The sequence below is a fragment of the Alligator sinensis genome, unplaced genomic scaffold (genome assembly GCF_000455745.1).
Source record: "Alligator sinensis unplaced genomic scaffold, ASM45574v1 scaffold1584_2, whole genome shotgun sequence".
NCBI classification, from domain to species: domain Eukaryota; kingdom Metazoa; phylum Chordata; order Crocodylia; family Alligatoridae; genus Alligator; species Alligator sinensis.
The window spans coordinates 402977-475065 of record NW_005842864.1 but is presented as its reverse complement, the minus strand read 5'-3'; the positions used below and the strand labels follow the sequence as shown (position 1 = coordinate 475065).

The 72089-nt window shown below is 44.2% G+C and overlaps 1 protein-coding gene across 1 annotated transcript; it reads left to right on the top strand.

Moving 5' to 3' along the window:
• The first annotated feature begins 22949 nt into the window (after window positions 1-22949).
• ADGRG4 (adhesion G protein-coupled receptor G4) lies at window positions 22950-70789 on the top strand. Its single transcript, XM_025191852.1, has 24 exons — window positions 22950-23040; window positions 26297-26917; window positions 37963-38049; window positions 39252-39665; window positions 41727-41821; window positions 42216-42280; window positions 43409-43445; window positions 45061-45086; window positions 45781-45929; window positions 48771-48903; window positions 49380-49498; window positions 52920-53133; window positions 55254-55419; window positions 55551-55700; window positions 56503-56625; window positions 59843-59888; window positions 61512-61615; window positions 63965-64086; window positions 64780-65048; window positions 66264-66360; window positions 67115-67404; window positions 68549-68650; window positions 70058-70222; window positions 70662-70789. Exons 1-24 carry the CDS (start codon window positions 22950-22952, stop codon window positions 70787-70789), a joined length of 3813 nt encoding a protein of 1270 aa, XP_025047637.1.
• Window positions 70790-72089: the final 1300 nt, after the last annotated feature.

Here is a 72089-nt window from a genome sequence, read left to right as displayed (position 1 = left end):
CTGGCCTCTAATCATTGTTGTCTCTCTTCACTGGACTATCTCCCATCTGCCCTCTTCATTTTTGAAGTTTGGGGCCCGAAACTGGACACAGTACTCCAGGTGAGGCCTCGCCAGGGCTGGCGTAGAATCACTTCCCTTGATTTCCAAGTGACACTTCTGATGATACTGTTCATCTTATTTATTTTTTCTGGTGAATTTAGGTCCTATTTGAACCTACATCCCATTGAAATAAAGGGTACATAAGCTTCTATTACAGTTAAGATCCAGTATTGGTGGACTGGGCCTTTGATTACCAGCTCTTTACTGCTGAGATTTCCCTGTTCCTGTCCCGCACAACAGACTGTTTCTGATGAGGCATCTGTTCCTCACAGCATTTTCCTTTAGACACATCCAGCAAAGTGATACCTCCGTCCCGGTGTCCAGTGCACATCTACACATTTGCTCATTTGCTACTGGGTGGAAGCTTTCAGTGCTACTGCCGCTGGAACGGGGCTGAGCTAGGGCTGCTCATCACGACCAGGAACGGAGAACAGGTTCTCTCCTTTAGTTCATTTCCCAGCACTTCTGATTGCAGCTACAGGGGTCCCTGCTTCCAGTCTCGGCAGCGGTGAGCCATCAGTGGCTTGAGACACACTTGTGGTCAGTAGTAGGCTACAATTTACTGTAAATACACGGCTGCAATGCCTCCACGATGAAAACTGCTGAAGCCCTCTTGAGATGTGTGCATCTGAAACAGTGATTTGCCAAATAAAGCCAGGAAATGGGGAAGCCACAATGGTCTGGCCTTGTCATGAGGAAGCCTGAGAGTCTCCTTTATCTCGAGAGACGCAGTCTTTGGGTCCCTTTAGTACTGGATCAAAGCAGCCAGCTCATGTAGAGCCCTTTGAAGCCCGCTCTTCTGCAGAGAAAGAGAAAGAAAAGAGAATTAGCTGGTGCATAGATAGACTTGAATGTGCACTCCTTTCATTCCCTGCAGCCCCCCTTATTATGTTATTATGCCTGTTCTTCATTACAGAGTGACAACGGCATACTCAGCCCCTTGGCTTTCATGATGTTGCCTCATCTTGGTAAAATAAACACTCCTTGGAGACTCTTGGGACATGGCTCTCAGAGAGCTGAGCCCTGGACATCCCAGCGGGAGCTGGGGAGGGCTCCACGTTTCTGAAAACCAGGCTGCCAGTAGTCTGCAGCTGGGCCAACTTTGCCTGGGAAGTGGATGGAGCCCTGTACAGAAGCATGAACATGCATATTTCTCTACTTAAAATATTTTTTTTTTTTGCAAAAACCTTGTTGGTCTAATAAAAGATATCATCTCTATTATGAGTCCTAATTGCCTTTTCCTTTAGACCAATATGGCTACAACCTGGATACCTTTCTCTACTTAAAGCACTCACCACTTAAATGACAACATTTGTCAACTGTTATTGCATGGCGGTATTGAGCTGCCATGCCTCTTATACAGGGCATAAGGAAATAGCTGCAATAGTTCTGGCACCACTATAGTTACCATTAGCAAATAGTGGGTTATTAATGGTAACCACTCTAAAAGAGGTGTAGTGACTCTTAAATAGTTACTGGCTGTACAGTACTTAGGATTGATAAGCCATGTATAAATCGTATTATTAGGTGCTATAATATTATTATAATGTCAATTATTGTAGCACATGGGTGCTCCAATATACCACATCATACTCAGATTCCAGCCCAGAAGTGCTGCCTTGATGAAATAACCCAGAACTTTTTGTTCCAACCACAGAGGCTGAAGGAGAGTCTTCATTAGCTCTTCCTTCCTTGCAGGATTCCTGAACCACCAAAAAACTAAAGCATGTGCTCAACTTAAAGCACTCGCGCAGTTCTTTTGAAGGTATTTGCAGGCATCAAATTTAGACATGATTAGCTTAAGTTAATGAGCATTAAGGACATACACATGTAGACACATGCCTGTAATGTGCATTAACATAGGCTAATGTGCATTAACACGTCTCTTGTAGACGCACCCTTTGTTGATGTCAGTGCAAGACTTGGATCCTCTTCACTTTGTACAGCACAGCCATTCTAAGGCAGCCTTTACAAGACTCTTTTCCAGATGTTGGCTGCAGCATCCAGGCTGGGCTGAGGCCAGAAACTGCACTCCATCATCATGAGGAGTGGTTCTTGATGTCAGACCTCATGACAGGCACGGAGGAGTGGCCCAGCTGCAGGCAAGAGCCAGGGCCTTCAAATGGAAAGAGTTTGGTGTTTTTAAGCAGAGTGAGTGTGAAGCAGGAACTGCCTGTTCAACGTGAGTGTGGAAACCTCTCTCTAGAAGAGTGGGAAGGAGCTAGGGGAGGGCCCGATCCTGCTCCCAGCAGCTTCAGTTATCCAGGACTGGGGCTCTGAAGAGTCAGAAGGGAAGAAAACACAGTGTTGAACACAGCCTAGGAGGTCCTTGGCAGCCCAGGGAAGACAATTCCAGTGCACACAGAAACTGGAGGGTGTAACATTTCTGCTGTGACTAGGAGAGAGAGTGAGATTTGGGGCCATTCTCTTCCTTTATTAAGAACAGTTTAAATCAACATTTTTAAATATGAAAGACGTATTCAGATTTGCTTGGGAGCCTTTTCCTAGCAAACTGTAACTAGCATTGAAAACCAAAGTTAATTTTCCAGCATGCCTTTATGTGATCTGTGGTGCAAAACAGCGCATTTCAGCTTTGTGCTCTTCAGGGCACTGGAGTTGCAGGAGAGTCAAGGCTGGAAACTGTGAGGGAGGAGGCTGCTGCCTGCCTCTTCTCTTTGCCGCAGTCAGGAAAACACGCCTGCAGGCACATGTTTTGCTGATAAGCAGGCGTGCACTGAAGAGTCTACCTGGCACTTTCTCCTAATTAAAATAACCCTGCAAGGCTCCAATTATGGGCTAACAGCTCAAATTAAAAGGCAATAATATATACACTTGTGAGTCAAGGATAATCACCCCCAAAGAAATGACATACATGAGGTAGGGATATGGGGTGGTCCTAGAATTAGAAATGGGCTCAACATGCTGCATTTGGATCTGGACGCAGCTTCTGAACTTCTACACACTGCAGATGTGAGGATCTGGGGCTTTGGACTGGCACATTATAAAGACAAAGCCTATTTTGCAAAAGGTACTTCTGGATTTGGGTGTCAAACCAGTGGCGGGGCAGCAGCTGGGAACTCCTAAACAGTCCCCAGCGGAGCTGTGGGCTCTGCCTGCCCCAGCTGTTGTTCTTAAGCAGCAGCTGGACAGTTTTGGAGTTGCTGGCATGTAAATACTGCCAGGCCATGGACTCATGGGGGTGGGGCAATGATTCGGGGGCCCTTCCTAACTTGGCACCCCAGGCAGGTGCCCCTCTTGCCAGCCCCCAGTTACACTACTGTGTCAAGCAGGCCCCAAATCTAGGAGTTGCAGGATAGAGTATTGGCTTTGGGTCATTTCTTCCTAGACTAGTAGGAACAGGAGGGCACGCTGCTTGGTGCGTCCCTGGAAAAGTAATTTCCGGGACATATGTACAGTGGGGTCTCAGAATAGAGCAATGAAGTCAAGGGCATAGCAGTGCTGGGCTTTGGCATGCATGAAAGGCCAGCTTGCAATGCCAGTAGCTCTAAGTCATGGCATATTTCCTGAGGACAGGCACTTTCCCTAGGTTTGCAGGGAAGTCTCAGCTTTGAGCTGTGCTGTCCATGGGAGTGGGTCCTAGGAGTGGATCCACCACAGCAGAGAGGTGCACTGCAAGGATTCCTGTTGTAGGGCACAGACCATGCATTATGGGCTTGCAAAGCCCCCAGCACAGCGGGCACTGATGAAGACTGAGGATCTTTGGCTGAAGAGGACAATAGGTATGATGATAACCTGGTGGTCTCAATATGCCTTTCCTCAAGCAGCCATCTACTAACACACTAAGCTAATTCTTCACATAACTGCATTTAAATAGTAAGTCATTCAAAATCTAAGCCAATGCACATAAAAAGAATGCATCGACAAACCAACATATCTTCCAGGGGCTGATACAAATATAAATATTTCACTCCACCAGCCACCCCTCAACACTCTGCTTATGGCACCAGGGCGTTTGTTAGTGTTGAAATGATTTCAGAAATAGTTTTAAATGTCTTGTCAGCTCCAGGACATTAAAGGAGTTTTCAAGCTATTCAAAACTCCAGGCTGGTTTATCAGATAGCAGTTAACGTGCACCTACTTTTGTTTTCTTTTTGGCCCAAGATTAAACGATAATTATACAACAGAAAGTTGATCGACTCTTAGACACAAGGCCTGAGGGGAGACCACAGCGTGGTGGCATTGGTTTATGGACCCACACTAAGATCCAAATGCTATTTTTAACTGCTTCCCTAGTTTAAAAAAGAAAAAAAATCTGAAGATGTAGAAAATGAGAAGCAGAAGTCATGTAGCACAGGCCTAGCGGACAGTTAAGAAAGGAAATGAGTCAGTCCGTTCTTCTGTGAAGGAAGTTGCCTATTTACGGAGGAGAGAAAAGAGTTAAAGAGCCCCTTTATGAAACGTCCAAGCAGATTTTCAGACCTAAGTGTGGAGGGTGCTAGGAAGCACTTGGAGTAAATGTATCCAGATAAAAACACTCAGCCTCATAAGCAGGGATCCTGGTTTTATCTGATAAAAAAAAAATCCCCAATTTTTGGATTAAAAAAGTAACCTAAAATCCACCTTTTCCTGTGATTGAAATGAAACACAATATTTCTCTCTCCATATTAGTGGTGTTTAATTTTAATCATGGAAGAATGTGGCGTTGGGGTTCCTTTTTTTAATCTGAAAATTGGGGATTTTTTTTAATCAGAGAAAACCAGGATCCCTGCTCATAAGGTCTGTAGCACAGACAAAATACAGAGTCAACCACAGACATGGGCAAAAGTCATAAGCCACGAGGCAAATTCCTCTCTTAACAAAAAAAGACGTTATTGCAATATTGGACATGGTGATGGTATTATTGTAGGATGGTTCTGGAGTTGGTGCCAGCCCTGGAGAAGCAGCCTTTTCTCCATCCACCGTGCAAGCACCCACCAGTTTGATCTGCTAACATGTCCCCACCACCCCTACAATGAACACAGTAATTTGCCTCATGCCCTTTTTGCTACTCTACAACGTATGGAGATGGACTGACTGATAGGTTTTGCTGCTCTATGATGTATGGAGAAGGACTGGCAGCACCCCCTGGACTTCTTCATCTACCCTTAAGAAAGGAAATAAGGCATAAGACCAATCTTCCTCTATTGCAGATCACTTTTAGCTCTGCTCTGGAGGTACCGCTTGTGGGAGTGTGTGAATGAGTAACTATACACCCGTGGCTCAGTCATCAGGCCTTTTGCTGAAACAACCAAGAAGGAGAAACCAGACAGATCAACTGGGATGGATGTTATTAGTGTGTGCATGTGCACACATGGCCATGCATGTGTGGGTCTATGTGTGTAAGAGGAACATGTGTGCATAGCTACTGGATTGAGACCTCCAAATCAATCACCACGAAATCCTGCTGATAACAAGAAGCTTTTGTCATTTCACATTCTGGTCTGGATTTCCAGAATATTTTATTTCTTTAATAGTTTTTCTGTTCCTTCTCTTGTCACCAGGCCCCAGCAGCCAGCTTGGTGAAACAGAGAAATCTCATCCTCCCCTTCACATCTAAATCCCACAATTAACTGGTAATACAAATATATTTCTTTATGAAACAACAGCATGGAACCACAGATACACAGAAAAGTAGGGCTAGAAGAAAACTTGGGAGGTCATCTAGTCTAGCCCACGGCTAAAAGCAGGTTCACCCCTGACTAAAACCACCCCAGTCAAGTATGCATCTAACACCTTTGAAGACTAACATCTTTAAGGCTTTCTGAATTCTTATTTCCATCCATACTCAGGGACATGGTTTTACTAGAGAAAAGGTAAGTTGTTCCTGCTCATGCTTAGATGCAGTAATAAAATGGAGAAAGAAAAAAAAAAAGCAGACCCTGGGCCTAGATCTTCAGATGTAGATAGATAAACTGATGGTCACCGCACTTTATTCCTGCCTGAGACGGTTTATGTGCATTTAGCAAATAAACACCCTCCCTCCCATGCCTCTCTGTCTGTGCATGCACATACAGGGCTCAATTCTGGTGTAAACAGATACGGAGATATTGCATCCACTTACCCCAGGTCTAAATTGGGCCCTGTTGCTGCACTTGCTTAACTGGTTTGGTCCATCTTTGGTTAAAGTGTTGTTACGGCTTCAAGGAATTCCTGCTATTCTTCAGTCTTAAGAATGCAAAACCAGCTCCGCTTTTCCTGGAGATGAGTTTGAATGCAGGCATGGGAAAAAAATCTTGGCTACGTCACTTGTCTGCTTGCGATCCAGTCATCTGGACGTTCGCAGCAGAATAGTTCACATAGCTCAGCCAGCTCTAGCTTCCCAACTGGAAACATCTGCCTTTCCTTGCATTCGGAGAGGGTTACTGCAGTAACCGTGCACCGCTGGCTGCTTCAGAGGCAGTCAGATGTCTGCTGGAATAACCCAGAGCTAGATCTGAACGTGGCCTTGTCCTAACAGCTGCTTTAGTCTGTCCTTTAGCTGGCTCTGTGCATCAGTGTCCCTTGAAACGTTTAGGACAGCAGGAGGCCTTATGACTAGTGTCAGATTTAGCTTGCTCCCTGGATGTGCAGAACCTTCGTTTCTTTTGACCGGGACACCCTACCCGCAGCAGAAATCCCGCTGTTTGTACAATGTAGTTTGCTATATGCCTGGAAGTGTTGAAATCAATGTATCCCCAGGCTAACCTTTCTGTGTGTGTGCACAAAATCAAGACTCTGGCGCTTGTACACGTGATGGGGGATTTAATCCTTAGGGTTGCAGTCTATATGTCCCTGAAATTGTAATAGTGGGTTTTTAAATGAAACCCACCATTTCAATTTAGGGGCTTTCTTTTTCCATCACTGTTACAGCGTGGGGTCTGATCCTTTTTTTTTAAGGAAGCACTTGCTGAAGGCAGAAGTGGCGAGGGGTCTGATCCTTTTTTTCTGCAGAGCCTGCCATCATTATCTTGGGCTTATATGTTAAGCAGTCACAGCTCGTGGACAGACCTGCACTGCCTGTCTGCGTGCAGCGCACATCCACGTGACACATTTTGTTTCCCAGGGGGTGGGAGACTGACACAGCTCTATTTTTATCTCATGCCAGAGGAACGGCACTAAAGCCACCCTGCATTTGCACTGTGAGCAGGATTCATCCTTTGGTCCTGATGGGACTCTCTTTTTTGGATTCAATTCTTTTTCTAATCGGTTCCTTCCTTCCTTCCTTCCATTTCAGCACTTCCTTGGCAGAAGTTGCCTGCAGCACACTCAATGAAAGTTTTGGCAGCTACAGTTGTGTAGGGCAACAGTGACACCCAGCGGGTGCTAGTGTCAGTGTGTACTTTATGCGCCTAGTGCCAGTCTTGTCATTGTGCGGTGCTGTGTGTTTGCACAGAGTAACTGCTTATCTTTTACATGTTTTATAGGCTTTTAGTGGGTAGCTTCAGCCCTAACAACGGGAGGCCTAAAACCTAAATAAACTATAAATGTAATTCCACTGGTGTTGTGTTTCTTGACAAGTGCAAATACATTGCAAGGAAAAAAAAAAAAGCTTGGCTAACATTTGACAGAGTCGTATCGAAAAGAGCAAACAAATCCCTGTTTGGGCAGCTTACCTGTGCGGTTTCATTTCAACGACTTGTTCCAGTATATGATCTCTTACCGCATTGCACAAACAGACTGCAATCACCCAGTAAGGAAATCTGTTTAAGCTGGAAACCCTTGTGATGTGTACCCCAGTCGGAAGGGCAACTGTTATGCTCTGAAGTGCTGGACGTGAAGTCTGCCTTGTGACACACTTGAATCAGTCACTTGTGTAGACTTGCCACTTTTGCTTAAGAGCCCAAACTGGACTGAGGCCAAGTATCAAGGCCCCAGCAGGGGGGAAAATACAAAGCCAGATCAAGTAAGAAAACACCCACTTTATCTCTTTTCTTCTTGATCACCTTACTCCAGAAAGGGAAAAAAAAAGTTTAAAAAGTAAGAGAAAGTGAAGTTTCCCATCAAATTCTTGTGGAAAACCCATAAAGTTTAACCATAACAGAATTTTTCTTCTGGGATTTCCAATGTACTGATGCTCCAAAGGCAACGGTCTCAAATGCCGTTTGTACATCACTTGACAGACTCTTATGCATGTGTGAGTGACCAAGCCATCCTATTAGCTTCCCCAGTGTAATAAGATGGATGGGACATGTTCCCCCACTTTCTGACCCCCCCTACACTGCCAGTGTAGAGAGGCCACAGTATAAAGGAGAACCAGGATCAAGCGTGTTCAATCAAATTTGCAAGTGCTTTGGGGCAGGGACTGTCCCTGGCAGTGGGTCTATACAGGGCTGAGCACAATTAAACTTTTATCCTGTTTAGGTCTGGGCCCTTGATACAGATTTTCTTATGTCTCAACCTGTAGCAGTGGACTTCAGTCTCCCTTCTCTTGTAGCTTCCTATATGCTCCCCCCTTTGAACTTTTTGCATATGCGACATCTAAGCCTGCAATCCAAATGTTGGCTTTGGCAGGTGGAAAGCTGCAGTACTGTCTATGCTGAGTGGGAAAGAGGAAACTACAGGTGCTGCTAATGCAGACAACAAGTGTTAGTTAAATCTGCTTTAGTCAAATGTGTTTACCTATAACCGCCTTACAGAGCGTGCCTCCAGGGAAAGGAATCCCATAACTTTCATGCCCAAGCATGATTTCTGTCTGGCTTGATGGCGTATACTTGCACAGTGTTGTACCTACAACAAAGGTAGCTTGGGGAAACTGTCCACTTCACAATACCTATGGATTACATGACAGAGGTATTGCTAATCCAAGTGGAGAAAGGGAGGCCCCATTGTGGATTCACTTGGGAGGGACTCAGTCTTTGGAGATGCTAGAAACAGGGTACCAGTACCAGGAAAAGGTGATGTCCTGTCTCATAGACGGGCTTGTGGTTTCCATGCAAGACCTGCCGGCTGCCTATATTGCTTCTTGCATGTAGCACCTGCCAGAATGAAGTCTGTGGTCATGTATTTGCGGAAGCAGAGTTCAAGAGGGATCAGTGAGGGAGGCAGCAGCATGGGGGATCTGCAGAGCCTGGAGGTAAGACCATATAGTTTTTACTCAGAAACCTTGAAGAAAGGGAGACAAAGCTTGTATCCCTTGCAGCTAGGTCTTGGCAGACTCCCAGCGACACACCACAAAATGGAAGGAGCCAGCTGGCATATTCTGCGGGCCAGATCCTCAGCTAGCCTAAACCATACTATTTCAATGCAGCTCTGCTAGTTAACACCAGCCCCAGACCAGGCTCCTTGCAGCCCTGCTTTGTCATATCCCCTCCATTGCAATGGAGCCTGTAGTCAATGCCCTCCGGTCCCACGCCCCACACAAATCTCTACCAAACACACTTGCAGACACCTGATGGTCTCTGCTCCGCTGTTAGCATGATGCTCTTGAAGGCATGGAGGAATCCCTCTAGGTTGGAGCTTGTGCACCAAAGGACAACTGCAACTACGCAGGCAACAGAGCTGTGGATATGTCTAGGCGCTCACGCCAAGGGCTGAACATCCTGACTCCAAGGGCTAAACATCCTAGAGCCTTTTGTGTGACTGGTCTGCTGAGGAGCTCCACAACCATGGCCTCAGTGGGCCTCGTGGCTGTGCTGAATGTCCTTTTTGGACAACTCATTTGACTCTTTGGCACAGATATGTGATATGATTCACATTCACTCATGCAATTTGCATGTCGCTTTGCCAACATCCCCTCTTTCTCATCAAGAAGCAGCACGTCTTAGGCTTGCAATGATTACAATCATTCTGATTATGGGCGTCTTGTCTGCATTTTTGTCTTCTCCCCGCTTCGCCTACGGTGAGGAAAAACGAGCAGAAAAACAAGTCACGTGATGAGATCAATTGTAATTTGCTTGAATTGGATGGATGTTCTGCCTTGAGCTTCAATCAATACGTAATTCATATCAAGTAAGGAGCATTTAATTTAATGGCTTCTAAAATAGCTATTAGTATTTGTTTTTAAAGACACTTCTTTTTGATGTTCTGCCTTGAGCTTCAATCAATACGTAATTCATATCAAGTAAGGAGCATTTAATTTAATGGCTTCCAAGTAACAAATAGCTATTAGTATTTGTTTTTAAAGACGCTTCTTTTTCCTTTCTTTCTCAGAGCCATTCGGAAACCAGCCCTGCAAAAGCATCTCAAAATACGATGCCAGCTTGCTTTCAGAGAACTGTGTGTTATAGCAAGGGAACGAGGCTCGTTTTCACGCGTTCTAATGCTAACATGGATGTGGTGCTAATATGGAAAAATGAAAGGAAATCCTGAGAAAAGCAGGGCTGGTAATAGGACATGGTGCTGGGAGCTGGTGGAATCCCTACTCATTGCCAAATTCAGCGCCAAATTGCCAAAAAGTCACCTGCCCTCAGGGTTTGCAGGGGGAAGAATGGTAGTTCCTGCCCACAGCCTTCTGTCCTGACTTGGCTACTTCCTGGGTTTCTTCTCTGTCCCTGACCTAAGTTCCCTGCAGAAGGGGAAGAAGCTGGCAGCCCTATTACTGGCACTAAGGGCAGTGGCTTGTCTCTAACCCAGACCAGCTGGGACTGGCAGAGTTTACAAGAAATGAACTGGTCAGTCTCAGCGTGCTCCTTTTGGGAGAATTCATCACGGACCACCATCAGAGTCAGCTCTAGTTGGCAAGTTGATGGCAATCTCAGAGGGCAAGGAATGCACGGGGCCTGGGCAGCGATCTGCTCTTTCATGCCCAGAGATGGCTCCCCGCAAGCGGAGCTGTGGATTGATGCAGGGGCTGTTTGCAGGGTTCCTGTTACCCACCTGGTATCTGCTTTCAAGGAACTTGATGAGAGTGAGAATGAGAGGTGGTGAGGAATAGTTAACACAGGGGCTTAAAGGTATTACTTTTAGCAATAAAACTATTTGTTCGCTCAAACCTCAGTAAGAACCACCACAGGCCTACGGCATGTCTACTTGGAGCAACGCAGAGGGATAGAGGGATACCTCTGTGGGGCCGAGCTGCACTGCTACCCAGCGCATCCATAGGTGGAGGATATTGGGATGACCTTCAGGGAAGCTTAGCTATGAAATAAGCAGGGGTAACATTGAGAAATAAGCAGTCACGGACCAAGCACCAGGATGTGGTGAGCACAGCAAATGGCAATGGTTTCCTTCCTGAAAAGCTACGTATATCCTTTGATAGTGCTTTGGTGAGTACAGGTCGCCACTATAATAAGCCTGCCCAGCCATGGGTCTACAAGTTCTCAAAGGCGGAGCAGGCGGAAGAAGACTCTCAACGGCTGTGAAGGCAGATGAAGGCTGCAGCAGAATGAGATCCCCGGTTGTCTTGGTGCCCTTGCCATTGGATCTGTCAAGAGCTGTGTGGAAGCTGATATGCAGCAGCTTCTCCACTATAAATGAAGTCATGCACAGGTGTCTTCCATGAAAACAGTTGGAAGACAATCATCCTTGACTGCGAGGGAGTGCTGAAGAAGGGAGAGGGATACTTAGGTTTCAGCGAGCTGGCTGGGGCACTGGAAGCAATAGGGATGCAAGAGCTCTCAGTCCAGGACTTAGCCTCCATGCTAACTGAGCTAGCCTGCTTCCATTACACACGATAACTGATTTAAAGCACCTCAGGTATCTCTATGTGGGTCTTCTGTGCCGTGTATGCACCCCCGTGGCATTCACTTGGGTTTTGGGCAGATCAGCTGGTGTTACGCGTTGGCATTTCATGTCAAACTCATTATAGACATGAAGCCCCTTCCCTCCATCTCACCCCATTGCCCCCCACCTCTAGGTTCATTCTCGCTCTGTGTTTGTGTCATCACTATTGTGAATAAATCTTACCCAAGGACAGTTCAATCCAACTTTCTCTACTAGAGCAATAAATGTCCCATTCCAAGGTCTCAAACACCAGTTTCTTCCCGCAATCCATAATTCCACAGGCCATAAATGGGCTCTCTCAGTAAAATCAGTTGTGACGTCGATGTCACAATTCATGTTGGCCTCAGTGTGCCAGTCACTATCATCCCTGCCAGGGCCATAACTCCAAAGGGTGGCATTCAGGCCAGTTACATGGAGACAACAGCTCCCTGCATAGAGGCAAGAGCAGTGTCCCCCCAAGGGGCCATTCTCAGGCTGTGGGTGCTGGAGTACACTGATGGTCCAGGCTAAAGCTCTCCCCTTTCACTGGCCTTCAAGCCCTTCCCCAAATGGTGAGACTGAGCTGGGACAGCATTGGGTCCTAGACCAGGCACCCCCACCTGAAGGCAGATGCAGGGGGAGCACTGTGAGCCTGACATCAGGGACTTTCTCTCTGATCTGGGGTTCACTGCATCCCAGACCTTTTTAAAAAAGCAAGCATGCAGCTGGGAGCCCCACCTGTATACCTGCTTGTTTAAGTCCCAGGGCACCTGTGGAACCAGCAGCTGGGAAGATGGGATCAAATCCGATCGTGTCATTAAATGAACATATGCCAGGGGCATTAGCGGATCAAAAGGAAAGATCTTTTTTTCTTCTTTGTGCCTTTCAAAACCAAGATTCATGTCTTATTCTGGGGCATGCTGTATGTAAGAAAATATGGCATATGGCTCAGCTGGTTTGCTTATGTTTTTGGAGAGCATTCAATGTTCAAATGCTTTAAACATTTGAGGCTACAGCAGAAGATCAGTGACACTGGCTCTACCCTGCCTCGGGTCCTTCAAGCCAAGGCTTTCTAGGCATCACACTATTCAAATGCTTACACCATGTCCATTCAGAGCAAGCAGCTGCAGTGGGGAGCTGAGGACCTAGGGTCAGATTCTGCTACTGGACATCTTAACTGGACTGCGGTACCTCAATGTGATTTTATCCTATTCTGCTTAAGTCCCTGAAAATCCATTAAGGCATCTGCTTCTGCAGTAACTGTCATCTCCCCCTTATGTTTGAGTCACAAATGAGCAGCAAAGAGGAGGAGGACCCACCCTTGTTTGAGAGGAATAGTTTTTCAGAAATGCAAAGTGGGTAGAATAGAGTCCCATTAGGTGCTTGAGACATGTGATAGGTGGAATAGGGTTTGGCCGTCATCTTCATCAGCTGTGATGGTCCAACAGTTGTCCAGCACAAGCCATTTCCACCTCCCGATGTGCGTTCTCTGCCGACCAGCTTCAGTGTCCATCGAAGTCAGCAGCAGCCCGAAGAGCATGATTTTTTTTCCCAACTATGAATTGCAGGAGATGCATCTCAGATCTAAAGTGGATGGACTGCAGCAGGCAGGGTGAAGGGGCAGAGGGCCAGCGGTCTCTGACGAAGCAATAAAGTGCGGAGGACTTGTCAGATGTGTTGAAGAGGCCCGAGGGTGCAGTGAATGGATGAACTCGCTGCTCACCTCTGGGAGCAATTCCTTACTTCAGGCAAGAGTGGGGATGAAGAGGAAAGGGCACAGGCTGTGCACACACATGCCAACAGTGCCCACAGCCACCGGAGCCCCTTGGGGCTTTCGCGAGCTCATGCAACTTAGAGCATCCACAAAGTGATTTAAAGTTGGATCTGGGGCTGTGCTGATACATGGCAGTGCAGGGCTGTGCAGGGGCAGGCAGGTGATGGGAATCCAGGGTTTTTGTACCTGCCTTTCGCAGTCTGAGTGCTGCTGCTGTAACCTGGAGCTAGCTCGGGGGGAATCTGTTGCTAGGCGATAGCTGTTTTCGGTAAGAGCTCACTAACTCATTGGCATATACAGCTGTGCTTCTCCGCACCAGCAATCCCAGCAATCAGGCTAACGGCCTCCTAGCATCCTCCTGCCCCTGGATCAAGGCCATCAAAACAGCCATGAGATCCCTCATTATAAGCTAATCCTGAAGTCAGAGACTGTTATTTCAACTGGGACTGGCAGCGTTGATGCTGAAGTGGCTCACACAGGCAGAGCTTACTGATCAAGCCTGTGTGGGCTGGGCATAACGAGAAAGGCTCCCTGGTTATCTCTCCAGATGCAGTCTAGAGCCGCCCAGGGGTAGCTCTAAGCTGAGCTAGCTGGGTAGAGTCCCCTAGGGCCCATGCACCAGCTGAGGGTTGTGAGAGGAGATTTATGGGATTTATGGGATGCGCAGAACCACAATCCTGGCCCATATAGCTTAAAGAGTAGGTGCAAAAGTGATGCCAGATCTAGAGTGGCTTTCTGTGACATGCATTCGCAGAGAACTTAAAGGGAAAAAAAACACTTTTTTTTGGCAATGATTAAAGTGCTACTAGAATGAAACTTCTGCCAGTCATAGCTCAGGAGACCAGATCCAGAATGGATAACTGAAGGAAGGTAACATGCATCCCAGGGATGAACAAATGATGTCAAGTTAAATGGGGAAGAGCACTTGCTGCATATTCACCGTTCTGCAACAACTGCCCCATGTGTCATCTCTTTCCCACAGTAAGCAGAAGCTGAACTGCAGTCATTTAGCATTGGTTCTTTCAGGGGTAAACTGCAAATGTAGGATTCATTCCCAGTATTGTGGGACAGGGTAGAGCCGAGTAGAGGCAACCTTTCTGGCAGATGTGCCACAAATTAGCCCTACAGCCTCCCTGAGTGCCCTCTGATGCTTTTCTCCTCCGTAATCTGCTGCTCTTCTTTATGCTCCCTGCTCTGCATTCTCTAATCAAGCTTCTGCTCTGCCTTTTGCTTCCTGCCTTGTGCTCCCTGCCTGCTCTGCTGCTCTGCCATCTGCTCCCAGCCCCATCTACCACTGTGCTGCCTGTCCCCTCCCCAGTCTGCCATGAGCCACACACAAAGGCTGCCCATACCACTTTTGGCATGGGTGCTGCAGGTTGGCCACCCCTGGAGTAGACACATGAAAAGGTTCCTGAGGAGCAGCTGGCATGCAGCATACCCCCTTCCTCCTAACCTGGTGTAATTTGCCTGTCTGCCCACACCCAAAGAGACACGTTCAAAAGGCACGTGCAGGGAACTGTGTCAAAACACCGCAGCTGTTCATTGGAAATACAAAATGAAGCAGCAGAGATCTTTCTGGTCACAGCATTCAAAACTCACTTTTGCTACACATGCCACGAATGCAGTGGGGAATAACGTTTCTCACTTTCAACTGCCATCACTGTCCCTGTTTAGCTCTACAGTACAGCATGTGCTGTCACCGGATCAATCCAGTGTTGAGCCTTGAGTTTGGACCACATACGGCATACAAGCAGGGACAAGAAGTGTCAGGGAGGAGAGATGTAACCATGGGAATTAGTCACGGCATTATTTTTCCTTGGTACCTAAGGGTGCATTAGTCTGACATGCTAAAATCCAGCTGTACTGGCATCAGAAGGATGCAAAAAACTCTCATTGCTTAAATTCTTAAACGAATAATGCTTAAATACTTGGCAGTTTGAAATGATTTGCCTGAATTCCTTCCACATTTCCACAATCCACTATTCCAGGATCCAAACATCCACAGAGCAATAGATTTACTCTGTTCAAAGTTAGAAGGTGGCTGAAAATTTCACACTTTCAACAGAAAATGATTTGCCCCCTCATATCTTGTATGAAACAAATACCAAGGGGCTGCAGAATGTATTTTGATTTTTTTACAGGCTTCAGGAATTGGAAAAGCATTTTCCTCTGTAAAAATGTCAATCTTTTCCTCTTGCCTCTCCTCCTATATTTTGTTTTGGTGAACTAATCTAATCTATCACAATATAACTCACCTGAAAGATTACCTTTTATGATCTAATATATTACTTATAACCTCTACTTCTGCAATCATTAAGCCCTTTGAAGGCTAGAAATCAGAGGTCAGTCGTGCTGAAGTTCCATCCACCCTATTTGTTCTGGAGACGGGCCCCAGCCCAGCAAGGTACTTCAGCACATGTTGAAGTGGATGAGCAGCCCAAGGGAAAGGTGGGAAGGTACGTTATGTACAGCCTAGCCAATTCAGGTCCTGTGGGTATGGACTTGCTGTCTTTGCACATTACGTTTCATACTGAGCAACTATTATATCATTTTTAGGGTCCGTCCGTACCTCTGCCCTACAGCAAGTGTGTGGAGTGGAGGATATTTGGCTTAGACATTATTGCGTGGCGGTTCTATATCAGTGTATAAGTTGAGAGGGGTATGGTCTGATGCAAAATCCACTGACCTCAGGCTCACAGTGGGAGATATCAGCTCATACTAGATACATACAGTATGTGAGGGTAAGAAAGCTTTTGATCTACAGTGGTGGCGGCTTAGTATGAGTAAGAGGTCAGTGGGATCTGCAACAGGGCTGAGACATTGTATGGACATTATGGGTGTGTCCGGACAAGCGTGGACATTTGTTTCCCCAGGGACAAGAAGCAATGCCACACCTTGTGCCACTGCTACTTGTCCCTGGGGAATGCATGGCAGGTTACCTCGGATGGGGTAGGGGAGGCTGCAGCCAGCAACTGTGCTGGCCCCAGAAGTCTTATCTGGAGTCCTGCAGGCCTCCCGGTTGGCCAGGCTCTGGTTTTGGGTGGCATGCGCTGCCACCACATGTGCTACCCCACTTTTTCTTGGCATGGGTTTTTTTGACCCTGGGATCTCCCAGGCTAAGGACAGACATTCAAAAAGTCTGAGCCTGAACTGCTTCAATCTTTGTAAGTTAGTCTAACCTGGGTAGGCTGAACTGGTTTGCAACCATACAGACATTCCTTCTGGACTGAAGAAATGCAGGCACATGCCTGCAGTGGCTCAGGCTAGAAGTCAGGGGTGGGGGCAGGGCACTAGAGCAGCCCTCCCTTCCCTTTCAGTAATAAGCTGAGGGGGTGTGTGGCCAGGCCAGCGAGGGAGCCAGCAGGGAGTTGCTAGCACAGCATTTAGCACCCCATCAAGAAAACAAAATCCTCTCTCATTAGTTCAAGCTCTTTTTAAACAACTTTTTCCATGGAAGGAATGGAGGGACATTACCGGCTACTTGTTGATTAGGTCTAAATAGCCCTAAGCCGACACTGTCCTGTCTGCCTTTGTCCTGTCTGTCTTACACAGACACCTCTCAGCATTAGCTAGCGTACCACATGCTGGGTATGGTCCGTGCTGTGGGAGAGGGGAGGGGGTAAATCCTTGCTTGAGCAGCAAGTGGTGGGGGGGTGGTGGTGGTGGCAGGGGGAACCCAGATAGATGCTGCTGTGCCCACAGTCTCTGCTGGAGCTCCAGCCAGGGAGCAGAGGGGAGGGGCCAGCCCTGCTCTGGAGCAGAGAGCCCTGCTCAAGGCTGCAAAGCATCTGGGATGCTGGGGGACTCTGCTTTAACTTAAATCAGCAAGGGGTCTGGGACAGACATTGCATAAACTGGTTTGACTCAAATCAGTTAAGTCTGATACTACATTCAATCAGGTTTATCTCAAACCAGTTTCAGCCATTTTGAAACTGGTTTATGTGCACTGAACATCTGTACTGTTACACGTTTAAACCAGTTTCTGATAACTTAAACTGGTTTATGTGTAATGTCTGTTCCTATCCCCTGGGTCAAACCTCCCCCACTCTGCACTGCAAGGTAGCAGCATGGGGAGCGCCTATGTGTGCAGTGTGTGGTGCCACAGACCACCACATACCTCACGTCTGCTCTTGTCTGGATGCGGCTTACAGGGGCATGTGAGCATGCACATCAAACAACAAACTAATATTAAAGTTTAGGGTTGAAACCTAGAGCCAAATCTCCGCCCCCCCCGGGCCCCTTCAATCAAGTCTTTAAAGATGTTTATTTCAAACTTTAATGATCTCAGTGCTTTCTATTTAAAGCCCATATATACACTGGTATTTGCTGCTTTAATTCTGTTTTAACGATGCATTGTGCCTGGGCTTAGGTGTATAGCTAAGATGGATCAGTCTGCTAGAAGACATGGAGAACATCGGAATCAAGCTGCTTGTCCAACATCTGTACTTCCACCACTCAATCATTTGTGACAGAAGCAGGTAACCAAAGGGAACGCGTGCCACACAACTCTGTCGTAATCACACAGAGTTGAGTTTGGAGTTCAAACGTAAATGGTCACAATATCAAGGAATCTGAGGCCAGCTGGGAAATAAATGTTCTTCAAACACCGTGAACTGATGCATATTGGAGGGCTGAGGTATTCTGTAAAGATCACCCATTTAACACACAAAATATGATTCTGGGAGTTAGTTGGGGAAGATGACAGCTGTTCCAGGAGAGAGGGTATTAGAAATTGTAAGCAGCTATTAAGACTAGGAGCACGTGAATCTTTGCATTTTGATAAAATGACGGGTGGCAAAATACTCTAGAGAGCCAGACACCCACATTCTTCATCTTGAGAATTTGAGCTCCCCAGCACACAAGCTTGCAGAAGTAATTACAGTACGCAGCGGTTCGGAAGATCTTAAAAATCTCCATAGCAACCTCTCAGCAACAACCTTCGCATATCGAAAGAAGAGCAAAAACTCCCTAAGAGGTTGTGTGTATGTGAGAGGTCCTAGTGGGCCCAAAAGGCCAAGCCTAGGCTGTGTGCAGTGGCCATGCTGAACTCAGGTGCATTTGGTTACACTGACATAGTTTAACTTTTTCTGCCACATGCTCCTTAAGCATCTTGCTCTCAAACTTGGTTTTACACTGGAGAGCCTGAGGTTGGTGGTTATTGTAGCAGTCCTTGTGGGACTTGTCATGACAATTAACATGGCTAAGGCACTCCAGGCCACGTACTGTCATATTAATGCAAAGCTCAATGAAAAGAATTCCCAGATTAAATCTGCCTCTAAACTAAATACCAGGAAAACAAGCAACGTGGAACAGGAGAAGGGGAAAGGGAAGTGCTGCCTGCTCTTTAGATCTATACTTTCAAATAATTAGTGTAATAACAGAAACTTTGGCTGAAGGCCAATGAGCCCTACCCCAAGCAGAGGCAGAGAAGCAGCAGCAGTAGCAGCAGGAGGAACTGGGGGGGTGGGGGTGGTAGGGAGGGTTTACTGGCTCTTGGTAGTGGGTAGGAGCTGAAGGGTGTCTGGGGAGGAGTTACTGGTGCGGGGAGAGGGTCAGCTGGGGGAAGCCAGGGCAGTGGGTTTGTGAGGGGGTCTAGGGGGAAACCAAAGCAAAAACATCAGTGCTGCTACAGTGGGTCAGACCACAGGTCCCTCTAGCCCTGCACCCTGGCTAGGGACAGAAATTACTTGTAAACTGGGATAAGTGATCAGAAACTGGTTCAAATCTGTAAGCAATGGAAGTTCAGTGCACATAAACCACTTTTAAAATGGTCAAAACCAGTTTGAGATAAACCTGGATGGATGTAGTATCAAACTTAATTGATTTAAGTTAAATCATTTTATTGAACTTCTGTCCCAGATCCCGTCCAGATTCAAGTTAACTCACAGTCCCCCAACATCCCAGGATGCTTTGTATCTTCCCTGCAAACCGTCCCTTGCAGGGGGGGTGGGCTAGCCTAGCTGTCTGCTCCAGCTGAGCAGGCAGGCGTGCTCTAGCGCCTCCCGACTTCTGGCCTGGGCCACTGCAGCCTACAGCTGCATTTCCAGAATCAAAAGTGAATGTCTGTTCACTTGCTTATCAGTTCAGTCTACGCAGCTTACACTAACCTGCGAAGACCAAATTGATTCAGCCTCTGGCTTTTTGACTGTCTGTACTTAGCCCCTGTGTCTCCTGGTGGCACAGAGTGGGGAGTGAGGAGCAGTTCTGGGCTCCCTTTGGCAGCTTGCCTGCCCCTTCTCTCCTCTCCCTTTCCTGCTTGGGTGCCATGGGGCGAGGACTCATAGAGTGACTTTTTTGGGGAGTGACAGACAAAGCATTCTGTGTTGGATCTGCTCCAGCAGGAGAAATGGGTGGGCTCTACTCGGATGCTTTGCAGGGCTCTAAGTCTCTCTTTCTCCAAAGCCCACTCCTGACAAGAGAAGGAGGAAGATAATGATCCTGACCAGGGAGAAGGAAAAAAACTCCCAAGTAAAAGTGGCCAAGCCCTGGGTCGGGCAAGGGGGCAGACAAGAGCAGCCCCCACCCTGAGCTAAATTATGTGGCTAATCTCAGTGTGACATCTGACACCCAGCCATTCATGGCATGGCTACAGATTAAAGTAACCCGCTGCTATCTGCTCACAGTGGCTCTCTGCCTCTCGCCCAGGGATTTTCCAGTGGCCAAATTAAACATTTCTAGAACCAAGGGCTGGTGAGGGAGGTGTTGGAAGGAAAAGGAGGTCCATGGGAAGACCCCACAGAGATGCACAGGTGAGGCTGGAAACCTGCTGAAGAGATATTAAAGGTAATGCTTGTGCTCCTGACACTTTTGCAACAAGCAGAAGAGATCCACCCCAACTTGTCTGCCTTTACTTGCACATTTGCTAACAGGAGGTCTGGACTTTGCTCTCACACTCCCACCAAATTTTCCCTGCAGAGGGACACACATGCTTGTGACATCCTGTGGGCTACAGGGCAGGACCTAATGGTGTGTCAATGAAAGGTGTTGCAAGAGTCATCAACCTGCAGCGAACGCAATAAAGGAGAAGGTGAGCCAGGCAGGCTGGTTACTGTAGTGTATTGTTTCAGTCACCCTCAGGAGTGAGACTGCAAAGGGGAAGTAGCTTCCCCTTCATGAAAGGATCCACTGAAAGCCTCCAGGTGTCCCTTTGGACGTCCTCCTTGCCCCCCAAAATGTACTCTTGCCTGAGAGAGTGAAACACAAGCAGTGTTTGGCCAAAATCTATCTGGACTTTTATTTGCTGCCTTCCAGCCAGGTGAGTTTTTGAAATACCTCTTGCAATGAGTATATTTTATAAGCAAATATGAACCATTTCAACTGTGTAAGGATGGCTGTTTATGCAAGATGCTTGTATTCCATCGTCTTCTAGTCCCTGCATTTTGTAAAAGCTTTTAAACTACAGTTTAAACCTTACAAATCTATTCTTTTAACCCTAACTGCTTTGACATCTACTATTAGCTCAGTTTATTGAACTGAATCTTATATGTAGCATGCTTGGTTGTACAGGGACAATTGCTGTTTTCTTAATGATCTGTCTGCAATGAATGCTAGGTGAGAATACAGAATAAGATCTGCAATGGGTGCAATCTAATTCAGTTCCATCCAAGGAACTGATTTTAATGGAGCAACTCATATTTATGCTAGCTTGGATCTGGCCCACACTTTGCAAGTCAGTTTAAATGCCACATTCTTAATTATGGCTCGATCTTGCAATGTGACAAATGCACTTGGGAGGTGCTGAGTACCTTTCACTCCTACTGGAGTGAATGGAAAAGGTGCCAACAACTCACAGAGGGCCTCAGGACCAGGATAGAAACCTGAACTTGAAAGCACCATAGGAAGCAGGGGCTTGCACTGTTTTAACTAACACAGCTTGCACTTTTTTAACTAAGCCAGCTTTGTCATGAGGGCAAAGGGCAGTGTGGATGTGCTTGTGCACCAGGCTTCTCTGAGTTTAGGGGGGAGTTAGCTGAGAACTAAACAGAACTGAACTTCTCCAAAACCAAAGTAAATGTGTTCACACAGTTGAATCAAAGAGTCACATTTGAACCATCAACCGCAAATGGTTTTGCTTGACTCATGTCTATCTGATGTTTCTGTCCTGGTTCAGGAACCTAGAGAACAGGTGTGACTTCCAAAATGCTCGGCGCTTTTGAAGTCAGTGACATTTTGCCTGAGACAAGAGCAGAGGCAAGTTCCTGGTGTCTAGAAACACAGAGTTTTCTGTGGGCAGTGGCCCACAGGGGCAGCTCACATACAAAGTGCCATGGTGCTGGTACAGATACTGCTAGTCTGGTGTGTCAGACAGGGGGAACAAGCAGCCTGCTGCTAAGACCCAAGGGAGCGCTTCACCTTTGGTGACAGAGGTGCTAGGTTTTAGGTGCCAGCATGACATATATTTGTGCATGCGACCCAAACCAGTAATTTAGACTTTATGTTGGTGTAATTACCCAGTAATGTTGTTAGGAATGCTTGGATACTTTATCACATCTGTTCATGTAACACGTTGGACCCACCAGCCAGCAGGTCTCTGATTAGGGCAGCCTTGGTTAGATTTAAAATGAAGAACCAGGAATGTGTCTTTTTGGTAACACAATTTATTTGCTAATAACAATTTAAATAGTTGCAGATCAAAGAACAATGATCTAAGTCAGTGGTTTTCAACCTGTGGTCTTCAGACTCATGGGGGTCTGGAGATGATGTCTAAGGAGTCTGCAAAAGATGACTATGATCAATCAAAAGTATATGAATACCCACACTTAACAATTCAGAGGGTCTGCATATCCATTTGAAATTTCCAAAGGGGTCTGCAAATGGAAAAAGGTTGAAAACCACTGATCTAAGTGAAAAAATGCATTTGCATTTTGACAAGAAACTGTATTCTAGATGTCTTCTGGGCACATGACATCTATAGGGGGTACAGCATTATCAATAGCCTTAAAAATGTAGACATTTTGGCTGGGATTTGCAAATGAACCTAAGAGAATGCTGCAGTTTCATGGCAACTGGGTGCCTAAGCCTCCTAGGGACCTGTAAAAATGCCAGCCTAAACAGACACAGTAAATATGAATCTTGCTAATGAGAATTAAATACCAATCAATGTAGCTGACAGAATTATTACAGTATTGTCCCAAGTGGAATCAGGAACACTTCTTTTTTTGAAGATATAAAGATGTGAGAAAGGGATATATTTTGTTTTGTGGGGAGGCAACACGTCTACTTGGCCAGGGCAGAGGACTGGAAGCCAGGACTCCTGGGCTCCTTTTTTGTGACAGCCTCCAGCTCCCAGTGCGATCCTGAGCCAGTCGCCTCTGTTCTCTCTGCCTCAGTTTCCCCCCACCTGTGAAATGAGGCTTGTGTTGTTCAGTCATTGGCATGGAGCACTTTTAATGGCTCAGCCAGACGGGTCAGTAAATCAGTGGGTGTTGCCATCTCTCTTTCAGAACATGCCTAGAGAATGAAGAGGCACATGCAAGCTCGGGGACAAGGCTTTCCTGACAAGCTGCTCTGTGGCCTGGTTGTTACTGCCAGTCTTTTCCTGCTCTCAGGTACCTGTGAACACATCCCTGGGGCTACATCTCCCAGTGGGCGCATGAGGGGCTGGGAGCGGGCGAGCAAAGGACCTGTGCTCAGGTGCCATTCCCAGGCCTGCAAGCAGGAAGAGTGCTCCTAGTGCAGCGAGGGGAGGAAGGGGTGGCTGGCAGCTGAACAAGGCAGATTTTGCGCCTGCTGTGAGGAGGTGGAAAAGTGCTTCCCACTGTCACAGACCCTGCCCAGCACCAGCTGTACAGATCTGCCAATTTCCTGGCTTGCACTGGCCGTGTTGGCAACCTCTACGCTTGGCAGGAGCCAGCCTCTGTTGGTGTGAGCAAACCCTGCAGCTGCATTGGCACAATCTGTTTCTCTCTAGGAAGGTGCAAGTCATTGGTTTGCACCCAGCCATGAAAGCACTTTCTTGTTGTCTTGGCTGTCTCACCCCTGCTTATCCCCCTCCACGCTTGTATCTTGCCCTTCAAACCCAGACAACCAAGAGCTAAACCTCCTTGTCCATTCCCTACTTCACATCCTTCTTCCTTGGGCAGGCCCCTTCCATCCCTTCTGCCCCTGCAGCTCTGCTGAGCTCTCCCATGCTGCTACCAAGACGTTGCATTTCCTGCACATAGCACAGATGGGGAAAACCAATTGCAATGGTCACCATCCACTGGGACAATAATTTGAGCCAGCATGTAGCATAATTATTTTTGGCTACTTCACAGCTATGGCCCATAGCTGGAGGTCAAGTGCTTGCTGACGTTTCCTTACACTTCTACATCTTTGCATGGGTCCAGTCCTTTATGTCACCACAGAGTGACACCACAAATCTCACCATAAAGTATATGTTTGCTGTCTTCAGAGTGTCCTGGGGGAAAGATGAAAGCTAAGAGCTGCACCAAATTGTCTTCAAATAACCCCCTCGCTGAGCCAGCCATTGCATGTTCTGTTTCGGGAGCACCCTAGCCACTGGGCCACCCACTCCTGATGCTCCAGCAGAACAAAAATTGTTTTCAGGGCTACTTGTGCTTCTTTCCTTTGCTTATTTTGGCTTTCCAAAAGCAAGGGAAATTCCAGCTTTTAAATGCATCCCATGAAATGGTCCAGCTGATGTTCCTATCAGTGCTAAACCACTAACCCCCTCGACAAAGTTGGGATCTCTCACCCCCAGCTAAATCCATACGGGGAAAACATCAAGGCCTTGGCACTGCAATGGAAAAGCAGAACCATTTCTGGTGCCCGTGGAGTTGCACTGATGAAAGCAAGATCAGAATAAGGACTGGAATGCTTGATGAAGTGTTCAGCGATGCTGGGCTTTGGAAAGCAGGGATCAACCTTAGATAGCACGCTGTTCTTCTTTATCTGAGCTGGTACTGTCTGTCCATGTTGGGAGAAAGGGGTTTTGCTAGAACAGCCGCATATCACTCTTGGTTGTCTCTACAGAATTAGGCTCTGCAAATCAATCATTCATTGCTTGCTTCTGATTTGAAGTGCATGTAGCAGATGGGAGAAGTGTCTGCTGCTTTCGCAAGTTTGTGACGTGCGTAGCCTTTATTAGAAGTGCAAATAATCACTTGAGATTTACAGGTCTGGTTTAACTCAAGAGATTTACAATGCTGGCTTTATATGGCTGGCAATCAGGGGTTGGTGTAATTGATGTCACTGGGGACCAGGCTTGGAAAAACAACACTAAGTTATGGTAATAAAGGCTTCATCCTCATGGCACTTCTCTTCTGCAAGGAATAAATCTTTAATTAATGAAACACATGTAAACGCGTGAGTATAATATAAATCGAAGAGGCAACTCAGCAGGACAAGGGCATCTTGAGTTGTGCTTCTAGTAGTCTCAGTTTCATTGTCCCTAGGTCTTACACCATAGAGGGGTCAGATTATATCTGCAGATGTAAAGGAGCTGCTCAGCTGCTTCAGATCTCCGAGTTAGCTGGTTTAACATTTGTTCTTGTGTCTCTCAGCAACATCCTAGTTCCAGCATTGCAGTCACTCCTCCCCCTGAGCCTCCACTCAATGTGCCCACCTTTGTGTGTTGAGTTTGCACAGCCAGGGCAAGTTGTTCCAGATCTGCCGACAGTACTACAGGCAAAAGGATTGACTAACAAATCATTAAAAAAACCACTGTCCCAACAAACTCTTCACAGTCCTGGCAAAAGGTTCTGTTCTTACAGTTATTATCATCGTCACAAACCCTAATGTAGGTATATTCACGCTGGAGTTGATGATCCTGGCACAGTGGAAAACAATGGGTTCATTCGTTTGCATGACAGTTAAACTATTTCCAGGAAGATCCAATAAAGAAAAGCCTCTGCCCACAGGCACCTCTGAACGAAGTCCCTCTGCACTCGTGTAAAGGCTGAAAGAGCTATGATTATTTAATCTGGGGAAGAGAAGACTGAGGGGTTGTGGGGTTATATGAAGGATAGAAATAGATTTTTCTCTGTGGCTGCAGGGGACAGGACAAGGAGCAATGGCCTTAAAAAGCAGCTAAGGAAATTTAGGCTGGAGATTAGGAATAGCTTTCTCATTGTGACAGAGGTTAAGCATTGGGTCAGGCCCACAGAGGTTGTGGCATCACTAGCCCTGAAAGTTTTTAAGAGCAGGTTAGACAGACGCGTCACTGAGATAGGTTTTTTTGAGCAGGGGGCTGTACCGGAGACCTCATGTGGTCCCTTCCAGCCCTAGCGTACTATGATTTTATTGAGTCTACCTTGCTAATGATGAAAAGGGCATTGAAACCAGAAGTATCTATGGACTTTCTGTGTCACAGCGTCGTGGCCATTGAAGAACAGAGAATCAGGTCCTTGTGGCTAGATACCAGCCTATCTTCCAGCTAGGAACTAAACTTAGCAAACAGTTTTTACCTTCAGAATGGGTATCACTAAGACTTCTGAACCAAATCTGAAACCAGTTCTGAACCAAATTTGAAATCCAGAACTGAAATCTCTGCCTGATTGTTTAGTAGGTTTCAAAAACCCTTCATTTTTTCTCTCTTGCTTAATCAGGCATTTAGGCGCTGGCTGTTGGTGGTGTAGGAGGCTCGCACTCTGCATTTCAAAGGGAATAGCAACTAGAAATAGGAGAAACCTTTAATTTTTTGATCATCTTGTGATATTACTGAATAGAATGACTTGCAAAATAAACTGCTGTCATATGATGAGTACAACCCATATACATGCAGTAATTATCCTGATGAGGCCACGTTTTCTCTTTGAAAACTGACACTTTCTCTTCCCCTTCCCTTTCCCCCCATTTTTACAGAAACCAGTTCTTTGCGAGGGAAAAAGCTGGATGTATCGGGGAAGTATCAGAAGTATGTATCCCTGGCCAACACCAGCATCCCCCAGCTCTGCCAGTTCACTGTGTGCATTGATCTAAACAGGACTACAAATGTCAGCATTTGGACAGCTTTTTCATATGATATAAATAACAACTCCACCAACATCCATGATGCAGAGCTCGGGCTCTCCGGAGAAAACAAGCATTTGAAGTTGTATCTCTTTGGCACCACCAGAGAAATCGAGCTTGACTTAACTCTTTTTGAATGGCATAGTGTGTGCTACACGTGGGACAGCAAGGAGGGGCTGCTGCAGGTCTACAACAATGGGCAGCACTTGGAGACGGAGGCCATGAACAGTACGAAGTGCCTGAGGCCGAAGGGCAGCTTGGTGCTGGGGTATTTGCACAAAAACCAGGGAGGCGCCATCATCGTGCAGTTGAACAGTGGCTTTATCGGCAACCTGTACTACTTTCAAATGTGGGACAGGGTCTTAAAGCAGGAGGAGCTAATGAACTGCTCCCAGGGAAACGTCGTTAGCTGGAACGCAGAGCATTGGGACTTCGACAACATCGTTCCAGTCACCGACCATCACCTGCGCTGCGGTGAGTGTCTTGCTTTGTTGTCACCTGGGGTAGCTGACAGTGAGAGGAGGTTTGCCATCCACAAAATAAACCAGTTCTGGAGGGGGCAATGAGACACACACTTTACCAGTGGGTTCCCCAGATATTTGCTGGCAGCAGAACCTAACACCAGTGGGAAGGTCCTTCTGAGCCCCCGCAGCCTTGGGCTGCCAGTGCTCTGTGGCCAGCACTGGTTGTGAGATACTCAGCCCTGCTCAGTGAGGACCGGACCCTCTGGGGATTCTGCTCCTCAAGTCACAGTGCACGGGCAAACAGTGATAAAATGGGCAAATTTGGGCATGAAAGAAACATGGCACAGACACAAGGCAACCCCCTGCTAAATAATAGGGTGCTGCTCAAACAAAACCCCTCAGAAGTTTTCTCCAGGGGAAAAAAAGAGGCAATCCAGGCTGACCTTGATGGGCTCAGGAAAAGGGCGGACGAGAACCTGACGGTGTTTAACACTGAAAAATGCCAGGTTCTCCACCTTGGGAGGAAAAACCTGCAGCATCCTTATAGGCTTGGCAGTGCTACGCTGGCTAGCGCTACGGACGAAAGGGACTTGGGGGTCGTGATTGATCACAAGATGAACATGAGCCTGCAATGCGATCCTGCCACTAGTAAAGCGAGCAAAACGCTGGCTTGCATCCATGGATGCTTCTCAAGCAAATCCCAGGACGTCGTTCTCCCCTTGTACTTGGCCTTGGTGAGGCCGCAGCTGGAGTACTGTGTCCAGTTTTGGGCTCCACAATTCAAAAAGGATGTGGAGAAGCTTGAGAGGGTCCAGAGGAGAGCCACGCGCATGATCAGAGGTCAGGAAAACAGACCTTATGACAAGAGCCTGAGAGCTATGGGACTCTTCAGCCTGGAAAAGCACAGGCTCAGGGGCGATCTGGTGGCCACCTATAAGTTTATAAAGTGTGTCCACCAGGATCTAGGGGAATGATTGTTCACCAGAGCGCCTCAAGGGATGACAAGGTCTAACGGTTATAAACTCCTGCAAGACTGTTTCAGGCTGGACATAAGGAAGAATTTCTTTGCTGTCCAAGCCCCCAAGGTCTGGAATAGCCTGCCACCGGAGGTGGTTCAAACACCTACTTTGAACGCCTCCAAGAGAAATTTGGATGTTTATCTTGCTGGGATCCTATGATCCCTGCTGACTTCCTGCCCTGGGGTGGGGGGCTGGACTCGATGGTCTTCCGAGGTCCCTTCCAGCCCTAATGTTATGAAATCTATGAAATTTCCCCTTAATCTGATCCTCAGAAGCTAAGCCCTAACAGCACGTGTAATTTTGTGACCAGACAACCCTGCATGCAAAATTTCATCCCAAATGGCTAAAGTCTGGTCAAGTTACAAGCAACTAAAAACGGGGCCTTATAATAGGAACGGTTGTGCTACCTTGATAACAGGCCTATAATGTCTCACCTATAATGTCACCAAGCTTGAGATAAGTATTTTGTTAGGGTAAAGGTCAGGAGTCCTGCTTTCCTGAAGAAAGGCTGCAAAGGCTACAGTTTTGTAATCCTAGTTATGGGGAAGGTTGTAAAGCTGAATCATGTTTGGAGCCTGCTGTATATTTTGGATAGACCTTCACATATGCTATAAATATCCTCCCTGCTTCACCTAACTGAAATTTATGAGCAGCCCACTGTACTGAGAGCCCCTAAATAGAAACAGGGAGATGCATTTGGGATAGCAGTGAATGGTACCAATATACATGCTAAGATGTGTGCGCATGGATGGCTGGCCTGACGTTCACATTTCAGTAAGCTCTAATTTGTATGCACAATTCATAGTAATCAAGGGCACATCTACAGGATGAATGTAAGTGTGAGGGTTTGGTGAGGATATAGGCAGCCAGGCCTGTGGATAGGCCTTGGGGGCAACTAGGAGGTTAGCAGGGCAGGTGAACAGGTTACTAGAGATCCAAGAGACAGTCCAAGGTATAAGCTGAGGTCAGGAGCCACGGGTCAGAGAGCCAGTGCTGAGTTTTGGAGAATCCAAGATCAGGGTCCAGAGCCAAACTAAGTCAGGATGCTAAAAAAACCAGAGACAGCAGAACCAGTGCTGAGTTTCAGGGGAGATCCAAGATCAGGGTCAAGAAAAGCCAAAGCCTGGTCAGAAGCCAGGAGAACCAGGGAGCGCTGTGAACACAAGGCTTGCCAGAACAGACTGAGGCTGTGTGAAGGCACGGCTGCAAGCCTGAGGCAGCAGGTGTCTCTAAAAGGGATGAGTGGTACTTCTAGCAGCCAACCTGGTTGCAGAGAGCTGGGTTAGCCCCATTAGTCAGAGATCAGGGACAGGCATGGTAACTCCTGTGCTCGGCCCAGCCAGGCCTGCTTGATCAGAGTCCCTGACAACAAGAAATGCTGTGCAGTGTCAGAACAATGGTGCCCCCAGCCCGTCTTGCCCGTGGCAAGTAGCAGATGTATAAGACACAGGGCACGTGGGGAGTGACATAACCCCTGGGTGTATCTACATGTGCGCTTTACTGCAGATCTGACTAATTAGCTCTGAAGTAAAGTGTCACCATCTACACATATGCCCATAGTAGGATGCAGTAAATTAATTAACTCCACTGTAGGACAGTACTGCCCCAGACAAGTACCATCCTACAGCAGAGTAGTTATGTGTGCCACAAGGCACATGTTGATGCTGATGGGGCTGGCTGGGGCATGAGGGTGCTTCAGGGTGGGGGCACGAGTGGCAGTGTCATGCCCCTGGGCTGGCAGGCTGACCCGCTGAGCCCCCTGCCAGCAAGGGCTGCTCCGCCCCTGCTCAATGTGCTGCAGTCCTGGGCACATGTGTAAACGCTGCACCTGGGAGCAATAAACTCCGGTATGAACTGAGCCCAAGTTGATTGCTATGTGCTAACTACACATGTAGACGCACCCACTGGGAAGCATGCCCTGCCTACCTACTCTGCTCAGGGTGCACCAAGGCCCCCCAGACCAGGTGAGACAGTGAGCTCCGAGGGACCCTGAGTGGGTGCCAAGAAGCATGCCTAAGGCTGCCTGAGAGCTGCTCTGGGTGTGTACTCACACTAAACGTGCTAGGCTGCCTGACTTTTGGGCTTTGCCATACACTGTGGGGCTGTGGATGGGCACTCCTGGGCTTGTCATGGGGGCACGGCAGATGCCCTAAGACAAGGAAGTCCCATGGGAAAGTCTGAAGCAGCTATCACTGGATTTCAAGGCACAGAAGTCAGAAATAACCATGTAGATTGTAGTTCTGTAGTGAAATGTCGTCTTGCAGCTCCATTTGCATGCTAATGACATAACTTTAATAGGTATGTCTCTGCCTGTAATGTGCAATTTATACCCTGAAAAGCCTGAAATTACTGCTGATTGCCAATATATAATGCACACGTATTATGTCTGTAGTTGAACATCACTTGAGTTCACAGTTCTCAACGTACCATAAAGCTAGGTGGAGTTTTTCGAGGGAACTGTCTATGCAACTTGCCATGCTTTTGGCAATCTGCTTTAACAGTGAAAAACTAGGGGGCTACTCATGCAAAACCTGTTGCATGAAAACCAGTGAAACTAGTTACATGAGTAAAGCAGCCACACATCTTAAAGGGGGAGGTTACATGTTACATGTTAATCCATACTAAGGGCACTTAAAACATGAGTGTCTGCGCATTAAAGCTAGTTAGCTCATGTTAAGTGCCCTCTGAGCATCTCAAAGTTATGCCACTTTAGGTGAGGGTTAACTCATGGCTGTTCTACTTAGCACATGTTAGGGTAACGTCAGTCTGCTCCACAGAGATAAAATGAGCAATTTGCAGTCCTCTAGCATCCCAGGATGCACTGCTCCCAGCCTCTGTCCCCTTCCGGGAGCAGGTATAGAGCCCAGGTGTCGTGGGTCCCAGCCATAACCCTGCTCACCAACTGTCTAGTGACAAGTCAGAGCAGTGCTTGGTAGAAACAGTATTACCCCATCATGTTTGGCTGCTCAGAGCTCGTTCTTACTTTAACACGGCCCAACAGCCCACATTTTTAGTCCGGTCTAAGTGTAACATGCAACTTCACTCAAGACTCAGCATTTCAAGGAGAGCTCTGCAAAGCTTGTCCTATAACTACTTGTGAAGCACTGAACCTGTTTTCCCAGAACACATCCTGTGTTCCCAGCTGGGTAGTGTAATGAAAACAGCATGGGAAGGGGTGAGAGAAATTCCTAGTGGTAGCAGATACACTATTAGAAGAAAAAAGAAGCTGATTACTGGGAGCTGATTAACAGGAGGAGGATATCACCATAACTCTTGACTTAATGGCACTGGCTTATTTTTCAGTAGAAGCGAATCTTACTTTGCCTTTAGCATGCTCTTCCACCAAAGATCTCAGTGCAATTCATACACTCACTAAGCCTCAATGTGCTACCGTCTTGGCAAGCTGTTAAGACCTGTCTCATACATGAGGAAGCTAAAGCATTGGGAAATTATAGCTGGGATTTTCCAAGATGTGTCCCTCCAGTAAGTCCCACTGGAAATCCTGAACCACATGACTTGCTTAGCTCTACACAATGAGTCACACTGGGTAAGTGTGCTAGATCCAGTTTTTGTCCCCCTCTGCATCTGAATCAGCAGGTCCCTCCTCCAGGTAGCCCAGTGTCAGCAAGGGGTCATGAAAACGCAGGACAGAACATCTCTCTGCAATCAGTCCAGATGCCCAGGCCCAGCATCCCTCAGCAGCCCAGTGCTAGGGAAAGGCTGGATCAGTCTGTGTGGAGCGTGCTCTGCAGGCGTGTCGACACATGCAAATGCTCTGGGGTGGGTTTACTCTAGAGTAATTTACTCCGGTGGCAGAGCTTGCCCCAGCAGCGGGCAGCTCCTGGGGGCAGGGAGCAATCTCCCACCCCTTGCTGTCCGGGTGACCAGGAGTACATTTTCTCCTGGTCAGCTGTCTACACGTGCGCTACTGTGCCGTTAGTAATTGGGAGTAAATTTGCTATTTGTATTTGCAGGTAGCAAATTTACTCATGATTAGGGCAAATAACTGTGTAGTAAGTGTCTGCACATGTAGACGGTGATGCTTACTGTGCAGTAATTTTCTCTAATCTCAAGTAAAGCGTCTCGTGTAGACGCATCCTGTGTGAATGGGATCTTTGGGGAATTTGGCTGCTCCAGTCTCAGAAGTGGCTCTTGATTATGTATGAACTGGAGGTAATTTTGCCACATTGGGGTAGTTTTTCAGGGGAAAAGCACACCTCAGGCACAAAACCCTCCCTGACCTCCTTTGTCAAATTCTCAGTCCCTGCTCCACAGCAAGGGCCTGGCCTTTGTATCACAGAGATGAGAAGGCATACAGAAGGTTTTTAACATGAGCAAAACAACATCCTTCTTTCTAATCTTGTTCCAGTCTCATTCTTAGAAAGAGGTGAACAAGTTAGGCTGAACTTTTCCCTAAAAATATCAGCCTCAGTCTGATAGCTGACATAGAAAAATGTCAGTCCATGTGGTCAAAGTGACGTGTTAATCATAGCAAAGATATACTGGGAAATAGCTGAAAGCAGGATCTAATAAAGGGAAGTGTTAGGCAACGTAAAAAATGCTGCCCGCCCTATTTACAGACTGGAGAATCTTCCTCTTCCAATATCAGTTTGCCCTTCACTAGCCATACTGGGGAGTCCTAACCCTGCTAACAAAGTCAATTTAGCACCTCTGCATCCCCTCACTAAATTTTGTGAGAGAAAGTTTGGCCCTTTTAATTTAAATGTGCAAGCTTTGGTGATGGTGATGAACATAGAGAACAAGAAGCTGACTAGTAATGTCTGTAAAACATCATGTCATTGAAGTTCTCTTATTAGTTGGTCTACTTTGTAAAGCTCTTTTACGGGAATGATGAACATTTGCCAGACACCAAAGAAACTGTTTGCTAAAGCTTTGAATTCAAACTTAATGATCTGGAAATGTTTGTTTTTTTAAATTTCAGTAGCATGGTATTTTTCTCATTCCAGATCTCATCTGTCATCCCTTCTCAGTCCTCATTTTATGAGCAGAATTTTGTGGATGTTAATTAAAATGAGTGATGTTATGGGATGCAGGTGTCTAATGCTACAGCTGCGTATCGGTAATGATAGCTGAAATGTGAGAATAAACACAGGTTTTCTTCTTCAGGTGATAATGAGGGAGAGAGATTTGAATCTGTGAAATCGTAATAATGTTTGATTTTTCACTGCTTAAATGGAAAATGCTTCATGAGATACATCTCTAATTAGAGTGATTTGATTTTTGTTTTGCCAGTTCTGTAACATTTTCTTTCACCAGACTAGCCTGTCTCATTATATCTGACACCGAGTGACCTCGTGCATTGCCCCTAAGGCAGCGCAGCTTGCAACACGATATGGTGAACCCTGGAAACAAGAACGCAGCCCACAGCGATGGAGCTCTGAGCGCAAACCCTCATTACTGGAGAAGTATCTCCAGCATCTGTTTTAGTTATGAAGACAAATTAAAGGTTAAGCTTGGTGCACGGCACAGATGATCAGCTCAGTTTAGCACTAGATAAATCTTAGTCTAAAAGCACTTTTTTCTAAAAGTATTGTATTAAAAAAAAAGAAAAGACTGTATGCTGAAAACGGAGCCTGGTTGAATGGCATTTTGCTCTCCCCAGATGACAGCAATAGCCTAGGGTGGATTATGGCTAAGTGGGGTCTATCCCTCTCATTTTGTTAAAGATGTAGCCTCTCCACATTCAGGTCCTGGCTTCCTCATGCTTCTGCATCCTGTTTGACCCATTGCTAAGCCACCCTCCTCAGACCACCAAGACTGATGTCCGAGGTCCTCCTTATCAGTTAAGGAGGACTGAACAATATGGGAGCCCTTCTGAAATCACAACCTATGGTCCCCGTTTTTTATTGATCCTGTGTAAAGTGTGGACCCAGACTCAAGAAACAATAAGGAAAAATAAAACGATGCTTTATGCATGTGGATTCTGTTTTGGAGACCTGTGATATCATCCATATTGTGCCCCTTCGGAGGTGTTGTGTCAAATAATATCTCTGGCAGGTGCTGTGACAGGCGCAGAGCCATATTTAGCTGTAGGTTATGCCAGCATCATTCATGCAGAATAAATAATTCTCTGATAACAATATCTGCGTCGACAGCAGTGAAATCAGCGAGTTACTTTGGATTTGCATGGGTATAACTGAGAGCAGAATCTGGCCCGTGCTCTGTAAAGGAAAGGCCACTAGATTCCAAGAGAAAACTGTGGTTATAAAACCATTTCCCTCTATCCTTGCAGTCAACAGGAAACCAGAGCAAAGTCTGCACAACAGAAATGTGCATTTCAGAGAGCTCAGCTCCCAGAAAGCATGGGGCTTTCCATGAGAGGGCCTGGTTTATCTAACAGCTCTTAGCTTTCAGATTCCCAGAGGCACTGGTGAACAGATTCTCTGCTGCTTTTTGTCTTGCTTTGTCCATGAGGTATGGACTGTAGGAAGAGACAGTGCTTTGGAAGAAGGAACATAGCATTTACCCTCCAGCTTCGACTCTTTGTGTTGTTTTCCAGGGGATTGTTACTCTTTGCTGGGAGTTTTTTGAAGTCGGTGGTCTTTCTAGATTCTTGCCTTCTTTTTACCCTACCCATAGCATGCAGCACTCAGGGGAAGATTAATCACACCCTGGGCAGGAGGCTTCTGGGTCCCCATCTGTCTTGCAGCTGGCTGACTCAAGCTTGAGGAGTCTCTTCCAAATAAAGGATCAGCAACTCAGGTTTCTGTCCTCTTGCCCGCACTGATTTAGATGGGAAAGTCACAGCTCAGACACTGGGCTGCTGGAAGAAAGTGTCTGGGAATCTGGAGGAAGGGAAAACATTGGCAGAAACCTTTTCTTTCCACCATAGCTGAGCTCCTGCAAAAGCAGGAGATCTAAACACAGGCAAACAGCCCCCCTGCCAGCACCCAGCTGGTTGGAGCAGGACACCAGCACTCAAAAAAGCACTGCTTATTGCTGCTTTTATTGCTCCCTAGCACAGGCTAGGCATGATGCAGGCATGAAGTCATTCTCTGAGTGTGGGGTTGAGTTACAAGCACAACACTTTGCGGCTGGGCAGCTGACTCCCCTGACATCTGACAATGTCTCAGACAAGGGTGTGAACTAAATAGTGGGCTGAGCAGAAACACTTGCTCTCTGGGGTGACCTGTGAAACCACAGCGTTGTTCCTGCAACCCATTTTGTCAACCTCTGGTCAACAGAAAAATGGAGACCCAGTTCTCTGACAACCCTGGGTGCATTGGCTTATTCCTACACATATTGGGCTTGTCTACATGTGGACCTTTAAGCAGGATTAGCTTAAAATCACCATTTTGAGGCACATTGAGTACATGTCCACACATGTGCACCCTTAATGTGCCTTCAAAATGGTGATTTTAGGCTAATCCTGCCTAAATTTGAAACCTGCTTAAAGCAAGTACCAAATTTTGGCTCGATTAGCTAAGTCACGTTAGCCCATGTGTAGACGCTTAATGCGCATTAACGTGGTGTGCACATTAGCATGGCTACATGTGGGCTAATGTGACTTAGCTATGTGAGCCTAAATTTAGTGCATCTTAATGTGCATTAGCGTGTCTACATGTAGACACGTGCCTAAATTGCCTTAACACGCCTTAAGCAAGGGCACATTAAGTTTAGGCATGCATAACTACATGTGTAGACATGCCCACTGCTTCCCAGTTATGGTCACTCTTGGAGTTACACTGGAACAGGGGTGTGCTCCCAAGAGATGCAGTGGGTAGATGCCAAGCTGGACTAGGACAGGGTGGGATTAATGGAAGGACTGCTTGGGGGACAGGGTCTGGCCCTGGCCTGTCCCACCTGCCAGTACCCTTGAAGCTGGAGGTAATGAATAAACAACAAGTAGGTCTAAGATTGGGGTTTGTCTGAAAGGGGGGGGGTGGGTTGAGTTGTGGCAGAAAGGACCCAGAAGGGGTCTGAGAAACTCTGAGTGTGATTTCTAAGGGGAAGCCAAGTCTGGTAAGAAACCTGGGGCTGGAGCTCATGTTGTCTTGTCCATGTATGCATTGATGAAGTTGTGCCCCAAGGTGGGTTTTGACCCCATACAGGCTGTGTATGGCACATGCCTCAGAACAAGTAAGAGAGGGACCCGCTCACCAGGAACCACATCTCAAGTATTCCAATGTTCAGAGGTGGCTTTGGACTAAAAGTGCCCTCTCAGCTCCAAAAACCATAAAACAGGAGACTTTGAAGTAACATTTAAAAATAAACCCTGTTCCTGTTGCTGTCTATGGAGGTTTTCCATTGATTTCTGTAGGTTGGATATAGTCCACTGTAACTATTTTCAACATGCAAAAGATTTGAGGGGTGATTTCTGTAACCATGAAATACAATCAAGCAAAACACAGGGGTATATTTCAAGAGTGCTAGTTTCCTATTTATCTCTGAACTTGATCCATGAATCCTTATTTTCAAATATTTTTCTTTTCTACATGGAGACATTGCTCTTAGTAATGTCCGTCTCTGACATTCGTCTGAGTGGAAGTCCAGGCATGGCATTGAAATTGCAATGCTTGGGCAAAATGTCATATCATGCTACCACCCTGTCATTTAGGCTGGAATACCATAACGAGGTTCGGTTCATTGCAATTTTCTGCGTTATATGTGAAGACGTGTCATCCCTATTATTTCTGGCACACTGCACATGGAATACAAAGAATAAATCTGGTTTGACAAGGTGATTCGTTTCAAGGATAATTAGCTAGGAACTCTCCATTTGGAAAATAACAGGGAAGCTGGCCTGGTGTTTACGATGCCAGAGTATATGAAGAGCAACCTGCATTTCACTTTCATTACTGCATGTTAAACCAGTGACCTTTTTGTCTTCAGCAAAAGTCTCCCCCTGAAAGTTAACGTAGGAGTTAGCCAAGTCAGAAGGGAATGCACAGATTTCACTGTGCCTTCTAGCCAGCGTGCAATGGTCTTCAAACTGGTATTTACTGGTAAATAGAAGCCCATATTGCCCCATACCAAAGTGGTGAGAGGGCCAGAGTGGGGTGGAAGAGAATACAGATGTGAGAGAGTGCCACATCTGGGTTGTACAATGCCTTGTTTCTGGGGAAGCTGCAGAAACTCCCCTGCAGCTGCTTCCTAGAAGTCTGCTTCTATGATGCTGTGGGTGGGAGGAGGTTTGGGGAACTGTATCTTCCCTGAGGAGTGCCTGGGTATTCTGGCAGAAGCCACATCCAACTTAATGCTGCTTCCAGACTTAGGCTCACACAGTCACCCACAGAGATGGGAGTCAATGGATTTCTAACTTTGCCTTTCCTTGTGGAATGTGTGTTCAAAAGCGTAATGGCCTGGGGAGGGAGAGACACTCGCAGGGTGCGTGACAGGACGTACTAACTGCATGTTATCATGAACATCAAGCGGTATTGTTGATGAGGCTAACATTGATTTTTGGATTTGCTCCTGTCAGTACTTACCCCTGGGTCAATAAATCTTGGTCACATCAAGGGAATATCCTGCCATCTGCTACCTCTTTAGTATTGTCCTTCTGTCTTCACTGCTCGTTATCACTGCAAACTCTTTTCTGACGTGCCAGCCTGAATAGAGGTGTCTGGAACAAATGGAACAGATGAGGCTTTCATAGATTAGGCAGTGGAAAGGTGGGTATATTCTGCAGATGCTGTGACCTCAGTATGGCATAAGACAGATGAGCAATGATACCAGGGGAATGGATGCAGACAGATATACAGCCATGAAAAAGGAAGTAGGTTTTCTGCAGCCAAGAGTCTCTAGGTCAACTTGCCCTTCTTATGCCAGAGAACCTGATCTCCATTTTAGTCCAAACTGCACCTATCCCCAATTCTCTCCCTTGTTATTGACTGATTATCCCTGGGAAAATCCATACCACCACTGGTGTGTTCTCTGCAGTAGTGCATGTAGCCACCTTTTGTACTAACCATTGTCAGAGTTTTGTCTCACTCACAGGAACTTTGCTCTTGGATTTTCATTTTGCCTTTATTTTTCTCTGCCCCCACCTCATTTTTCTTCTTATTTTTCTTTTTAGCAAAGTCCTGGGAAGGATCAACCTCAACAGCTGCTGCTACGTTAGCTCCACCATCTCCAGCTAAAACTACTAGTGGTATCACTCTAAGTATGTGTCTTTCTAGCAGAGAATATTGTAAATGCTAAAGTACTCATCATTTATATATATATGATATATACTATATTTATATAGTATATATATGATCTTTGTGTATATATATATGACATATATGATCTCTCTCTCTATATATGACATATATGATCTATATATATATAGATCATATATGTCATATATATATACAGATCATATATGTCATATATATATACACAAAGATCATATATATATATTTATATAGTATATATATGATCTTTGTGTGTGTGTGTATATATATATATATATATATATGCACATGCACACACACACGTTATATCCATGATGATTTAGACTCTTTAAATTTCTGTTTATTGTAGTTTTATCTAAAAATAGCTATAATTCTAACTAGATCAAAAGAAAAAGTGAGATGCTGAATCTGGTCCAGATGTGTATGAATGGACACCAGGGTAAATTAGAGAAACATGTTGGTAAATTGGGTCCTATGTCGAATATTGTGTTTTTTCAGATGACCTAGCTAGCTTCCTTCCCTTCAAATGAATCTTTGGCATCCTTCATAAGGGATGTGTCACCACGACAAAGATTTCCACAAGGTGACACAAGTGTATTTCCTATAGGCTAGGACAGTCTTCAGTGGAAAAAGTCCCTGCCTATGTGTTGAAAGACCCTCAGTTGGTCTCGGCTGGTGCAATTTAGCCTAATCCCATTGGAACCTGGGCCTTACAACAACAGCACAGGATCACTCCAGTTTTATGCTGTCAGTCCACTTAAATCACTGGAGTGACGCAGGGGGAAAACTGGATTGACACAGCCCTGAATCAGCAAGTAGGAAACATAAGTAAGCTAGCTAGATATCAACCAGAGACTGGATGTATGCAGTATTTGTGTTTGCTCAGGAACCTTCACAGTGAAATCTTCCATTCATTTTTGCCTGAAATCCTAAGTGTAAATCCATTCCTAAGTGTTTATTACCTGCAGAAGACTCATTGTAGCATCATGAGTTTGCTCTCCCTTAATAAGATGTCTTAGTTACAGGTGGCCTCATCTTGTGAGGTGCTGACCAGCTTCTGGAGTTGACTTCAGCTACAGCTGCAGGTGCTCAGCACCTCACAGAATTGAGCCCCAAAGAAGGATCTCTTTATCTCAGCTAAGTGTGTCTATCTTTATATTTGAATTATAATATATGTTAAAATGTTTAGCTTTCACTGCTTCCATGGGAGGTATGACAACTGAAAACAAAGCCACGTGTGCCCCTGAATACACTACGAAGAAGACAAGCTCTGCGTCCTTAACTACTGCTGTAACACAGGCACCAGAGACCATGCCAGCAACTAAACCCAGAGGGACCACACAGGCACTTGTATCTCTGCTCACAACAACAACCAAGGTTACTGTTTTGGTGTCGGAGACTACACTTTCACTGACCACAGCTTCACCCAGACCTGATGAGACTGATCCCACCTCGAAACCTGATGGGATACAAACTTCTGTGACTGCCTCACCTATAAAAACTACTAGTACTATACCTGTTTCCAGATCAATGGTGACATCCAAGCCCTCTGAGTTTACATTTGTATCTACACCTGACCTATCCACGGCAGGTCATAAACTAGGTAATAAAAGTACAGAATTTGTGTAAACAGTTCTGTAGGTAAGGAGTAGTGCTCTGCACAGAATACCATGCTTCAAGTTGAGTCATATAGCCAAACACTGAGGGAAACACATCTTTGAACCAAAAAATATTCTGCTTGGTGTTGGTAGGGGCTCAGTTATAGTACTGTGTCTGGTTTTTGGCATTGCATGTGGATTTACATGAGCTTAAATTTACTGCGCAGTAAGTTACTGTTCAGTAAGCAGGAATAGGCTACGTGTGCAGGTGTTAAGGTGCATTAATGCTGTGTGTGGACTGGCTTGGGACGAAAGTTAGTCACAAGTCAGTCTACACACACAGTATTACTGCACAGTAAGGCATCTACATATGCGCTGCTGTGCGGTAATTAATTGGGCATAAATTTGATACCTGCATGATGCAGGTATCAAATTTACACTGAAGCTGGCATAAGGCACTATATTTGCTGTGCAGTATGGGTGTGCACATGTAGATGTGAACCTGTACTGCTCAGTAATTTTGGTTACTGCACAGTAAATGTGAATGTGTAGATGCTCCTAAGGGTGTCATCGATTGGAGAGAGTCTGGAGCAGAGCGGCAAGAATGATAAAAGACTAGAAAGAATATGAGAAAGATTGAAGGAATTGGGTTTGTTTAGTCTAGAAAAGAGAAGTTTAGAGGAACACATGAGAGCGGTCTTCCTATTTGTAAAAAAGGATAGTGGTCAGTCATTCTCCATGCCCAGCCTGGGGAGAACAAGAGGACATTGGCTTAATTTGCAGCATAGATTTATGTTAGATGTGAAGAAAAACTTTCTAACTATAAGGACAGTTAAGGACTGGATGAGGTTATCTAGGAGGTTATTCCACTGAGGTTTTTGGGAACAAATATTTACAAATGTCTGTCAGGGATGGTCCAGGCACACTTGATCCTGCCCTTTAATGGTCTTGGCACCCCTGTCTTTCTTGATTCCATGAGCTGTAGAGCCAGCAGTTTTGTGAAACATTGCTCAGCCAGCAAGAGCATTGCTTAAAATGAATGGAAATGTTATTTACAATGATTAAATTAAATCTATAAATGAATCAATTAAACAGGGACATAAAATAGATTCTCTAGCTTGATTTTTGGGTGTGTGATTTTTATATCGCTTCTCGGTCTCTTGTAGGTTAGACCTAGCCTACAAATTGCTAAAAGCTCTGCCTGCATTGTTTTCCATGTAAATTCATTGCTGATGCAAATTGGCAAGCATGTCTATATTAGTAGATACCTGTCTAGCTACCTGTTAGTCTAAACCAGGTATTTAGACTCTAATTAGTAATATTTCCAGCTGCAGCTCACTGCTGGCACAAAAATAGCTGCTGCAGGTATCTGCAGATAATTATCTGGCTGTTGCTTCCAGCCATGTACATTTATACAAAGACTATTCAAGGAATCCTAGGCTATGTTTAGTACACAACGTTTTGCTGGGATTAAATATTTCTCCTAGAAAAGCAATTTAAGTAGTTCCCTGTTACACATTAGCCAGAAGGCCAAATAACTACTGCATATCTCAGAACAAGATTGAGCTTTATGATCATGTGCAAAAAAAGGAAGAGATACCATTTGTCTTTTCAGCGTCACAAAAGCAGAACAAGCAATCATTTTATATCTACCTTTCTGACTCTTTTCTGTTAATTAAACCTGTGTGAAAAGATTATTTTTGTGTTATTGTAACACGCAGGGACCCCTCAAGGCCCTAGTCATGGTACAAATATGCTAGGTACAGTAGAATAAAAACTCCTGACCCAAAGCCGCAAAGTTGAAGGCCCCGATCCTACAGTGAGCAGTCAGCAGGCAGACCCTGGCAAAAGTCAGGGATCTGAGTACTGGAGGAAGAGGGGAGGGGGATTGGGTTGTAAAGAGGAACTGCAGAACCAGGCACCCAACTTCTCTTGACGGTGGCACAGATCAGGTGCCTCCAAAATGACCAAAAACAACACTAGAAGATGAAGTATGTGAGGATATAGAGACCAGGAACACAAGCTTTTTTTGTGTGTGTGCTGACTAGCGTTTTCCATTATTGCAGTTACCTTCTACAACATTCAGGTGAACTTTTCTGCTACCCATGAACCCCAGAGACCCCCTGATTATTATGATGTAAGGAACCGTACTGAAACCTGGGTAAGTAGGTTTGACTTTCCTTTCCTTCTGTATACCCGATAGAGGATAAGGACGCTTAAATAAAAGATTCTCAGTCTCCAGCGAAGTTACAGAGGAGTGTTCAGTTCACAGAAAAAGCAAAAGCACGGGGTTTCATAACCCTGTTGCTTGACACATTCATTTTAAACAGGTTAAAATTAGAGCTTGTCAAAAATAGGAAACATTTTGGCAAAAAAAATCTGCCCTTTTCCTTTGAAATTCATAATTTTGATAAAAGGTGTTGCATGAATTGAATTTACATGCAGGTCTTGTCTCCTTAAAAACTTGGCATGTGAGTTATTTTGTTATTTCATCTTTGGCTCTTTTCCTCTATTTTACAGTTTGTATTTTTATTTATTTATTTGTTATCTTACAGCTTAATGACAGATTGTCTGGCACTGAATTTCTTGTTACAAATTACAAGATAAAGACAGTAGGCAGGTAAGTGTGCGACTTTAGTTTGGTATTTGCACCAAAACCTTTCAACTTTCGAAGAGTTTGCAATCAAGTTCTAGATCCATGTTTTGTCGTGGACCCCTCTCATTACTATGGGATAAGCTGGGACTCCACATCCGGCCATGTATGACCTTTAGAAGGGTTCAGAAACACATACTTGCATATCTCTGTTTTACTGGTAGGGACAGAGGAGAAGTAGGCATGTTTAGCATTTGCTAGACTGACAGCATCGTGACTTGTACGGACTTTGAGAGATTATTTATCATCATGCATATACCGACTTCTTGCCTCTTCTCCTGGTTTCCCAAACATCCCTTGATTTGGGAAGATTGTGGGTTGCACCAATAAAATAAAACACTGCATAGCTGATTCTGAAAACCACGGAGGCAAGCATAAAGGCAGAATGTGGAATAAATAGAGTGAGAGATTAGGATTTAAAGTGTCTTGCCCTGTGCATCTGTTGTATAATCATATACAAGATGCAATACTTAAATCTTTTAGGAATTAAGGGATTAAATTTTTTTCAAAACGAAACTGAAGGGCTCGTATAGAATAAGAAAATGATGAAGGCATCTTACATAACATTTTGATTAGTCTGTTTTGTTTGGCTAAGTAGCTTTTTAAAGCGACATGCTCTGCAGAGAAGTATGAATTGGTTAAGATGTGCAGCTGTGGAAGTACACAAGCCTGATTTGGAAGGATGGTTTTGTAGTGAAGTGACCGGTACGACATGCTCCATTGCTCTCTGCTGGACAGAACCAGCATTGCTGGATTATGTCATAAACCTCTGCTGCTAGGAGGGCGAGGTTCTTCGAGTAGATGTGATATCTTATATTAGACCAAGGATTTCTCTAACTCCAGTGGTTAAGACAGGGAGTTGTGAGCTCCATCAGTGCCATTGCCATGAAGGTCGACAAGGCTCTTGTAAGACGCACATCAGAGATGCTCCTGTCTGACCAGCGATTTGTTAATGTAGTAAATATTCCTAAAGGTACAACTGGCAATTCTGTAAATGGGCACATGATCCGTGGCAGCTTCTTTGGGTACCAACGTTCCTGATGTGGATCATTATGTTTGCTGTGGAATACTTACTCTCTTTTGCTTTGCTTACAGGGCTTCAACAAGAGGACGTGTCCAGAGGAAGGCTCAGGTACATATGAAACAAGAAGTCAACTTCTCTTCAGATATCAAAACCCACCACAACATGCTTTTCCTTACCTTTCCTCTTAAGGTATTTTAGCTGCAGGCTGAAAGGTAGCTACCCTGAGACACTGTAGATTCAAATTTATTGTCCCTGCTCAGGGGTGGGGAGAAGCTGTAAAGATCAGATTAACTCAGGGATGAACTTTATAACTCCTGCTAGCCCCCTGGAGAAAGCTCAACTGAACACTATCTGATTTTAGACTCCTGCAGTCCTGGCTTAAGTTTCATCTCAAGGCAAGGGGTTTGGGTGTCCAGGAAGGGAGTCAGGCATGTGCTGAGTTTGTAACTGGTCAGTGAGGTGGTTGGCTTTCAACCTGGCTCTTTTATGTATGGCACTCATGACTATTCCTCTAGTAACCATGACTCTGTCTACACTCCCAGCACGGGCACTCTCAAGGTTGTCCTGCCCCCCTGCTCCAGCTTGCATGCACCAAATCTGGAAATGCACCAGTGAAGATGCTCTCAGGCTGTCTGCAGGGCTGTACTCAAACTCTACAGAGATTGAGGTCTCAAGGACAAGTAGGAGGGAGGGAGGTCCATGAAGGAGTGTCACCAGCCCATCAGCTTCATGTGAGCCTGAAGGGACATGCTGGAGACACAGTGCACATGCCCCATGCACTGTATGTGCCCCCTGCTACTCCTGTGGTAACCAACAGTGTTTTGCCCCGTCAGAGGCCGCTGCTGGCCCAGGGCAAAATATATTCCATCTGAGCTGACACAGAATGATTTGTCTAGGGCACTTGCAGGAAAAAAAAAGGAAAAGGAAGGCAAGATTTGCAGTCATCCCTGTCTCATCCAGCAGCTTTTTCAGCAGAGCATGCACAGGAGCTACTCCCCCTCTCCTTTCTAACCACCCGCTCTCTGGATGGAGGCATCACCCCCTACCTCTCTCCAGCTCCACCTGGCCCTCTTCTTCTTGTCATTCCTTCGTTTTTCCCCTCCTTAGTCCCCGACCTTTGAGCAATGCTGTGGGAAGCACATTTCTCATGCCTCCTCCATGTGTCGCCCAGGCAGATTTCTAAAGATGCAAACGGCACTGAAGCCCCTGACTCTTGCTGGTGTTCAGGAGGAGATAGGAGCCTCAGTAACTTGTGTGTCTGTGGAAATATTCCCCATCAGATTTTGGGGCAGGAGACTGGCAGGGAAGGTTTAGCTACTATTTTGCTGCCTCACAGTGTCGTGCCACTTTGTCTGTGTAACACAGGACTCTCAATAAGTTTGTTAGAGAACTTCAGTCCAGAAATGAGATGTGATGGTGATTCATAACTAGGGTAAGCAGAGCTGTAGAACAAGTTATCCTAAATAGTTTCCTAACCCTATTATTTAAGAAACTTGCTACTTAGGTTATATTGGCTTAATGCACCCGACAGATATTGTGAATTGCAAAGTATTCTTACTGCGCATAGAAAGACAGATACTCGTTTCAAGCAAGTGGCTGCAATCTAATGAGGGTATCAAGTTGCTGCTGCTCCCTTTCACTGAAATCAAGTATTATTACATTAAAGCCAACTGCAGCTTCCTAACCTTATTCTAACTTTTTGTTTTGTCTTTGTCAACTGAAGATGAAGAAAAAGCAGAACTCCCGAAGGTAGGATCCATGTTCTTGAGTTGCATTTTCATCACCGCTGTTGATTTCATTGCGTGCTTCAATTCCCACCCTCACATTTATATTGTCTGTAGGTGCTGGTCTGGTAATATGATGATCACCCTTATTTAGTTATTGCTTTTTAAATCATATATTATTTTTTAGTATTTTTTAATTATGGAAGAAGCTTAAGCTCCTTGAAAGTGATAAAGTAACTTATTATTTGGGCTTCTTATACAGCAATCTGCTTCCAGTCTCTGGCTTGTCTTTGTAATAAGTCTTGGCTTGGGACACGCCATCTTCTTATACAATGGAAGGGAAGAATACAGAATGCCTATCCCTCCCACTGACATTGCTCTGATGTGCGTCCTTCGTACTCCCAATGTTTAAACTTCAAGTAATACATATATATTGTTTGATTTTCTCTGATGTTCCAGGAGTGTTTAATACCTTCTGGACTGTAGTTCCTTCTTCTCACCCTCCTATAAGGCAGATCAGGCAGCACTGGATTTTGGTGCAGGATGGGTCTTTATTTCATTGAGTGTTGTAGGTACAGTACATGTCAGCAGTCTGAATGGAAGTCCCCTTTACATTAAAATCAAGTCTTGGACTTAAGACCTGTGGGTTAATGATTAACTAACTGGTGGCCCATCACTACAAATGCAGCATTACTTTTATGTGTATCTTGTATTTGTAGCTATGGCTCCAAAGCCATTGTAAAGGCCGAATCTTCTGAAACACAAGAAGTACTGACTGAGAAGATAACACAGCTGTTGACTGGCACATATGTGGAGACACCAAAGTCATTCTCTTTGGAACTTGACAATGTGACTGTTGCCCCAATAGGTAATATTTTTATTACGTCCTATTGAATATTTGTTGCCAGATTTACAAGTGTTATGAGGGGGATGGGTCAAATTGAAAAAGAGGTCAGAAAGGAGCTTTATGATCAATGAGATTCACTCCTAACATCACACAGGCCACAAAATTTTACATAATGGTTCCTCCAGTAAGCTCCAAACCTGGTGGTTTGACTTGAGGACATCGCTCAGAAATAGAAACTCAGCCTGAATGTCAGGGCTCTTAAGGCAGTAATTTGTTACAGTGCTTCATTCCACATGTTAAGGTGCAAGTGGTTTCTGTATGATTCAAGGAACCTGCTTACTCTGGGCGCATCTACATGTGCAATTAATGTGACTGAATAAACTCTGGCACAATTTGAGCCAGAGTAAATTAATCCTGATGTCACCATCTACACATGAGTTTAAGCACGGTGATTTACTCTGCCATCAGATAGTACCTGTGTCTGATGGCACTATCCTACGCCAGAGTAAATTAATTTACTGTGCCCTAATTGCAGCGCACGTGTAGACAGTGATGCTTTACTGCACAGTAAATTAATCTACTTCACAGGGGGTGCATCTACACGAGCTGCCCATTGTATAGTTGTTATTGCAGTCATTTAGTACTTGCATAACCAAGTATTAAATGAGTGCGCAGTAACTGGAGTTACTGCATAGCAGCATCGTGGCACACTTGCCTAGTGATGCTTACTGCACAGTAGCTCAGTACTACTGTGTGGTAGTGTCATGTAACACAGTTAAAACAGTTCATGCATGGCGATACTACCGTGCAGTAGTAACAAGCTATTGCACTGTACTAATGAGCTACTGCACAGTATGCTTCTCATGTAGTTGCGGCCAGTAAAGCGCGCATTTAGATGTGCCTCTAGGTCTGAATTTGGCCTGTTATGGTTATTGATACAGCTTATTGATAGCTGTTATGGTTTACTAGGTGCTTGACTTAGGCCAGAATCTTGAATCTGAACCCCTTAGAAAGGTGGGAAAGTGGAGGCCTGGGATGGCTCTTAAAATGGGAACATATGCTCATCACCAGAACTAAAACTCCTACCTACTGGTGTTACTGTTGATGTGTCATCAAATCCCACAATAGTGGCGTGTAGCATCCATAGGAAAAGATCGCTCCTCAGTTCTTCAACTGTGTTTTGCTCATCTCATGAAAAGACACTTTTTAGAGGTGGGAGGAATTGGAGAGTGCACTTCAAATGAGTCAAAATTCCTTAAAACGATGGCTTGACTAATCTTTGCTATATGGGGTTTGAATCACATGTAATGTAGAATATGTTTTTTAATAAGTGCCAGAGAACAGCACAGGGAACTAAGTTACGGTCTATGGTCTTGAGCATGCCACTTTGACTATTTGTGTCTCCATTTACAATGTTTGTCCTCCTCCAGAAATACATACTGGCTGTGTCTACACAAGACATTGACTGCGCAGTCGTTACTGCGCAGTCATTTGGTACTTGTATAAACAAGTATAAACCAGTACCAAAATTGCTCAGTAACCTGAGTTACTGCACAGTACCATTGACAAACACCATTTTTGTGATGTTACTGTACAGTAGCCTTGAGACTACTGCGCAGTAGTGTCGTGTCATGGGTTAAGCTACATGACATTACTGTGCAGTAGTCTCAGGCTATTGCGCAGTCAGCATCTCATGTAGACATGGCCACTGTAGAAAAAAAGAAAAAAATTCACTTATTTGCAGCTGCAAGATCCCCTGTGAACCACACACTACATTCATCTTGTTTTAGGTCACAGGTTTGTGATTACATCCAAACTTCTCTGTAGATGCACTGCCAAAGTCTTTTGGAAAATTTATAGCAGCAAATAATATTTGATTCCTGGAGGCCAGGTGTAAGGCTCATTGAAGTGGGCAGCAAACCTGTTGTTGAGTTCACTGGGTTCTAGATCATACTCGGGCTTGCTAATAATGTTTTGTATTGACTTGTATACACTTCTTTTCAACCTCTGAATATTGAGAAGTAGACATGAGAAAAGAGAGGAACAGTGGGCACGTCTACACATTCGTTAATGCACCGTAATTATGGCACATTCAGTTTAGTACCTGTCATAACAGGTACTAACTTTATGCACTGTAATCAGTGCTACTACGCATTAGCGCAAATGAATGTTTTTTTGTGACACTTAATGCACATTAGACTGTCTATTGCACACAAGCACAGCATGCTTTTTGCGTGATGTGCTAATGAGCAGTAGACTTAGTCTAATGCACATTTAGCGTCTCATGTAGATGCACCCAGCACATCCCTGAATTTCAAAAACTTTTTTGACACAATTCATCAATAAAAAAGACTACTACAAAAGATCAACCACAGAGTACAGCATTGAAAATATAGTCCTTGTTGAAAAGCTACTAAGTGGGTAATGAAGGAATGCTAGAAAAATATTATGGACCATGTAGGGGGAAGATAGTGAGGGAAGTACTACAGGGATCAATAACAGAGTTAACTTTTTTTCACCCTCCACATGGCTGATCAACCAAAGCAGCTTGCAGTGTCTCTTATGGTGCTGTATATACTCGGTGATTACATGTAATTTCCTGTGCTGACAATCCAGCATCTTTCCAGAGAACTGAACTCATTAGACTAAGAGGGAAAGTGCCTCAGGGGAAACAGTAGGTAAAAAAAGAGAATTGTCAAGTAAACATGTAAAATTCCCCTGTCAAGGCAACAGCGGAGGCAATAATTATATTGGTGTTCCAATAGGAAAGACTATCTAGCCTAGTTAGGATGAGGGTCAGTGAAGCCTCCTTTTAGTTCAAGCAGCCTTTATAAAGAATAGCTCTAAAAATGTTGTTCTTAGATCCAGGAAACTGCCCAGGAAATCCCACACATTCAGAATACAAAGGGACCTACCTGTGGCCACTGACTACTGCTTTTGACAAAACTGAACTCAACTGCACGAAAAATCCTCAACAGTTGGCCAAGAGGCACTGGTAAGTTAGAAGATCATCTTCCCTTTATCCTTGATTACACAGATCCTTGCATGGACAGCAAGAGGGAACACAATAGGAACAAGATAGGAGGGGACTGTCAAAGTAGCATGGTCTGTAGGAGAAGGGACCTCAGTCCCCATGTGTTTCTTCCTGCACTGCACCATATGTAAGGGGACACCCTGGAAAGCGAATCTTCTGCTTCATTAGAGATGAATAGATACTCCATAATATATTAAGCCACCCCAAACACAGAACACCTTCTATGTTAGATAAACTTCAAATTGTCTTGCGGTTTGAGCTGATGCTTGCAATATGCCACCTGGACACTGCACCAAGGCTTGGGCCTGAAATTTATTTTTGAAAACAAAATAAATCAATTAAATGTTTGCAGCTCTCTATTTGCAAGTCCAATAAAATCATGGAAAATCACATATTTGTTTTCAATTAACATAATGCTTGCTGCTTTTATTTTTTAGTATGATTAATATTGAGCGTGGGAAAGCTCTTTGGAAAAGACCAGATCTGTCTGTATGCAAATTACTGAAAGACCTTCCAAATAATATTCTGGATCTTCAATATATCACCATAACAGAAGGTAAGGTTCCAGAAAGTTTAGTAATACAATGGAACACAGTAAAACTAATTTTGCATAACACATTTTTAAATGATTTGTCTGTGTAAGTATCTGAGACATGGAAGCAGTAACTATTATTATGCATGGCACGCTCACTTGTTCATCATAGAGTGTTTTCTGTTTAATATGAATTTTTTTTGCAGTCCTGCTTCAGCATTCTCTGACTGTCATTCTGAGACTTCGTTTTTTATCTTGACTCCATATTTCAGTTTTTGGAACTAAATAAACAAGTCACAATGAATAACTTGATGGATTTTGCCTTTTTATCCTGTTTATAAATTGTCTGTTAATACATCACACTACATTTTCATTTGCGGATCATTCAGACTGTGAAGCATAACTCAACATAGACCACTGGAATACCATGCTGTAACTGATGTAACGTACAAAAAAGGATCCATTTTATACCATTAGATTATATTTGCATATTGTGCCATGATGAATAACTGCATCAGTCACCCGAAGAGGAAACAGAGACAATATTATGTGGCTTATATAACTAACCAGGCACTGATCCAGCAAACTAAGCCACGTGGAGGATCTCTGTGCTTACATAGAGCTGTGCTGACTTCAGACGTGATGTGGAACCCGGTGGATGTAGAGGATTTGCAGGAAGAGGAGCAGAATGTGAACGTCGAATAGCAAATTTCCACCATGGAAAAGCCACAATCTGCTTTTTGTGCATATCCAAGCTAAGCACGCACTTTTAGGATGTCTTTGTGCCAGGAAAGTTTGAGCAAGCAAATGCTCGTAGGAAACAAAGCCAAAGTCTTGTGAACGCGATTGAAATGAAATTCACTTGGAGTTTGAATAAACGTTCACCAATAATTTTTACCATTATTTCCTCCATAGTTTAGACTCTGAATTAGAACAGATTGATTTTCTGTCCCTTGAAAATTTGATTTGATATTTGAAAATTTGCTGTGCAAGATGAAGTGACAGCTAATTGACACATTCTGTTTTTAAGTAATCATTTAGCACTATATTGGAAGCCACTATCAGCATTATTGAAAGACAATTAAGAACAAATCTCAGATCCTTAAGCTCAGAGTCCTCTGTGGGTACGTCTACACATGCATTAATGTGCCATAGTTACTGCACATTAAGTTTAGTACCTGTAATAATAGGTCATAACTCAATGTGTAGTAACCAGTGCTACTGCACAATTAGCACCAGTGCACACAGTCTTTTAGTGACGCTAATGCGCAGTAGGCTAATTCTACTGTGCATTAGTGCAAAAGCACAGCTTTTCCCCTGATACACTAATGTGCAGTAGAATTAGTCTACTGTGCATTTAGCATCTTGTGTAGACACACCCTGTGTGCAGACATACTCATCCAGTTTGTTGCTCACATGGGATGAAAGTCATCTGCCTATGGATGGTGCCTAGGCGGCTCCCAGCCAAGTTATTTTGAGGGGACTGTGCAGTGTTGAATAGGAAAGAGGCAAACTCCAAACCAGCTCATTGTTGCCTTGTCATGAAGTCAGTTGGCTTAGGTTTATATACAAAATAAATAGTCCTAAATGTTAAATGGCAGCTCCTATTCCAGAGATGGAGCCAGTTCCAGTGACTGCAATATCAGCTGTGGAGCTGCTCCATGGACAACAGATGCCATGCCTCTGACATACTCACCTCCCCAAGCCTATTTGTGCACTGGGAAGAGTGAACTCTACAATACTCCTACCAGAAGAAGTGCTACAAGGACACATTGAAGGCAGACCTCAAGAAAAAAGATGAAGAAAAAAGCTGGGAGGAGCTGGCTGCCAACTGACTCCAATAGTGCTGCAACCTCAACCAAGTGGCAGCCTGTTTCCAAGTAAAGCGTCTTGCCCTTGAAGCAGAGAAGAGAGAGTGGAGGGGAAGGAAAAGGAGCCTGAAGCCGGCAGCCTACTCTTCCCTATGGAAAGACCTGCAATTTCTACAGATGGGTCTGTGGCTCGAGGACAGGACTCTTAATTACGTAGAGCTCATCCTTGAATTGAGGGATTGCCGATTACTTCGCTTCCTCGAGCAGGCCAAAGTGGTTAAACAGAAGGAAGCAAAACAGAACACAAACCTCCAGGGACGTACTATTCCATTACAGAATTAAAACCTCAGAAGCATGCGCTTACCATACCTGTGAGATATCTGATGTCTCTTTATGGCTGAAATGAGATCATTTCAATGAAGAAGAGCTATCAAAGGGCCAAAATGAAAAGATGAATGAAGGAAAAAATCAAGGTCTTTGCACTGGTAATCAGAGTTCTTCAGAAAGAAAAGGACCAGCTGCAATAAAGAGCAGATCACTGCTATCTTGAGGTGTATGTCCTCGTTAATGTATGCATATAGTTTACAAGTGTATTTAAAATTATATGTAAGTGAGCTCCGCTAGCAATAGAATCTTAGGGAAATGATTTTATTGCACTACGGTTGTTTATTACATAATTTAACAAAACTTCTGGATCAGAAACATGGGCGGATCCACGATTTGGAAAAGGGGGGTGCAGATGGTTTGGTGCACCATCAAATGTAACACAACACATTTTTCTCCATGTAAAAAGGAACTAGAAACTTTACTAATATGCTAGGGCCCAAGGGCTATAGTATTTAGTTTAAGATTGAAGGAAGAACAAGTGCATCTTTATTGAAATGTGCATTAATTTGATATATCGTATATCATGTATTAAAAAAGCACAACAAACCAAGCAAAAGATAATCAAAAAATATTGTTTCATTAGTCCTGTAGTCACTAGAGTTTAATGTACATCTTTTTCAAATGCATAAAAACATTCTAGCCTTCTTGAGCATCTTGACAGGGCATCCAATACTTCACTGAAAGGTATTTGCATACCTGAGTTAATATTCACCTGAGCTAACATTTTCATGCCTGAGTAAATGTTTTTAGGTAGAGTTAAAAACAGTTTTCAGGGCTGTAAAATAGGAGCTACATGACCAGGAGCAGCTACTGGATATCAGAGCTGTAGAAGAAACGTTAGCTTAATCAGTGGAACATCAAGACCATTAAAAGGAAGAGAAGGTGATTAACACCTGTGGAATGAAGAGTTTAGAAGGAAACAGGTAGATTTGAACGAGCCATGAAGCTAATTGACTCCCTCCCTGCTGCCTGAATAGAAATGCTGCTGCCACTGCCAGGCAGTTGGTTTTATGCTTTCAGTGGGCCAGGAATCAAAGGGGAAAGGTGCAACTGTACCATTGCACCCCCCTGGGTCCACTTCTGATTTAGAAACTTTAATTTTTTCAATCTTTAACTAATTATTAGACATTTGTTCTTATAGAGGCCAGATCAGTAGTGGCACACATTTGTTTAATGCCAGCTGAGCACTGGAGCTGCACTGGGATTTGGTTATACAAGTCACACCTATGTTTTTTCACCTGTTGCAGAGAATGCACAGGATGTTGCAGAGCACATTTTAAACCTGATTGTAAACTTAACGCAACTGGAGGCAGAAGAAATGAAGATCATTGTAGATACAACTTCTGACATTGCAAACTGTAGTGAGATAAGCATGACGCTGGCAAAGACAACACTAGGAATACTGAACATGGTTTTGCTGAAACAAAATAATACGCACAGTTTGCACAAAGTGACCAACAGGTAAGTTAGATAACTACCTGAAAATCACTTACACAAAGCCAAATGAAAGCACTAAGGAATGATTTATTTTATGTCCTGTATTGGCTGATCCAAAGTGTGTCTGGAGATGTCCACATAGGACAAACAGTTTAGGGCCAATTTGTTTAAACAGCTCAGCTGCTGAGCTGTTTAAAGGGTTGCACAAACATGGAGGATGCACTCTTGTGTCTGCCCCATGGATATCACACTCCAAGAAGATATAGAGAAAGTGTTAAAAGCTGGCTTGATCTGAGAAAAGAGGACTGATCAGTCTTGTCACCAGCATGTGTTTCACAAAGGTCACTACAACTGGCCATATTCTTGACAATCTCAGCTTGGACCCCAAGAAATTAGGGAGAAGCCATCCTGGTGAAGTAGGCAGGATACACTCCTGAGGTTCATGCAAATTATGCCGGTTTCAGCAAACATTTTTAGAAACAGGTGCTGAAAGCCCATTTTGGGTTCCTTTTGTGGGAGGTTTCAAAAGTCCTGGCCAGGTGGCTGGCTCAATACCTCTGAAGATCATGTTTCTTGCTTGGATGGCTGTGGCTGGACTTAGGAACCTAACTTCAGACACCAGTTTTTAAAACTGGCCTGATAAAGGCACTAGTACCTGCATGACACTTCGACTGCCTGAAGAAGGGTGTTTATACCTGAAAGCTTACAAAAGAGAATTTTTCCAACTATTTGAGTTGGTCTAATAAAGGATATTGGATTTTCCCACAGAACCTTGTCTTCCTGTGTCCTTAGACCAACATGGCTACAACCAACACCTCTAGTACCTGCATGTCCTTCAGCACCAGATTCACATCTTTTTGTATCTCCAGCCCCCTCTGACTTACAGACTGCTGCTATTTGCAGGTTTCCCAGGCTCAGATCCTGTTTGGCCTGTAACAACATTTCCAAAGAAAATGACGCTTTCATGTCTTGTATTTTGGCTGGGGAAAAGTGCATGGGACTGCTGAGCTCTTTGCAGTGGGCAAATGTGCATTGTTTTTCTCAGTGCAGAAGCCTGAAAGGAAAAGATGCCAAAATAGTTTGTGAAATGTGTAAAGTGGAGAGTGGTGTCGTGATCCTCCTAGCAATATTCCCCACCCCACAGAAGTCATCCATGCCGCAAAGTGCAGGGTGGGCACTGTGCCTACCACCAGCACAGAACCAGCCTTGCCCTACAGGGTGTGCTTTCAAGTACGGAAAGTGAAGAAGCCCAAGGAATTCTGTTTATACTGAACGCTTCTCATTGGGACTATACAATTCTGGAGAGAGACCATCGTTTAGCACATGTGTGTGCTAGGGTCCTATTACTACCTGGAGACTCTAGTTGTTACAAATTAGTAATAATAATTTTAAATGATTCCAGCCAGAAACCCCCTGGTGTGTTAATGCTCCATAATGCAGCCTCATTCATTATATAAAGTGCAGAAAAGGTGTGCTAGAAGGGTGATGCATGGACTGGTCTATCTGGTTCCAGTGATTGATGAAGAGCCAGAGGGAATGACGATGAGTTCTCAGAAATATCTGTCCCTAAATGATTCCATAAGTGCTGGCATGATACCCTGATCACAGACCAAAATCTTGGATCTAGATGCTTCGGGAAAGATTAGAATAGACTTTGCAATGCTGAGCCATCTGATGACTCCCACTGTGAATCCTAGTTCACCTGGACCTGATGAAATATATCCGAAGCAGGGTTATTTTGAAATGGTGTCTTAGAAAGCGAGACCAGCTCAAGTAGGCAGAGTTCAGATATCATCCAGGCTATGATTGCAGGGCATCTTTCTATGTGCTCTCCAAATAAAAATATCCTTTCTCCAATGCTGCAGTCTCAGACTGGCAAACCAGTTCCATCGAGGCTGAACAGAAAAGTGAATATGTGGCATGTACTTTGTTGTCAGGTCTTCCAGCTGATAAATGGAGCTAGCTTTCTCCATTTCCATTTTTAAATACCATAAGACTTGTCAGTTTAATGCAGTAACATGTCAATGTGGGGCTCAGCCATAATCCTTACCCAGACAGATCTCCTGCTGATTGGGTGGGGAATGTCTTGATAGTAGAAACTTTTCAAGGTGTTTTTCTTTTTCTTGCTGTTGTACTCAATAAAGGGTCTTAAGGACGATTGAACAGATAGGTTACAGAATGACCTATCCTGGGAGGAATGCATCGATAATAATGGCAGCCCTGGCTTTGGTTGTGATACATCCAGATCCTAGCAGTTTCCAAGGACTGGCCTTTGGGGTTACCTCATATAAGGAAGACCTGAATCCAAAGGTGAGAGGAAAGCATAAAAAAATAAGACTGCAAGCTGTACCCAAGTCGAAAAAACAGCAGTTCTGTGGTTGTGTGACAGCCACAAAGCTTTAGGCAGACATCTCTCTGACAGATTGATCTCTTTATGACAGATTGATATACAAGAAACACCCTTTCAAAAGGCCTTGGCCTCTGTGTTTTTGCCAAGATTAATGAGGGAATACTTGGGGATCCATTCTTTTGATCCAGAAGATCATCCGAAGATCCAGTTTACTTTCTTTGGCACAACTTCACTCTTTATGGTAAGTATGGTCATTTGCTCACACTAGCAACCTAGCATTTAGATAAACTGTTTTTCCTGCAGTGTTCAGGGAAACGTACCCGGTGCTGAGATCTGTTATACAGTGGAAGTTACATCCCTGGCACTTTTACAGCTAGATGGGCCCATGCACCAAAAATGTGCAGTGAGAAACATCTGTGCCCCGGTGGAGAGCATGCTGTTCAGTCTAACTAGCCCTTTCCACTTCCATGATTGCTACCTGTAGAAATTGTGGTCTGCCAGGTTAATAACAAAGCCTGATCTCCCTTTGTGTGATTTATGAATGCTTGCAGAAGTAATAACAATTCTGATAGGAAACCTTTAAGACAGTTACGTTTTGGCATGCACTTGCAGCACATCAAAAAAGCCAAGAGACAGACTGCTATAGCACTCAGCGCATGTCTCTGCACATACAAGGAGGCACACCTAGCTTACCTTTTGTAGAGTTCACAGGCAGTAGGCCTTCCTGGCTAGTAGTTTAATAGACAGGCTGTTGGATATCTTGCTGGAGGGAAAGTTATGCAGCTTTCCCGACCTATTCAATGCTGTTTCCCCTGTATTCTGCTTCAGCTAATTAGGAGACTATGTCTCTGTGATTTTGCCACTAACTACATTTTCTAATAAAATAGCAGGGAGCTGAATTAAATTAGGATCCTACTGTGTTTGGCTCATTGCCACTTCCAAGAAAGACAATTTTAAAAACAGAATCAGCAGCAAATAGTTGATCTGCTAGAAAACTGAGTAAGCTGAACTTTTTCTTCTTTTTTTTAATCTTTCCATTGCAGGGTGGCAGTTCTGGGAATGAAACGTTGAACACTTATGTTGTGAGCGCCAGCATTGAAAACGTATCCATTCAGAACCTCAAAGAGCCAGTCAATATTATTTTAGAGCATATAAACCCAAACGTGGTATGGCATTTTCATTTAATCCCAGGTCTCCAAATTTCATCTTTGCAATAAGGTTGTCTCTCTTGCTGCCAGTTTAAAAAAATCTTCCTACTGGACAGATCTCTGTAGGCCACACATCAATAGCAAGATTAACCATGTTGCACGGGTTTCAGGCTCTCTGTTTAATGCACACAAGCTGTTGAGGCATGTGTTTGCTTGTCCCATCTCTAGGTACCTGCCAGGGGCATTTCATTTCCTTCCTTGTTTTGAGTAGACCTGGGTGAAAAATTTGGGATGAACATTCTGGTCACTGAAAAATGCAGGTTTGGGTCAACCAGAACTATTTGTTAATGACTAAATTCTGCCAATATCTGGCCAAATAATAATAATAAAAGTCAAAATATTTTATGAGATTTTCAAAACAAAATATTTGGATATTTTTTGTTTTGAAACAAGGCTTCAGTCTATGTTTACCTGAAATTCATTTAAAGAAAATAAAAGTACTGCTACTTAAAAACACAATGAGATGGATTTTATTAGATCCAGAAGAAATGTTTTGAGGTTTCTTTGCAGGTGGGAGTGGGGAGGGGAATGGAAAAATGTTAATGTCAGATCAACTTGAAACAAGCCTTAATTCAGCCCTGAGGTGGGATGCTACGGCTACAGAAACAGAAGTGCTCCACCCAATAAGGAAGCTGGCCTGCAGAAATAGGACTTAGTATGCAGTAGTGGAAGATGAGTTTGCTTCTGATCATATGACATGCTATATAATCTATAAAACAGACTCTAATATTTGTCTTCCAGTGACTCACCGTGGTAATTCAAGTTTCCTTGCCAAAAAAGAACAAACTCATCATTGCATTCTCTCAATGGGAGAAAAAGGCAACAATCTCCACAAACACAGATAAACCCATTTTGAAGATAGGGTTCACTCATAAGATGCCTACATTGCACATGTTTATGGTGCAATGCCTACCCATATACTGCAGCACAGGGTTCAACCTAAATATGTAATAAGGTATACTTGGTTAATGATCAAATTTAATTTGAGCTTGAAATTTTTACATTTAAAGCAATATGCTCTTTACGCTCAATTCTGGCAATTAACACATGCCTAGAAATGGAGTCTAAAATTGCCCCCTTACTCTTAATCCAAAAGGCCATATGGGCTCTCTGATTTCTCCTCAACCATTTAAAACATCCTGATTAAATATTTAATGAGACTTAGCCAACCTGCATCCTCATCCTTCCAACTAATTGTACATGACAGTCCACAGATTCTCAAATCTCGTAGAATATTTGTCGGGGAGCTGCTTGTGCCTACAAATATGTTTAAAGGAAGAAAGCAAGCGAGCAAGCTAGATAAACTGTATTTTGGGCAAACTAACCATAGTATTATGATATGACTCAAATGGATGAACTGGATAATATGTTATAAGAACAACTCCAACATTTACTAGGAAATTCCATTATTCTGTTACGCTGCTTGAAATAGGCTAAGATACTAAAATGTTTTTAAAAAGCTTTTTATGACATATCTGCTTTCTGAAGCAGGTATTACATCTCATGATTTTCTTTTCAGCCCAGTTTCTAACTGCATGCACTCTCAGAATGGCACACTAAGATGAATCATTTGAGATCTGCCTGTAACTAGCTATGCCTTTGCAGAAAACTATGCAGATCCAATGATATTAAGTACAGGAATCAGCCTTGGTTGAATACATAATACTTCTTCATTCTTTCTGTAGTAATCGATGGACAGTCATGGGAAATACAATGCACTACAGCAAAGGTGCCCAGCCACTGGTCCCCTGGCACTGTTGTCTGGCCTCTGGGGCTGCCTCTGGGTCTTTGGGGAACCCCGCAGGCCATGGCCCTGTAGTCTAGATCAGGTGTGCAGGATGACACTGGGCCCAATCGCAGTACACGCGGCCACAGGATGGCACAGGGCCCCAGGGCCTGATCCTGGTGGGCAGGACCAGGTAAATGCAGCATGGGGCCCCAGGACCTAATCCTGGCAGGTGGAGGTTGTGCAGGGCCCCTGAGGCCTGATTCTGGTGGGTGAGACCAGATGGAGGTGGCACAAGTTCCCCGGGGCCTGATTGCGGCAGGTGGAGTCCAATTTGGACTATGGACCAACTCCAGACCCCTCATCTGGCTCACAGGGCCAAAAGACTGAGCACCAGTGCGCTACAGTATACTAAATTTTATGGAACAACATAGCTACTATAATGAAAGAAGGGTAGGGTGAACTCAGAGACTGGTGATGGAAAAATCCTTCACCTCTAGGATGCCCTTTCTAATCTAGCCAAGATAGATGACAGATAGAAATTGTTACCAGCTGATGGATTTTGGCGGTGCAAGAGATATTGTTTGTATTCATAGTCCAGTTCTCAGTGGGCAGGTGTCCATAAGCAGAGAGATGTAGTTGGCCTAGTTGTCTAAAGTCAAGAAGGCAGGGTAGAATTGCACCTTTCCTGATGAAAGCTATATATACATACACGTCTGCTTTGGTTGGTTTATAAGGTGCAAATCTACCCTGCCTTCTAGGTCTCCATAATCCCATAATTTGTTGTCAACAGTCCCTTGATATGAGGAGGACAGTCGTCCAATAAGTAGGGGAATCATTGGTGAGTCCGGAGATAGCTGAGAAAGCCAACCTGAGATAAGTACCTTATGAGTACCAGGCGGACAAGGTTCTTTGGGTGGATGTGATATCTTTTATTAAACCGACTAAATAGTCGAAAAATTCAGAGCAAATGCTCTTCTTCAGGCATAGTGAAGAAGGGTGTTTGTGCCTGAAAGCTCGCACAGAACATTTTTTCCAACTATTCAGTTGGTCTAATAAAAGATATCAGATTTACCCAAAGAACCTTGTCTGCCTATGTCCTTAGACCAACACCGCTACAACCAACAATCTTCACAAATACCAGGACACTCAATAACATGGTTCATAGTCCTAGTGAAGACTAAGATGTGTCTAAGCATAGAGACAGAGGTCCCTTCTTATTGTTAGCTGAACTTGGGACAAGTTGGAAGGGCACTGTGGAGGAAGCTTGGTTCAAGCAGGCCATGCTGTGGCTATCGTTGAGCCAGATCCTGCTGCTAAAAGCTCTGCCAAACCAAGATTAGGATTTGGAATCGAACCTGGGGTTAAAAATTCACTTCTTGTTACACAGCAGACGCTAGAAAGCAATGTTAAGAAACATCAAAGAACAACACTTCTTTTTTCTTTCAGGACAATGCTTCAGTGCACTGTGTGTTCTGGGACTTTATGAAGAACAGTAAGTACTATTTAGAATAAAAGCAAAGTTAAATTTAAGTAAAACTAAATCTTACTGACAGTAGAAATAATTTAATTCAAGTTTAAAATTGGTATTAGTGACCTGTTATGAATAATAAAACTCCAAAAGGGAAAGATGGACATGCGACTGGGAGTCAGGAGATAGCTACTAAAGTGATCACTGCATTATAAAGATAGATGGTCACTAGAGACTTGGGTTCTGTCCTTACTCTGATGTTGAGTCACCTGTAAAATGGAGATGACAGTTTTGTACCTCTTACCAGTGCTGCTGTGAGACCGTAATTGTTAAGGCATCATAAAATACTCAGATAAAAACAGAAGTACAAAGTATTGCTGCTGTCAACTTCACCGGAGATGCACAACTGGATTGGACTCATTCAGCAGAGGGTGCTGTTAGAGTTTGGTATAAAGTGGTGCTTTTTATAACTGCAGTTTATTAAACAGGTGTTAGGGTTGAATCACAACTAATTAAACCAATGCTTCAGTTTTTATGGAAGATGCTTCCTTGTGTTTTCTAAGCACACTTGGTGGGCTTAATTTTGCCTTTGTTTACATGGGTGTGAATCAGGAGCAACTCAACTGGCTTCATTCTAGGGAGTGAAATGTAGTACAAGGGGCAAAGGAACACTGGAGCTGGGGTGAGGGAAGGCCAAAAACTTTGAGTCAGGCTGCTGGGCTCTCAGGACATCTGCATCTGGGTTTTGCTTGACCCATTACAGCATTTTGGCCAGCGTCCTGATGGGAAAGTTCTGAGAATTCCTGGGGACGAGGACCAGTATTTGGAGGTTAGCTCATCACTGCTTGTACTCTGCCTCTGCTTTTAACATAGACCAGCGGCATCATTAACACACACTTCCTGGTAAAGTGCCCATTAAAAAAAGAATATTCCCCTACCCAAATCAATGAGAGGCTCAAGAGAGAGCCTGCCCAATTTGCTGGTTAAATATGGCGGCCTATCCCTGTCAGAACACTCAAACATATTGATTTTATCAGGATAGATGTGCAGACAATGCTAAAAAGTTCCAGCATGCCTGAGAAGGGACAGCAGGTCCTGCATGCCAGTCTTCACTGGTTCCCTTTGGTCACCTCTCTCTGGAAGGGCACGCACATCCAAAACAGCAGGGAGAAGAAAGGAGAAACTGAAGGTTTCTGGAAGATCATTTATTTTCCCCCAAAATGCACAATTAGAGCTTTGAATAACAGTGGTTTTTCAAGGAAAGAACAACATTCTGGGGTTTTCTGTAGACTCAGGAAGACAAGACTGTACTGGTTTGATGTCAGTTGGTTTGGGGGAGGTTTTCTTTGCAACTACGATGCTAGAAATGTCTTTAATAAAGAATATATTATATACATATGTATTTATACATATATAATATTACTTTCAATATTTCTTCAGCTGCCAAGTGCAGTGAGAATTTTTAAAAAATCTCAGGCAACCTTCCAAGTTGCATGTTCCTGTGTGAAATCTCACCCATGCGCGCTGTTAGCTGACCTGTATTCTGAACTAACTTCAGCTCATATTCACACATTGTGCATGTTGCAGAGCTATAAATGACTGGGCATGACTAACTCTAGATAAAAATCTCTTTTCTGTTCTGGGCAGATGGACTAGGTGGTTGGAATACATCTGGGTGTGAAATGAAATACACGGATATGAATTATACAATCTGTTATTGTAACCATCTTACCCATTTTGGAGTCCTGATGGTAAGTACTGTATGAATCATCTCCCCAAAAATTCTAAAACTAAACTATCATCACTGGATTCTTAGGAGAGAAAACAGAAGGTTTATTTCTAATCTAGCTGTTGGAGAACTGTATCTTGCTTTAAAAGTTAATAACAAGAAGATAAGAAATTTTAGGACAGACAAAACCAAGCCAAACCCTGAACGAACCCTCAAACCCAGTACAAATTCATTTTTGCAGCAGCTGTCCCTACATCTTTATAATTTTGCTTCATTAATGTTGCTGCATAATTTTCAGTATTGGAAATATGGTGGTAATGCCTAATACCTGTCAACTGCTGTTATATTTCTCTGGAAGTTTTATTACTGAAAGCATCCATCTAAAAATGGATCTGAATGTAAATATGGAAAGGACCAATATTATCATCTTTTACTTATATGGCATCAAGCATGCACTAGTTTCTTTAGCAAAATCCCAGCTCCCCAAAGCTTAATATCAAAACAAGCAAGGTACAGGTGAAGAATGAGGAGTGAGTTGCAACAAAAAGTGACGATGGCTGGGAAATTCCAAATAAACTAGGGATCGGATAGCAGCCAAGAGATAAAAACCCCACAAGGGGTAACTTGAGACCTATTATTTGCCTCTGGCATATGCAACACGAAGATAAACACATAGTTGTGCTTAACCTAAGTGTCCCCTAGAGGTCAGCAGTACCCTACGCAGAGATAGAGGCAAGAACCGTCTGTGGTAGTAAAAATGTTTCTTTGACGGGAAGATTTGGATGTTGTGCAGTTCAGGCGGTCTGTCTTGTTTCTAATTAAAGCAATGAGCTTAAACCTAATTTTAAAACCACATTTTTTATCCACTGTCATTCCTGCAATGTGTAATAACTGTTTAACGTCACAGAGGGTACCGGATTCTGCAAACACAGGGTTCCAGAGTCACATTAAGCAATAGCGATAGCGACAGACTATGGCAGGAAACCAGAGTCATGTCACGAACATCTTTGGGATCTACAGTATGGGAATGAGGCCCATTCTGTTGGATAGTTTTCAGAGCCTTGTGCTTGGTAGGAGTTTTGACTTGATGAGTCCTCTCAGACATGGAAATATCTAGCACTTTTCTGCAGTCCATACTCGCAGCAACCACTATTTTAACAAACTAGAGTTTCTTCTGCAAATTGGCAGGCAAGGTTCTTTGGGTAGATATGATTTCTTTTATTAGACCAACTAAATAGTTGGAAAAAAGTTCTTTGTAAAGCTTTTGGGCACAAACACCCCTCTTCAGGCATAGGGAGACTCTGCTGCTGTTATGAGTTCTCCAAAGTAGAAAAGAAGCTAAAGTCTTAACAAGAAGTTGGTGAAGATGCAAGCAAGTGGAATTTGGAAGACAATGGGTAGAGATGGGAGGGAAGGGAGGGAAAAGTGTGAAGAAATGCAAGTGGTCAGCTTAAGGCAAGTTACCTGGTGTGTCAAATGGCAGGCAAGTTGTAATGTGTCATAAATCCAGTGTCTGTATTGGGTCCATGATTTTTTGTATCCAGTAGATTGATGAAGTGAAGTTCATAGGCTCGTCTACGAAAGGTGTTTTGTAAGTTCCCTTTGAGGATTAGAATTGAGAGCTCAGAGCGGCAGTGATTGTCCTATGAGAAGTGTGCACCCACAGGTAATTGGGTATTTTTGTCTTTGATGGATTTCCAGTGTGCGTTCATTCTGGTGCACAGTTGTTTGGTTTCTCTTACATACTTTCCATCAGGGCATTTAGTACCCTGGATGAGATATATTACATTTCTGGAGGTGCAGGTGTAAGATCCAGGACTGGTGATGGTTCTGTTGTGGGGTGTAGTTATTGTGGGAGTGGTGGAGGTGTGGGGCAGGTTTTACATTTCTTGTCCTGGCATGATCTGGATCTGTTAGGTGTGGTTTTGGTCATAGGAAGTTTGCTTCTGGTGATGAGGTTAGCAAGGTTCAGTGCTTGTTTAAAGGCTAGGACAGATGGATCTGGAAAGATTTTTTAAAGAATTGGGTCTTCTTCTATTATGGATTGCAACTGTTTGAGGATTTCTGTAAATCAACCTTTTAACTTAAATGTTTTCGGTGGTATCAGAATCCTGATGGAATTGTGGGATAGTGGAAGAATATTTCCTTTCTAGCTTCTTCACAAAATATTAAATGCTAGATACTGTCATTGTTGCTAGGATTCCAATACAGTCTTAAGCAAACAGTTTGTAAAAAACGCTAAGAACAATTTAAAAGAACACAGAATAAAAATTGGTTTCTTTCCCCAATGTGCAAGTGAAGTCGTTTTCTTTTCCTGCCGGGCACAGACTTGGTCAGGGTAGTGACTGGAATTCTTTATATTGTGACCTAGGACTTATCCCGGACTCCAACAGATCCTGTGAATGACCGTATATTAACTCTGATAACCCATGCAGGATGTGGTGTCTCTTCCCTTTTCCTAGGGGTAGTATTGGTGATATACCTTGCCCTTGAGTAAGTTGATTCCTCTTTGCTTTATTATTTTTTAAAGTATCAGCAACAATGACTTTACAATCACTGTGGGAATTTTCAGTACAATCAATACTATGATTAACAAGACAGAAGGAGATATGAATTGGATATGAGACTTGATTTGGATATGTGAATATGGTGAAATAATTTGGATTGAAATGATCATGTTTCAGGACATAAGCCAACCTCCAACTCATGGAGGTTCAGGATATGTTATTTCAGAATTGCCTACAGAAATGTTTGGTGCAGCTGCCTCTGAAGCATCTGATACTGGTTGTTCTTATAGGGGCTTGGCAAGTCCTCTGTTCCTAACATGCATTCCATATGCTCTTGGGTATGGGTAGAGTATCCTTTCAGGGGGCTGAGATATCTTTACTGAAAGTATGTGCATTCAATGATACAGTCCCAATTCTATAAAAGGTGTTGAATGAAATGTAAAGAAAAAGACCTTTCCTATATAAACACTGCCTTGAAATTCTCCTTTGGGAAGTGACAGGTAAAAATGGGTTTAGCTGTAAATCACTTCATGCTACAGGCAGCCATTTTTAAGGCTACTGAGCATACATTCCTACTACTTTGTGTTAGAGAAAAAATAGGAGAATGCTTCAGCTGCAAGGGCAACTGCACTATGACAGCACTGGATGGGTGCCACATCTCTTTTCCTTTCTATTTTAGCAAGCTTCAGAGAGATTATCCTTCCAAAATCCTGATCAACCTCTGTGCTGCACTGCTGATGCTGAACCTGACATTCCTGGTCAATTCCTGGCTGACATCATTTAATAACCACGGCCTTTGTATCACAGTAGCTGTGTTCCTTCACTACTTCCTGCTTGCAGCCTTCACGTGGATGGGTTTGGAATCTGTTCACATGTACTTAGCTCTCATCAGAGTCTTCAATACATACATTCCACACTACATCCTTAAATTTTGCATTGCTGGGTGGGGTAAGTAAACTGCTTCTCTCTGGATGGCTGTGCTTTTGAGATAGTGTTCTGTTTGCAAAAGTGTGTCAGGACAGGGCACCACTGCAAGGATTCAGGATGGATGCCGCAGTCCAGGCGTGTCCTACTGACAGCTGCATGGGGAGAATAGCAGATAGGGGAGAATGCATGGGGAGAATAGCAGATAGTTCCTGTCCATCAAGCGCAGGGTTTGAGGCAGATGGATCTGTGCTATCTGTGAGTCAGTGCCTGTGCTCAAGCGCTTTTTGAGTAAGCCACATCCACTGTTGGAGCAAGATTGTGACTGGCCCCTACCTGCATAAGCAAAAGGAGACTAGGCTTAAGATGTCCCTCTGCCTGTCTCTACCACTTAGGCACAGTGGTCACCTTGCGGGCACTAGCAGGATGGATGTCCTGGGACTGTTGTTCTGTTGAGTTGGCTGGAGAGTTGTTACATTTAATGACCTCTTTTAAAAACCACCTGTCATATGTTGCCTATATTGATTTTACATACAACTTACTCCACTGACTATTGGCCTCACAGAGCTCTGCTTTGGGGCAGCCGTGTGCAAGTGTTGCTGTCTGCAGAAATCATTCTTCATAAAATGATAAAAAAAGCAGGAGATGCCAGCAGTGTGGCAAACAGAAAAGAGAGTGGAAATGGAGACATGAACATGAGCCCGCTGAAAAATGCCAGCCTCCATTAGCTGGCGGTGCAAAGCACTGCTGCCAATTTGTCTTTTGCCACCGTTGGGCTTTTTCTAGTGATCAGTAGGTGTTATTTAGCAGGCTGGATCCCTTCTGGAGATGTGCAGGAGCTCTCCAAAATTTTGCAAACAGAGATATTTTTATTCCTACTCATCTGCAATTTACATAAATAAAAGTGGTAACCATGCTCTACCACAAATACAGAATCCCACCAATTTCCAAAAAAAGCTTCAGGGGCAGAAAACAGAGCATAATTTGACCCCCCGCTCCCATGTATGTCTGTGCTAAAATAATATTGGCATAGTGATCAGAGGTTGCTGCTTCTATATTGTCTAATTTTTTATTTAATGTCTCTTTCACAGCATCTGATGAAGCAAACCATTGCTTATGAAAGCTTACGCTATGTATTTCTGATTTAGTCTATATTATAAACTGCAAATTGATCCCACCTTCTGCCTGACTTCAGACGAATTCAGCTAATTATCTCTCTCTTGCCTCCCATGTGATCAGGACTACCAGCTGTTGTGGTTGCTATCGTACTCATAATAAAAAAAGACTTTTATGGCAGTAGACCACCGTATGAAAGCAACAACCCGTTCACCGATTTGTGAGTATGATGTTTGAGGCTCTTTGTTGTTCCCTGACCTGTAGACTGCTAAGGCCAGAAGAGGAGAAAGAAGGCTAGAAGAAACTTCCTCCCTCCTTTTAATTCTTCTATTGCATTCCAACCTCTTTCTCCCTATTCAGCCACTTTATGTGTCAATTCCTCTTCATTTTGGGGGACTCTCTGCCACTGGAGCATCCCCTGATTTGACATCTTCATATGCTCCAATACGTTCTATGAGTTCAGTGGAGCCTATACATAGAATAATTAGGCCTGGTGTTCCACCTATTGTCGAAGGCCCCAGTTTTTTTCCCTTCTCATTGTTGTATCTCATCCATCATATCACACCACTTGTAGTTTTGGACTCCTCAGTGAGGTCACCTCAATCTTTCCTCTTTTCCAGGGAAGAAAAATTGAAGTCTGTTAACTTTCCTTCTGCTATCTTTACATTAGGAAGCCTCCTACTTGCATTTTACTGCCCCTAGCTAAGAGAATACTGACCCTCTTAGCAATAGGACTAGGTTGAGTGTTTGCACTTGCTACAGACATGGCTGCATAAGGAAGCAATTACATAGCACAGGAATGTGTATTACCATGCTGGAGCAAAGGGGAAGAAGAAGGGAAGGAATCTGTTCCCAGGTTAACTGAATATTATCTGTAGACAATCTAACCAGTGTCCACCCTTGTACTCTGCTGATACCAGAAGAGGTCCCTAGTTATTAATTTTTAATGCTGTATGTTTTCTCCCTTCCTGCAGCTGTTGGATTGAAAATAATGTCGTCTTTTACATCTCTGTTGCGGCCTACTTCTGCTTCATATTTTTGATAAACATAGTGGTATTTATTGCTGTTCTCGTTCAAATCCATTCCATGAAATCAAAGACAAGAACAAGGTCCAAGGACTGGAAGCAGGGCTTACTCCATGACCTGAAAAGCACCATCAGCTTGACTGCCTTGCTTGGTCTAACATGGGGCTTTGCCTTCTTTGCCTGGGGACCAGTACAGATTTGTTTCCAGTATCTCTTCGCCATTTGTAACACACTGCAAGGTAACCTCTGTATGAAGGGCTGACATAAATATGCCATCATAGTATCAATTTTTGGGGGGGTAATACGTAAATACATTCAGAGCATCATCTGATTGAAGTGGAGGGTGTTACATGGCTTTGTTTCTACCATTAGTACAATTGGCTGCTTATACACGTGCTCCTTGGCGTTCTAATTAGAATACATTAGAGCAGACTCGATTAATTGAGTCTGCTCCATGTTCTCATAAAAACGACCTGGCGTTGCTGCAGCATCATGTGTATTAAGCCCCTGCATTTCAAAATGGCCACGGGGGCACTTTCACTAAACCTCATTCAAGGAGGTTTAGATAAAGCATCCTGCAGCCATTTTTAAACGTGTGGGGGCTTAATACATATGACACTGCAGTGTTTTAATTAGAGTGGCTCTTGAGGCACCGCTCTCATTAAAATACCCACCCTCCCAAGCGGGTGTATAGGCAGCCTTAGACTCTGTAATAGTAAATAAGATGGTATCTGGAATGTATTTATATCACTGCTATAGGCTACTAGGGAAGAACTTGTAACACCTTTCAATTATGTGTCTTTTTAGGGGCAAGCACGATCCATTTCATTTGGGCACAGAAATGCATACTGGGATTTTCCAGGGACTAGGCCAAGGGTGGCCAACATGCGGGTGGTTGCAGGTCGCATGGGCAGCCTCTGTGAGTGGCATGTGTCATAGCAGGAAGGGGACGGGCAGCACAGCAGCTGATAGGGCAGGAAGCAGAAAGCAGAGCAGAGATCAGACAGAGAGTACAGAGTAGGGAGCAGAAAGCAGAGCAGCAGACTGGACAGAGGAAAGGGGATCAGAGAGGCACTCAAGGAGGATGTGGGACTAATTTGTGTCACACCTGCCAAAAAAGTTGGCTCCCACTGAATTACCTGATTGTCCCAGTGCCAAATCTAGAGGACTTTTCCAGTGACCTGCCAGTTCAGGTGGAGACCTCAACAGAAGAAAACCCCTCAGTTCAGGTCTGCACTCACATAAATACAGGCAGGGGGTATGCCTCTCTGAGCTGTAGACAAAATGTCTGTGATCGAGGAGCGCACGAGATATTTAGGAAGGAAAAGGAAGGCTGGTGAATTGATCGGAGACCACCTAAATTCTTCTCTCCTCTCCTTTAAGGGGTCTTCATCTTTGTGTATCACTGCCTCATGAAGGAGAACGTGAGGAAGCAGTGCCGTGTACACTTCTGCTGGGGAAGGTTTCGGCTGAATAATTATTCTGGTAAGACGTGAAAGCTTCTTGCTTTTCTTGGCTCATCATGTAAAGCTATTAATGGCATCAGAATTAAAATGGGAATGCTTTAGTATTACAACTATGCTACTCCTATGCTGGCATTTAAGATTAATGAGAGAGCTGCAATGAAGGAAGCTGTTTGGTATTTTTTTATCTAATGCCATATTTTTTGTTAATAGAAGTGTTTGACTTGACTTAAACAACTTCTTTGTGTCACCATCTTCCTGTGGTGCAGCCATATAGTACCTGCTATTCAAGGCTCTGAAAACACTTATGCCCATGCCCAGTACAGGGCCTGTTCCTTATGGCACATTCACACTACAGTGGAAAGAGGTGGTGCCTGCCCCAATAGTGCAGATTTTCTGCTATTCCCAGTATGAGGTAGAAGGATATTAGATCTTGTTGCCTCTCTGTGACTGTCTTTGCAGACTGGGCCTCAGTTAATGCTGTGAATAGTTGGTATGTTGAGGAGGCTACAGGACATATATTTCAGGGGTGCTTCAGCCTCACCTCTGAACCTGTACCTACAACACATTTCACCCACTTTCAGGGTAGGTGCAAATAGCACGCTTATGCAGAATGTTAATCTGCATAGGCAAATACACACTGCACATGCAAAGATGAGCATGCTGCATCCTGGGCCTAATTTTAGATTCTGTTTTTGGAGATGTGGCATCAAATTACTAGATTGCTGGTCCCCTGGTTTTACTTCACTACTTCCTGTGACATGACAGCTCAAGGAGCCCTCCACGTGCTGCCATAGAGAAGCCAGCTGAAAAAACCTTCTGCCTCAGAAAGATTAGTGCACCAATGTATAATCTATAATGAAGCAGTCTGTTTAACACACACACTGCGCCTCAGCTCGTGCTTTTCAAGTACAGGCTAGTGTTGGGGATGGTGCAACTCTGTGACAGGAAGACAGGAGGAGAGCACAAGTGCATCTCTGTGGCATCCACAGCATCTTCTCCCCAGGGCTTTGGCCACCTCTGTCTGATGCAGAGAGGATGAGGTCAGGACTCCACCTGCTTTCCATCTCCTTTGGAGGGGCTCTCCAAAAGGCTGCAGTTGTACTTGATTCCTGCATGGGATGAAGGAGGCGTAAGCTCTCAGTATCAGTCCTCTCTTGCACCAAGCATGGGGATACTGCTAGAATTGCAAGGTGGGATTGGAGCTGAGGTCTACCTAGCCAGCACCCTGCCTTCAGTAGTGGTCAGTGCTTACAGTTCTAAGGTAGGTTTATCAAAGCAAGATTTTTCCCATCTGCCATAAGTACCACAAACAGGCACAGCCCACAATGACCAAGCTATAATCTATGCCTGCCCTAAGCCACATGTACCAAAAGTTTTGCCTCCCGTATGCTGTCTCATTCCCAAACTCCACACTCTCTCATTTCAGACTGGAGTGGGTCAGGGTCAGGATATAAGCCAAGAAATGTAGAGGATAATTTATTCTTCCATTCCTTGAAGTCAACTAAGTCCATGAAATCTAATGGAACAAGCTCAACTTTCAATGGCTCCAGCTGCCTACAGGGGACTTCTTTGGATATGAACTTCAGAATAGGTAAGAGGAAAGCAATGTACACCGGTTTCCATGAACGCAAAGTGTAGCAAACCAAATGGTTGTCAGACCCCAAAGTATAGAAATAGGAGACATTTTCCCACCATGTCTAGGCCAGACCAGAACAGTGGGCTAAATTCTCCCTTACAGGTTGTTTCAGCTGGGCACAGATAAGTGGAGATGCTGTCAAAAGAAGAATCTCAGCAAAGAAGAGCGCCCCCTTCCCCCCCCCTCCCCCCACACACACTTTAAAGGTCTCTAAACTTGGGCACCCAAAATCAGAATTTATTTTTGAAAGCCTGGCATTGTTTCTTTCCCAAGCATATCTTGTCTCCCTCTTAATAAGGCTTTGTAACGAGAATCAGCACATAAAGGTGTCTTTCTAAATGGGTGAAATGAAACTATGGCTACTCAAAAATCACACTTTGTTTATTCTGTCTAGGTGAGGTACATTACAATCCAGGTGCTCTCATGCCACCTGATCGTGAGGCCAGATGTCCTTGGACAAGAAGAGTATCACCCGTGGATGTACAACTGCACTGTACTCAGAAGTCTAGGTTCTTACAGTGACACTCAATCTAGCTATCTCTGATATGCTGATGACTGTCTTGTTTTGTGCCTTGTACAAATTAATGCTGATATCCGTATTTATTTTAATGATATAATTAGCATTCTGAAGATGGTTACAGGGCTAAAGTCTTCTTGGAGTCATGTTGATGCAACCCCATTAACTTTAGTGGGTTCATGTACATGTATGGAGAAATTAACATACCAATGTGGGTAAGATTTTATTAAATTTGGCCCCTGTTGGTTAGTGTTCATTTGACAACGGTATGCTGCTGGGGGTCAGCATATTATACAAAGATCTCTTAATTATTTTTGCAACTGGTATACTAATTAACTAGCATCAAGACATTCAAATCAGATCCAGATACAAATGCTATGTTTAATTTATATTTAACAAAATAAAGAACACATGAAATACATTAGGTGTGGTGTTTCTAAGGGAGAATAATTCGAAACAGCCATGGATCTTATAGAAAAATCTCAAACTTTGTGGAGTTTGAGTTTTAATGGGTTTAGCAAACTATTGTTGCTTCAGTTTATGCAGTCAGCACCTTACCACTTCCTATAAAGCCTTCTTTAAAAAAAGTTTCTCTTGTTAAAATAAAGCCTATCTTAACTTTTAGTATAGTAGTATACATCACTTAATAGTCACAGAAGCTAGGATAAAAATAAAAGGTAGCTTCTCTAAGGAGAATTACTTATATTTCTCATGGAAAATATTCTCTTCTCCACCCCCAGCCCTTTCTCGCAGCCTCCTTCTGCACTCCGCTCGACCTGCTCTATTCCTTTTCTCATCTGATACTTCCAGTTCCTTTCCCCCCATCTTTCTTATAAGGATCATGTGCCCCAAATGCTCAGTTTTCAGCCATGCTTTTGTGCCATTTCAGTATTTTCAATATTTTCAGACATGGATCTCTAGGCTGAGAACTTGCCTTCTTAGGATAGAGCCTGATCAGTTTGGGAAAATGATTATATGAAGCAGCTGCCTGTGCTGGAAGGGGACTAGACTTGATAACTCAGGAAATCCCTTCCAGTTGTATGTGCTTGCTTTCAAATGTGCTGAGCTCCTGGGAACTGTGAGCACTCTTTACTTCTGGAAATAAAGGCATTTTGATTTAGAAATCTAAATCGAGATTTAGGGGCCCAATTACATGTTTGACAATATTGCCCAGCATCTTCAAGAGAAGTTTAAAATGAGGTAAAATTAAGTTTTCCTATGCCCAATAATCAGTATAACAGACATTTGAATGTCTTATGCTTGAGAATAATTAATAAATAATGCAGAGTATTGCTTCTTCCTGTC

What these genes read in the sequence shown, in the direction of transcription:
- ADGRG4 (XM_025191852.1), top strand. Translation starts at nt 22,950, where the DNA reads ATGAAGAGGCACATGCAAGCTCGGGGACAAGGCTTTCCTGACAAGCTG. An exon ending in GGAACCGTACTGAAACCTGG is followed by an intron (nt 41,822 to 42,215) that starts GTAAGTAGGTTT and finishes GTTATCTTACAG; the next exon opens with CTTAATGACAGATTGTCTGG. An exon ending in GCACAACTTCACTCTTTATG is followed by an intron (nt 55,701 to 56,502) that starts GTAAGTATGGTC and finishes TTTCCATTGCAG; the next exon opens with GGTGGCAGTTCTGGGAATGA.